At 44.7% G+C, this 72,089-nt stretch overlaps 1 protein-coding gene across 1 annotated transcript; it reads right to left on the minus strand.

Annotated features, from left to right (window-relative positions):
• Window positions 1-18,765: 18,765 nt before the first annotated feature.
• Window positions 18,766-43,139, minus strand: LOC311240464 (beta-1,4 N-acetylgalactosaminyltransferase 2-like; the record flags this gene model as incomplete). The annotated part of the gene is made up of 8 exons (XM_084329045.1): window positions 18,766-18,959; window positions 20,931-21,159; window positions 21,562-21,705; window positions 23,871-24,052; window positions 26,486-26,572; window positions 42,174-42,287; window positions 42,672-42,738; window positions 43,092-43,139. 8 exons carry the CDS (start codon window positions 43,137-43,139, stop codon window positions 18,766-18,768), a joined length of 1,065 nt encoding a protein of 354 aa, XP_084185171.1.
• Window positions 43,140-72,089: the final 28,950 nt, after the last annotated feature.

A 72,089-nucleotide genomic window follows, 5' to 3' on the forward strand; every position in this document is an offset into this window, starting at 1 on the left:
GGCCATACCAAGCTATTTCAGAATTCTTCTTTGTTAGGTGCTCGTTTATATACACTCCAGTATCTCTAAGGTTTTTGGATTGTCTCAACACTTCAACCTTATGCTTTCGATTTGCAAGCTTGACAACAATCGTGGTCTTGGTGTTTTTTTTGTCCTTGCTTGGGAGAATGTGACAAGCCGAGATGTGCTGGCTCTCTAAGGGAATGTTCTTACTTCTCATGTATTGAACCACTTGCTGCTCTACTGTATACAGTTCCTCAGGTGGTGCATCCTCACCTTGTCGGTCACCGGCTGTTGCTCTGGCATAGCTGCGATGTTTGATTTCCAGCCCAGTGATGATAAGGTCATCAGCACGAGAGTACTGCTCCAAGTCGTCAATCCTTTGTTCCATCAGTTCGATCTTCTGGTCCCTTTGGTTGATTGTGGCCTTCAACTCACGAACCTCCTTCATTAGTTTCATGATGTCACCCTGTTGTTTTACCACTTTGCTGATCTCCTCAGTCATAAAATTTAGTGATTTTTTAAATTCTTCAAATTCCTCTGCCAGTTTTTTGATCGTCATAGTCATCTTTGCTCCAGCCGGTCACAAGTAGACAAAGAAAAAGGCTTAATGAGATACTACTATGTTTCAAACCACCATGTGCTGCTCCCAGGCCTTTAACAATGTCCTTGTTCAAAATACACCAACTTGCAAAGATTTACCCAAAAACTGGAAATAAACATTACTTTGCCATCAGTGGTGATTTCATTCTGTATGGATGGCACTGTATTTTGGTGATTTCTAAAGGATTGTAAAGTATTTCAGGAAACCCTGAGCAGAGGAAAGGTAGTGACGGCCATCTTGCTTTCCAAAATGGCTGACGGAATGAAATGACCTGTGGTCACCAGGGAACACAGAGTAATGACGCGAGTTTCAAGGCGGAAATAAGCTTCCGTGCATTAGTGTTCAACTTCTGTATGACCCGTAATTCATTATAGTTCATTATAAAATAGCGACAGTAGTGTAATTATAACGGGCTCACACGCGAACAAGAGGTTGGCCTGCTTGTTTGGCACGGGGGGGCAGGCGCAAAACACCAACCTCCAAACACGATTAAATATTGTTTCAAATAAAAAGCGAATTATTTTGTGTTTCATGTTTCCAAATAAGATTGGTCACGAAATGCTTTCTACTTCAATTTGTTGGTTAGAATAGATGACCTCCGTTGAAACTTCACTGAGACTAACAGTCTATTTGTGAGCTCCCGCTCAGATGTGATAATAATAACAATAATAATAATAGCTTCATTTTATATAGCGCCTTTCAAGAGACCCAAGGTCGCTTTACATAGATAGGGGGGGGGAATAACAAAGTAACAGACATAGTGGACAGACACACAACATATAAATATGATGATGGAATTCATTCAAGATCCTCTCCACCCTCGGGTCTTTGCCACCGGCACGGTCCATCGTGATATTGGAGATGGATCGAGCAATAGACTGTTACTGTAGCTGTCAAAGCTCCATCACAAATGCAGTTATGTGAATAGAAAGGGATTCCACTAAGTCAATGTTGCGATGCGCATTTGCCTGATACATGTTGTTGCTGCATGCCGGGAGGAAGGCGATGCTGAATGTTTTCAATTCATTAAATAAAACGGATACTTTTTGCAAGGGTTTACTGACTGTCATACAAATAATCAACCAACTACATACTGTAACTTCTCAGTGCACGTTCTTATTTACATTGTGACAACAGCCTTGTGAGTTCCCGCAGTGACCCGCACACAGACATGATGGAATTCAAGTTTAAGTTTGTATTGATCACATATAGGCAGGCTACACATGGCGTATAGGCTACATCATTGGCAGTGAGATTCATTGTTCTTGTATATGCTCTCGTATTATTGTTTATATAGGCTACCCAATACTGACATCAAAATAGATTGTATGACTCTAGAAATCATATGCAGCAGGTAGAAAATTTACGGAAAATCCGTCGCGATTTGGAATAAAATTGAGAACTTTAATCCCTGGGTATTAATCAAACAAAACGGAAAAAGGCAGTCATATTCCAGCACGGTCTTTATTAGTGTTTGCGCTGCCCAGGCAGCAATGGTTAATAGATATCATATCCGACATCACCGTACGTGTACACGTCTGTCAGCCTGTCTCATAACACGCTTCCCTCGGTTTAGTCCATTCTTCCACATTTCATGGGGGTGCCCATTACCGTATATGGTTAATCGGGGCGGTTTTGGTATGCAAATACGTGAAAGTGTGCACGAGCCTCGGCGCAGGGCCAAGGTGATATTTATCATGACAGGTGTGCGTAGAACCTGCGTACGCACATGTGGTAAATCCTGTTTTTTTGTGCGTGCAAGATGAATGAGGGCCCTGGTGACCTGGCTTCAACATTCTGTGTTATGTTATCTTGACCTGCTTTGTACACATTCCACTTTGGAATGTGTACAAACACAACCCTTCCCACAGAGGTCTGTCAACGTCAGTGTTTACAGAGCTCGAAGGGAGGATAGTGTCTTTACATGACTTTAATATCACTGAATTGTAGATTAATAGTAATTATGATTTTATGGTATAGTAACTATGCATTTTCCACTACACCATCTTCATTCACCAAAATCAGCTGAGAGTAATCACAGAGGTTGTGGTGAACATTTTATGGTGAATGGGCTAAATGTTCATCGACAAACGGTTTGGTTTTTTACATATGAAAGTCCATTATAATGTAGTATGATAACTACATATCTGACGTTTATAACCAAACAAACCGTTTGGAAATCGGTTGAAAATTGAGCAAGCTATGGTTATTTCAAGTACATGCACCATAGACATTGTTATGAGTGGGCGTGCTACCTGTTCCAAGATGTCCCCCATGTGGCAACATCAGTCTCCATTATATATGTCTATGGTCGGGGGACTGTAAGCTGTAAGTATGGTCACCCCCGGTGATGATGTCACTCAGTCCTCCTAATCTACCCCACAATGCAAAGCGTCAGGGAAGAAATAAGGGTAATGCTTGAATGTTCTATTTTCTCGATTTGAGGTACAGTGGAGAACTTTGGTCATGGCAGGTGTAATCATTTAGATAGAAAGGTCATCTTGGCCTTAAATTGAAGCGTATAAATGTGGGACGTTTTTCATATCCATGTGAGGCAGTGACATGTTTAATAAAATACTTGAAAATTATCACTTTTGATGACAATTTGTAAGGCGGACAGACATTCTTTTGTCTTTTGAGGTATGCTGAGAGTGATATTTGACAATAGAAAGGCAGTACGCCCCAGATTATTATTCTGATACTTTCCCCTATGTGTCAGGATACTTCATGCAAAGTTTCAGACTTATCTGACCATTTATGCAGTTGCAGTACCCTAATATTTGCAATTACATCATTTCGCCAGAAGCTTTCCCCAAAAAGAGTTTCTTTTGCCCCTGAGGCCAAACGGGGATGAGTCGGGGGTGGTCATTATCAACAGATTATGGCCCAAGGTATGGGATAACAGGAAATAATAAGAAAAAAGGTAGCAAAGAACATCCTGAGGGGTGGACCTGGCTCCCGGCCTAATAAAGGGTCAGCTAAATGACTAAATGTAAATGTGAGCAGTTACCTGGGAGTCCACATCACAGAGGACCTGACATGGACAACACACACAGACACTGGCAGCGCCTCTATCACCTGAGACAATTAAGGAAGTACAGAGTATCAGGGAAGATACTCCAGTCCTTCTATTCCGGGGCTGTGGAGAGCATCCTGACTGGGAATATCACTGCCTGGTTTGGCAACTGCACTGCCAAGGACAGGAAGGCTCTACACAGAGTAGTGCGCTCAGCAGAGTGTACTACGGGGATTGCACTACCACCCCTGCAGGACTTATATGACAGGAGGTGCAAATCCAGAGCCTGCAGAATAATGAAGGACCCTCACTACCCCAACAATAGCCTGTTCAAGCTGCTGCGGTCAGGCAAGCACATCCGCATACATGCAGCAAGAACAGGGAGAATCAGACTCAGCTTCTTCCCCAAGGCCATCAGAACATTGAACACTGATCTCTCCACACACAAGCACACATGAACACACACACACCACACATCCTCACTTGCACTCTCTCACCACACACTACAAAAAAAGGTCACTTTAAGAAACATAACTGTACATTAGTATATTATTGTATATAGTACTTTACCTTAATTCCTAACTCATTGACTGCCAGCTATTAGCCTCATCCTGTAGTAGCTACTGCCACCGCTGTAAACGATGGGAGTCGCTCACCTTGTTTGCAGGGCTATAACTATATAAATATTATAGCTATGGATGCAATACTATGGCCCATTTGACATCGAGTATCTATCGTTCAAGATGTGAAAAAGGAATCTTTTTTCCATCCATACATTCATTCCATGGTGAATATAAGTATGGTTTTAGAGCTGTTTAGGGTAATTCCTGGGAGGCTAGTAATAGGCTGCGACGCATATTATACTTAATCCATTGGCATTTCGTCCCTATACACGCTACAATTAAAAATTCAAACGCATATGATCTGTATATTATGTTCCATCATAAATGCATGAAAGGGGGGGGGGGGGGGGCGTTTCTGATTAGTTGATTGTCAATAACGGCATTCGTTAGTACAACAGCATACGCTGTTCAGGGTGATGGCTATGAAAACAATGCACAACCAAGCTGAAATTTACGTTAAATTGCTCTTACCTGTGGCCAGTGAGATTCCAAAAAGAATATTCCAATTATTTGATTGCCATCTTCTAGATCGTATGTCCATTTGGGCCACGACATAACCCATCATGAATCGGGCGTCCAGAAAACTATTCAATGCGATCGGGTGAGGCTCTTGATCCAGGCTACTAGAAATGTCTGCCCAGAAGAATTTCATCGACACACAGAGAGATACACAGAGTCTCAAAGGGAGTGCAACATCGGCAGCATACCACCAGGCGGCGGTATTGAACCTTTGCGATCTCAGACTCATTCCCTATGGTTACACAGCCTTCCTGGATGGATTATGAATGGAAATAGCGAATAAAAGAAATAACGATCAAATAACGAGTATACTCGTTGTTGGCGTCCAACGATTGGCGGCCAATAACGAGTATACTCATCGATGGCGGGGAATGAGTTAAGCTTAGCATTGTATTGCATTTTATTCTTATAATTTTTTAGCATGTCATTTATTATCCATTTTATTTTATTATTTAAATTTTTGCACAATCGAGGCGGGCATGGCCACCTTCATTCCACTACATGTCTTGTGTATGTACTTGACAAATACATCTCTTGAATCTTGAATGATAGCATGTACAATAATGCTGTATACTGTGTATATATATATATATATATATATATATATATATATATATATATATATATATATATATATATATATATATATATATATATATTAGGGCTGACCCCTATTAGTCGATTAGTCTTCAGTCGACTCCTTCAGACATTAAGAACCCCCCACAACCCAAATGGAATGATAACAAATAAAAATAAATAAATAAATTTAAAATATTATACTTTTTTTTTTGTCGGCCAATAGTCGACTAACGCCAAATTTTGGCCAATCATAGTCGACCATCCAAATCCTTAGTCGGGGACAGCCCTAATATATAGTAGTAGTTTATTGTCATCATCACACAATACAATATACACAATCATTTAACAATCTTTGATTCAGGCAGTGACTGAAAAGGTACAGACTGAAGCATAATGCTTATATATGCCCGTCCTATATTATTACCAAAATTAAGACTCCAAAACAGTATTCTAAAAGAAAATAACAAACAAATTATTCACATTTGTAATCTTCAAAAATAGCTATACAAAGCATTTTCTTAAAAACCAAAAGCGAATGACTCATTCTTAAAGGAACACTCCAACATTTTGGGAAATTAGCTTATTTAACATCTTCCCTGGAGACAAGAAGATACATACCTTTTTTGTCTCTCTGCATGCATTAGGCTTAGGGAACGCCTGGACCGTTAGCCTAGCTTAGCTTCATCACTGGAAGTGGGTCATACATTTACCCGAGTTCCCAACAATAATGTATTTTTTTTCATGCTCTGTCATTTATCAATTATGGTGAAGTGAGTGACGTCAGCAGGATCCACCAGAAGTCTCCCAGAGTCTCCTAGTCGCACAAGTCTCCCAGAGTCTCCTAGTCGCACAAGTCTCCCAGTCACAAGTCTCCCAGTCACACAAGTCTCCCAGACACACAAATCTCCCTGTCACACAAGTCTCCCAGTCACACAAGTCTCCCAGTCACACAAGTCTCCCAGTCACACAAGTCTCCCAGTCACACAAGTCTCCCAGTTACACAAGTCTCCCAGTCACACAAGTCTCCCAGACATACAAATCTCCCAGTTACACAAGTCTCCCTGTCACACAAGTCTCCAGTCACATGAGTCTCCCAGTCACACAAGTCACACGAGTCTCCCAGTCACACAAGTCACACAAGTCTCCAGTCACACAAGTCTCCTAGTCACACAAATCTCCCAGTCACACAAGTCTCCCAGTCACACAAGTCACACGCAGTGTGACGCCGCGTTACGTAGGGCGGGCCATACTTTTTATTTTTGGAAAATCAATCGAGTGGGGTGTCTAAAATATGTGTTTTTTTGTGGGGAATTCAAATATGGGATTATTTTTCTAATCGGATAACTCCTACCTACATTGTTTTGGATTTCAAAATGGCCGATTTGACCATTTTTCACCCCTTGGCCATACATGGATGCCAACATCAATCTGAAGGAAATCCTAACATGCAAGGTGTCTAAATGATGTGTTTCTTAATGGGGAATTCAAATATGAGTTCATTTTTGGGATAGGATAACTCTAACCTACATCATTTTGGATTTCAAAATGGCCGATTTTACCATGTTTCACCCCTTGGCCATACATGGATGCCAACATGAATCTGAAGGAAATCCTAACATGCAAGGTGTCTAAATGATGTGTTTCTTAATGGGGAATTCAAATATGAGGTCATTTTTGGGATAGGATAAATATAACCTGCATAATTTTGGATTTCAAAATGGCTGATTTGACCATTTGAACCCATTGGTATTGTATTACAAAATTGCAAAGATAAAACATATATGGGAAATCATTTATAATGACAAAGCCATCAAATGTATTAACAAGTGAACTGTATATAACTGGATACAACTCCAAAGATCAATAATAATAATACTAACAATAATAAATTGTATTTGTAATGCACACAAACACCTAAGTGCTAAATCTCGATCTCCTGACTTCTTGAACTTTGCCAGGTTCCAATATCTTGATTGGACTCATTCTTGGATGGCAAGATCTCCTACTGTACTGCTTTAGCCACCAACCTACAAACACAAACTTAAAGTCAACTTCAGCCATAAATAGGTGAGCTCTTTCCAGAACTACTCAGCAGAAACCTCTGTAACCATTTTAACAAACGTCTCAATGTATTGAGAAAATCCATGGGGCTCCATCAATCCTCTATCTTCTTAAATTTGATCAGGTTGCACAAGTCCTGCTTGGATTCATTCTTGGACATCAGCCTCCTGCTGGTCTCCTGAGCCCTGATCCCTCCATCCCTTTTTTATTGTGAAAAGTACTTAGCAGAGGCCTCAGTCACCATTTTAACAACCCTCTCGATGCTTTGTGTGTGGCAAGGCCAGTCGAGAACCTCCATGGGGGTGTTGATTAAGTTCTTCACCTCGGAAGTGCTTAGGGAGCAGGTGAGAGGTGGCTCTGACAAATCTTCTGACCAGCTGATTAAGCCACCAATGCTGGAAGCGTCACTATTGATGTGAGGTGTTCTTCTGATCGTGACACAGGAGTCTCCCAGCTGAGTGTCTGGATCCCCCTCTCCCATGATGGCCAGGATTCTCTCCACCCCCTCAATTCTCTCTTTTTGATCCTCAGAGCACAGCAGTGTTTGGAGGATGGCTTCACTGTGGGCATACCAAGCAGATCTTCTCACAGTTGGCATCACAACATCCAGCACCTCCTTCCTCTGAGACTTGAGGCAGTCCAGCTGAAACAGGATGTGCCTAGGCCCTTCGATCCAGGAGTGCTTGACCTTCATGTTGAACCAATATGGATAATACACTCCAATGATGAATTCCACAATGCATTGTAGATTATTCAGGTTCTTTCTTTTAAGTTGATGCTTTGACACCCAGAGCCTGAGGAGTCTGTTTGCTGTGGTGAGCCAGCGGCTGTGGTTTACCGGTCCAATCTCCAGCAGAGCCAGCCTTGCAGAAAGCACTCCATCCCTAATTGCACAGACCAGCTTATAGCCATAGTGTTGATCAGTTGAGAGATCTTGAATGATCTTCTCAGGCAGCTTGATCAGCGGAGGGCCAAGAAAGATCCTGGTGAAGTTAGGATTGATCTCCAAGTATGTAACAGAATCAAGGAGCTGTAAGAAGCATTTTGTATGAAAGTATTCTGTACTTCTGTATGACAACTATTAAAGAAACTTGAAAACTTGAAACTATTGGCCCAGACAATTTGTTGTCTGACAGAGTAGCCCCATCAACTTCAACAATGAGACGGCGCAGTGGAAGTTCACCAGTGTGCAGGTTGCACACCAACCAGACCAGCTTTCTCCCCAGGTGCAGCTCCAGCATTACACCTGCCTTCACTCCAGTGTTGACATTGGTCGAGTCTCCTCCAATGGCCCACAAGGTCTTATCAGAACCTCTCTCTTTCAGCCAGGCAAACAGGACCTTAGCAATCTTCTCTGCATGGGACTCCTCTTTAGTTGCTTTCTCTGGTGTAAAGTGGAACAGATAGTTGCTGCCAGGCTCACTAGCAACACTATAGTGTTCTTTTTTGATCTTTGCAGGAAAAGATTGGTCACTGCCCTCAGCTTCCATCATCACATTGGTCATGTCAATCCGCCCATCAAAGAGGATACAGGAGATCCCCCCCTCCTCCCTGCACTTCTCCTCAAACTCTTCCCCCAGCTCTTGCATCAACTTTTCTTGTGCTCTCTTAACCTTGTTCTTATCAATCACTTTACTTGTGTCATCTTCTAAGATGAGTCCTGCATCAATCAGAGCTGCAGTTGCTATAGCTGCAGTTGGCCTTAGACCTATGCCATACCTTACACTAGCAAGGGCGATGTTTGGAATCTCATCATAATTTTTCCGTAGCTTTGCTGAAGCTGCAGGGTCAGTTTCAGGAATGAGCTCAACTTCAGGGACTGTAAGGAAGCTCTCAACATCCTTCCTGGCTACCTTGTCTGCTGCTGCAAAGCTTTCTTCTTTGCCCCTTCTCCTTTTCTCTGCCTTCTTTTCCATCCCCTGCCTTTCCAATGTTTTAAGAAGATAGAGGATTGATGGAGCCCCATGGATTTTCTCAATACATTGAGACGTTTGTTAAAATGGTTACAGAGGTTTCTGCTGAGTAGTTCTGGAAAGAGCTCACCTATTTATGGCTGACGTTGACTTTAAGTTTGTGTTTGTAGGTTGGTGGCTAAAGCAGTACAGTAGGAGATCTTGTCATCCAAGAATGAGTCCAATCAAGATATTGGAACCTGGCAAAGTTCAAGAAGTCAGGAGATCGAGATTTAGCACTTAGGTGTTTGTGTGCATTACAAATACAATTTATTATTGTTAGTATTATTATTATTATTGATCTTTGGAGTTGTATCCAGTTATATACAGTTCACTTGTTAATAAATTTGATGGCTTTGTCATTATAAATGATTTCCCATATATTTTTTATCTTTGCAATTTTGTAATACAATACCAATGGGTTCAAATGGTAAAATCAGCCATTTTGAAATCCAAAATTATGCAGGTTATATTTATCCTATCCCAAAAATGACCTCATATTTGAATTCCCCATTAAGAAACACATCATTTAGACACCTTGCATGTTAGGATTTCCTTCAGATTCATGTTGGTATCCATGTATGGCCAAGGGGTGAAAAATGGTAAAATCGGCCATTTTGAAATCCAAAATGATGTAGGTTAGAGTTATCCTATCCCAAAAATGAACTCATATTTGAATTCCCCATTAAGAAACACATCATTTAGACACCTTGCATGTTAGGATTTCCTTCAGATTGATGTTGGCATCCATGTATGGCCAAGGGGTGAAAAATGGTAAAATCTGCCATTTTGAAATCCAAAACAATGTAGGTAGGAGTTATCCGATTAGAAAAATAATCCCATATTTGAATTCCCCACAAAAAAACACATATTTTAGACACCCCACTTGATTGATTTTCCAAAAAAAAAAAAGTATGGCCCGCCCTACCGCGTTAGTAGGTCACAGCGGTGCCAGGTTGGGCTCGGGCAGCAGCGGCGCAAAGATGCTCGAATGAGGCTCAGAGCAGAGCACCACTTGGGCTCATTTACATGTTACTCGTTTAACAATGCACCCCATCACGCTAAGCACTTACCAGTATATGAGCGAGAGTCCATCGAAGCGCTCTAGCTCTCTCCCCCGGCCGGCACTTATCACCTAGACTTTGCATAATAATAGGATACGATCAACGAGAAGTGCGCGGGAGCGCGCGTGCACGTGGCGTGTGATCAGTTCCCATATTACGACTGCATCACTGGTCACACGAGTCTCCCAGTCACACAAGTCTCCCAGTCACACAAGTCTCCCAGTCACACGAGTCTCCCAGTCACACGAGTCTCCCAGTCACACAAGTCTCCCAGTCACACGAGTCTCCCAGTCACACAAGTCTCCCAGTCACACAAGTCTCCCAGTCACACAAGTCTCCCAGTCACGCGAGTCTCCCAGTCACACGAGTCTCCCAGTCACACAAGTCTCCCAGTCACACACGTCTCCCAGTCACACGAGTCTCCCAGTCACACGAGTCTCCCAGTCACACGAGTCTCCCAGTCACACAAGTCTCCCAGTCACACAAGTCTCCCAGTCACACAAGTCTCCCAGTCACACAAGTCTCCCAGTCACACAAGTCTCCCAGTCACACGAGTCTCCCAGTCACACGAGTCTCCCAGTCACACAAGTCTCCCAGTCACACAAGTCTCCCAGTCACACGAGTCTCCCAGTCACACGAGTCTCCCAGTCACACAAGTCTCCCAGTCACACGAGTCTCCCAGTCACACAAGTCTCCCAGTCACACAAGTCTCCCAGTCACACAAGTCTCCCAGTCACGCGAGTCTCCCAGTCACACAAGTCTCCCAGTCACACACGTCTCCCAGTCACACGAGTCTCCCAGTCACACGAGTCTCCCAGTCACACGAGTCTCCCAGTCACACAAGTCTCCCAGTCACACAAGTCTCCCAGTCACACAAGTCTCCCAGTCACACAAGTCTCCCAGTCACACAAGTCTCCCAGTCACACGAGTCTCCCAGTCACACGAGTCTCCCAGTCACATGAGTCTCCCAGTCACACGAGTCTCCCAGTCACACGAGTCTCCCAGTCACACAAGTCTCCCAGTCACACAAGTCTCCCAGTCACACAAGTCTCCCAGTCACACAAGTCTCCCAGGGAGTTGTATTTTGATTGTATTTGGAGTGTATTTTCGTGACTGTTTGGAAACTCGGGTAAATGTATGACCCACTTCCAGTGATGAAGCTAAGCTAGGCTAACGGTCCAGGCGTTCCCTAAGCCTGCAGAGAGACAAAAAAGGTATGTATCTTCTTGTCTAACTCCAGGGAAGATGTTAAAGATCAGACTCTTGTCTTATTGCCTTTTGAGGTTAGTCTGTTGAAAAAAGGGTCTGCGTATCCTGCCCTATTGAGTTGATGAGCACGACTGATAACGACACAAGCACAGCGCAAAATATTGTGGATGACTGTAAGCCAGGATTAACAATATACAAGAAATACAAAAAAAGAACAAAGAAAACGACAATATACAACATAACTAAATTAATGACAGGATAGTCAAAATGGACAATCGATCAACTTCAAAATAAAGTGTTTTATGACCATCTAAAGGGGAAGACTCAGGTTTTAAACTGTGTGAGTCAATATTTGTAATGTTATTACCTGCATTGCTTTTACCCTTTTTCTTATTCTCTGCATTGCTTTTATTCTGTCTATTTTAACTGCTGTGAAGCACTTTGGGCTGCAATTCTTATATGAAAGGTGCCATACAAATAAAGTATTATTATTCTCATTATTATTATTATTATTATTATTATTATTATTATTATTATTATTATTATTATTATTATTATTATTATTATTATTATTATTATTATTATTATTATTATTATTATTATTATTATTATTATTATTATTATTATTACTTGCAATAAGGTCAATAATCAGGTGCTCAACCCAAAAGAAACACCTCAAATTCTTAATTTTTTTTTGTGTTTTACTGTACTGGCCGGTACTGTTGAAACTTGTTTGTTTTAAGTAATTAAATCAACAAATGTATGTTTACTTTAAACTGTATATCAAGAAATGTAAAATACGTACTACTTACAGTAATGTTACTAGGGAGAATATACTGAAAATACCTTGTTTCAAGTCAGACATATATGCCATCTATGTGGCTAGTTTCCATACAGGAAGTAGTATTGTGCTAGTTATTGGGGACTTGGTTATTACGGTTGTTTTATCTGCTAAAACCTGCAGCGTGAAGTATTTTTTTTATTATACCCGTCCTTGTCATTAAGAAGAAGCTTACGGTTACATCCAGACATTTATGATATACAAGATATACAAATATACAGTACTGCTTAAGAGGCAGAGATCAATAAAAGAAAATATATACATTCGAGGGGGAAGAAACTACATGCTATTTCTGTCTGTCATTTCAGCACCAGGCGCTGTCCATCTTATTACCTGCATGCGCTTCAAGGCTATGGGCGCCTATTGCCATAGATAGAACAACAGTCTGAGCATGCGTAGTAGTGAGCTGTGGCGTCATCGTTTATCTAGACTATGCGTTTACAGTGGCTACACGGATCCACTGAACCGATATTTTGGAAAATCTTCACTTTAAAATGCGTTTACGAAAATCTCCGTTTATGTTTCTGAAGACACTGTTTATGTGTGGATGAAAGGCCCAATCGTGGAATAAAATGTGCGTTTGGCAAAAGATCCAGATACGTGGGCACATGGCCTAAGTCTAGGGTGTTACCATGTTGGTGAGTGGGTTCATTTGCATGTTGTATTAGCTCAAAGTTGTCCAGTAGGTTGGTAAGCTCAATAGCCTTGGGGTCGTTCTTCTTATTTATATGAATATTCATATCTCCATCTATGATTAATCTTTCACATCTAATGATACCGACTGAGATTAGCTCTGAGAATTCCTGCAGAAATATTGATGAGTATTTTGGTGGCCGGTACAATGTGATGATGAGCAAAGACAGTTCAGCTTTGAGCTCAATAGCAAGATATTCAAATGATGTAAATTCACCCATGTCAATGTCATTACATACAAACGATGTAGATAAAATAGCGGCAAGCCCTCCAATTTCCTCTCTGTGCATTCAGTATAAAGTTATCCAGCTGCAAGCTAGCCTAGCTTAGCACATATGAATGGAAGTGGATACGGACCACTAACGGAAATTAAAACATTGGGAGAGGTGTTTATGGTCAACGGCTAAGCTAGCTGGTCTGTATTGCTTCTATTAATTCATGCTAAGTTAGGCTAGCATGCAGCTTGATAGCTTTCTACTGAACGTGCAGAGAGGAAATTGGAATACATTTTTTTGTCTGAGCACATTTCCCATAATGTTTGCGAGACATTTGAGATGTTTCTTTATAAGGTGTACTGGAGACAATTGAGATATTTCCTTAACACTTTGAGTGCCAACGACGAGAAATTTCGTTAGTTCATGCCATGCGTTGAGTGCCAACGACGAGAAATCTTGTTATTAACACATTGGGCGCCATGGGTTATATCCATCAATATACCCAGTCTGCCACTGTTGAAAGCCTATGGAGATGTTTACCTTCTTTGCAGGGCTATAACTTTTTAAATTGTATTGCTATATTGACATTACTATGGCCCATTCAACATCGATTATCTATCGTTCAGGATGTGGGAACATTATATTTTTTCATTCATACATTGTTGTGTTAATACCGTCTAGAATATAAGTGTTTTTAATATTTTCTGCTGTAATTCCAAAAACGAGAGTTATAGGCCCTGACGCATATGATAGATTATCGATTGGCGTTTCTTTCCTATAGACGCTATATTAAAAAATTCAAATGTATATGATCGGTATACATTATGCTTCATCATGCGTGAAGGAAAGGGGTGGGGGGTCGTTTATAATTCCTTGATCGTCTGTAACGGCTTTATTTAGTATGGGTTGATACATTGATCAGATGGTTTGCAATCAGTCTGAAAATAACGTACATCCATTTCCGGTTTGTAAGGCACAATAAACGCAGAAATCATATAGATTATTAAGTTTAGAAAGCGATCCAAATGCACTATAGTGTTTGTCTGGAGCCACGTAACACCGGAGGGATTTCCTCGACGCACCGATCGGGATTTCCGGTTTTGGCGAGAGTGTAACTCGCCCGACCATCCACCAGGCGGCGGTATTGAGGCGTTGCAATCTCATACAGGGTCCCGCTGGAGTCCGGAGGTTGGCTGGATGAATTATGAATGCCATGGCGAAAAAATTAAATATTGATCCCAAAAACGGCGTAAGTTGTTCTTGGTGTTGAACGCATGGCGGGCAAAACCGACGTAACTCGTTCTTGGCGTCCAAAGTGTTAATCGTTATTTTATTTTATTTGCGATTTCCATTCATTTTTCATCAATCTAGCCTCCCACTGGGACTCTGTCTGAGTTTGAACAGGGAAAATACCGCCCCCTATCGTCTCCCGGATGGTAATGCACCCTTTGGATTGGATTGAATAAAAACGCATGGGGAAAAGAAAGTCCGGAATCCAAATTTTTTACATTTACATTTACATTTAGTCATTTAGCTGACGCTTTTATCCAAAGCGACTTACAAGTTCTGTGCGACAAGACAGCAAGAAGGGTATAACTCTATCAGCTGAGTAACAATGTTCATCAAAGTGTTGCGTGTTACAGTGTAGGTTAGTTTATTAGGACAAGTGCATGACATTAAGGTTAGTCTGGGTTAGATTTTTTTTTTTTTTTTTTTTTTTCATTTCAGATAATGGTTGAAGAAGTGAGTCTTTAGTCGACGGCGAAAGATTGGACGGGATTCGGCTGTCCTAACTGGGATGGGTAGTTCATTCCACCATTGTGGGGCAAGGACTGAGAATAGGCGGCTTCTCTTTGATGACCCTCCGGGAGCTTGGATAGGAGTAGATCTGAGGCGGCCAGAAGATGCAGAGCGTAGGGGTCTTGAGGGTGTGTAGTTAGAGACCATTGACCGGAGGTAGGCGGGAGCGGTTCCCTTTGCCGCACGGTATGCTAGGCCTTGAAGCGGATACGTGCAGCAATGGGGAGCCAGTGCAGGTCCCTAAGAAGTGGGGTGACATGGGCCGACTTCGGTAGGTTTGAGATCAGGCGGGCCGCTGCATTTTGAATGAGTTGAAGAGGCTTGGTGGCAGTGGCCGGGAGGCCAGCTAGCAGTGCGTTGCAGTAGTCGAGGCGGGAGATGACTGTTGATTGGACAAGGAGTTGGGTGGCTTCTTTTGTCAGGAAGGGGCGTATCCTTCTGACGTTGCTCAGGAGGAATCTGCAGGTTCTGGTTGTCGCTGCGATGTGAGCAGAGAAGTTCAACTGGTCGTCGAGGACAACACCAAGGTTCTTGGCGGTCGGCGACGCGGTCACATTTCTTGTCAGGCATGTAACCTGAGCCTACTGCAGTCATCGCCGACCCTCAGAACAGCGTGGAATAGGTGTTTCCAGTACCCAGCGTTGGATCAATAAACGTGATTGATATTTGGAATGGCGATCAGGAATTGGAATAATCTTTTTGGAGAACATCTGATCTGAGGTAAGGAATCTATTTTACCAGTCTTGGGATAATCAGAGCTTTTTTCACAGATATATCAACGTGTCCCGTATGTGTGTATGTGTGTGTGTGTGTGTGTGCTGATCAGGAAATAAGATTATCGATTTTTCAGCCCGTTTCTCTAGAGTGCATAAGTACACATATACTATCGATAATCTAGCATTTATTTGAAAACTATTCATAAATAGGCCGAAAAATGACAACGTTTTTGTGTATTCCAGTAAAAAGCGATTCCTGCAGAATCACTTTTTTTCTGGAAATTTCAAAAAACGAGCGTTCTTCAAAATGGTATCAAACGGAAATGTACCGATTAAAAAACAATCCGTTTCGACAATGTTGACTGGAAGCAAGTCATTGATAAGCGACGGGCGTATTAGACACATAGCCATAATTTAAGATATAGTTTATGCGTTCGCAAATGTGCTCTCTCTCTCATTGAATAGAGCGTTGGCACTCAAGCGCTATATCGTGCGCCCCCTGCTGGCACTCAAAGTGTTAAAAGGCGTAGTGGAGACAATTGAGATGTTTCTTTTAAAGGGGAACTATCTTATAAATTGCCTTTTCCAGTGTTTAGCACTGTTTTCTAGCAATGTGGGGTTGTACCAACACTGTCTAAGTCGCAAATTCTATTTTTGGTGCATTCCTCCAGTACAGATGAGACAAGGTCCTCCCCCACTGAACCAAGCCATTCTGATTTGACTCGCTATCCTACGTAGCAAGACACTGATCTGCCACCGCCCACCCACAATCAACTGTGATACGTTTACATGAGCAGCGGTTTTAGACAGACAGACACTTGCACTTTCCCAAAAGAGAGAAAAAGAGAGAGAGAGGCTCTCATATGGTGCGACTCATCTCAGATCTCTCCTCCGTCTCCGTCTCTGCATTTACACAAGTCGAGCCGCGCACACACACGCACATGCGTTCTCTCAGAGCGATCTCTCCTCTCTCTCTCCCTCTCTCCCTCTCCCTCACGTCAGCACTCACGTCAACCTGTTGCAAAATATCATATCGCACACTCCCACACGTATTCCGATCCATGCAATAATATTCATGGGGGTATATATTGTCATTTGAAACAAGTTACCAATGCATTGTCCCGTGGGAAGTTGCAGTCACAAGCTGATGACATGTGGGATTAAAAAATGAATTAGCCCTCTCTATCTCTCTATCTCCCCCAATCTGCCAGTATGCAGTGCAGTGCGTACAGCATGGAATCTTGAAGGGGAGAAAGTGCTGCTCTACAGTACTTGATTAGAAATACAAAACAATGATTTTTTTTTGGAAAAAAACCTTACAGATGTGTTCCATAGACGCACAGGAATTGTGTAAAATGTCCCAAATAGTGAAAGAAATAGTAAGATAGTTCCCCTTTAATGTGTACTGGAGACAATTGAGATGTTTCCTTAAAAGGCGTAGTGGACACATTTGAGGTGTTTCTTTACTAGGCGTAGTGGATTGATTGATTGATTGAAAAGTTTATTAACAGATTGCAGAATGGGTACAGTACAGTACAGCTCAATACATACAATTGTTAAGGGGATGCAGACCAGAGAAAGACTTTCGTCTTGTTTACATCAGGGTCCCCCATTTTCAATTCATCATAACATATATGACATACATGACATACAGATAGACAGTACTGCTACATCTATACATTTATGACATATCAGATTTGCAAATACAGTACTGTTTGTGATACAAAAGTGTCCAGAAAAAGAGTGTATATACATTTGACGTAGAAACTGTACATTGGAGGAGGTTGGGTGGGTGGGGTGGGGTTGGGTGGGTGGGTGGGTGGGGGCTGTACATTGGAGGGGGGGGGGGGGGGGGGGGGGGGTTGGGTAGGGGACACACACATTGTACACTGTACATTGGAATACTGACAAAGCCATACTTGGTCATTTACTGTACAACTAGGTTAGGACATTTGTAGGGGCCAGTTTCGAATTGCAGTCTCCCGTAGGTGTTTTTTGAGAGTGTTTTTGAAAGTGGGTAGTGATTCACATTTCTTTACAGCTTTGGGTAGGGCGTTCCACATTGATGTGGCATAATTGCGAAACGTGTTTAGTCCCTTGTTTGAGCCGAATCTGGGTTTAACATGATTTGTGGAGCTCCCTCTGGTGTTGTGATCGTGGTATTCACTGACCTTTGGGAAGTATTTTGACATGTACATGGGTACCTTGGTCGCGTAGTGTATCTTGTAGACCAGGCCCATTGCAAGTTGCTGTACTCTGTCGTCTACTCTAAGCCATCCTAGGTTGTCAAAGTGGGCAGGGGTGAGGTGGGTTCTAGGAGTCAGGTCAAGCAGTAGTCTGACTAGTTTGTTTTGAGATGTTTGTAATTTGTTTTTTAGTGCCTTTGAGGTGCTTTGGTACCATGAGGTGCAAGCATAGTCGTAGTACCCTTGAATGAGTGCTCCTGCTAGAGTCTTCAGGGTATTCTTGTTTACCAGAGAGGAGATCCGGTACAAGAATCGAGTTCGTTGGTTGACTTTTTTTTATTACATTGGATGCCATTTTGTCACAGGAAAGATTAGCCTCTAGGATGGAACCCAGGTAGGTAATTTCATCTTTCCTTGTGACAATATTGTCACCCACTGTAACCGAGAAGCCGTCGGTCTTGCTGAGTTTGTTATTTGAACCGAAGAGAATAGACTCTGTTTTGCCCATGTGTAATGATAGTTTGTTGTCGGCGAGCCATATGCAGATTCTGCCTAGTTCCGAGCTGAGGGCTTTTTCAACCTGTAACTTGTTCTTGTCAGAGACCAGCAGGGCTGAGTCGTCCACAAACAGGAACAAGTTGCAGTCACAAGCTGACGACATGTGGACACATTTGAGATGTTTCTTTACTAGGCGTAGTGGACACATTTGAGATGGTTCTTATAGAAATGCAGCCGCAGTTTATTCTCTTGATCGGCTGCTCCTGGTGGATGTCTGAAGGCGTCATAGACATTTTTCCTCCCATTAGATTTTTTTTGATGGCCAATGGAGATGCCATCACAACTGGCAACGAGGAAGGTTCCTAGACCATCCATGAATAACTCTGTCAACACACAGATAGATAGATTTAGGAACTCATTCGAACATAAATAAAGTATAAGGCAGAATTAAGGCCACACATTTCTTCTTATTGTCAACATGGCCTACAAAAAGACAAACCAACAATGCATTTCTTCTACTTACAAATATGGCCCATCCAGTCAACAGCAGATTATAGCTCATATTCAGAAGTAATAGAACTCCCTTGTTTAAAAAAAAAAAGAAAAATCATTTTGTATAATTCATGCACAGCTTTTACCGGAATTACTTTATAAAGTAACTGCTATGGTGTGGAGTGATGTTGCTTGTGTTCATTGCAGTGAATTATACCGACCAAAACAAAAGGTATGGCTCTGGGACTTGTTTTAATGGTTTCTGGAAAACTATGACTTCTGGATATGAGCTATAATCTGGTGTTGGCTGGACGGATCATTGATTGATTGATTGAAGAATGGGTACAATACAGTACGGTTCAATACATACAATTGTTAAGGGGATGCAGACCAGAGAAAGACTTTCGTCTCGTTTACATCAGGGTCCCCCATTTTCAATTCATAATGACATTTATGACATACACAACATAGATATATATCATGACATTTATGACATACAGATATACAGTAGTTACATTTGTGACATACAAGATATGCAAATATACAGTACTATTAGCAGAGATAAGGAACAAGTTGCAGTCACAAGCTGATGACATGTAATTTGCATAAATTAGGAACAGTAACGGTCCACAGCTCACTGAACCGTTTACCTCCACCATCTGTTCTCTCCCCTCCAGGTAGGATTGCATCCAGCTCACTGCCCAATTGCTTTTAACTTGTCAATCAGAATGGAGTGATTGACGCATGTCAAAAGCCTTTTGGAGGTCCAGCATGACCATGCCGCAGTACTTGCCCACGTCCACCTCTTGTTTAATGTGGTCGTTCAAATAGAGAAGGCATATGTCAGTGGAGTGGGATGTTCTGAAGCCAGATTGAAATTTGTCGATTCGATTTTCTTCCGCAAGGTACTTTTCTACCTGTTCGTAGAAAAATGTTTCCATGACTTTCGAGATGGAGGTAAGAATGGAAACAGGGCGGTAGTTGCCTGGGTCTAATTTGCTTCCTTTTATGTGCAGGGGGGTCACTCTTGCAATTTTGAAGTCTTTGGGGACGTGTCCCTGTTTTATGCAGAGGTTTATTATGTGTGTGATGACTGGGGTGATGGCGGCTGCTGAGTCTCTGAGGAATTTGGAGGGGATATTGTCATGGCCAGTGGCCTTGTTAGGTTGGAGGGCACTCAGTTTTTTGAGTACCTCATCTGTTGTTACCATTTCCAGTTTGAAGTCGTCTTTGTGGACCCCTAGGTTCTTGTAGTATGCTACTATGTGTTCTACCCCATACTGCCCTGAGTGGGAGGGTAGTTTGTTTACCAGTGTTGTGGCTATGTTTGTGAAGAAACTGTTTAAGTAATTGGCTACATCCAGCTTGTCTGTGATGAGCGTGTTGTCCGTCTTTATGTTTATGTTTGAGAATCTGGTTTTAAGTTTTTTACTGCAGCCTAGTTGGTTATTGAGTAATTTCCAAAGTTCACGTGGTTTGTTTTTGTTTTCCTCGGTTTTGTCATTGATGAAATATTTTTTTGCAGCACTATAACTCCCTCACCTGCAATGGCCAGTCAGACCTGGATGGAAAAGAACTTGCATTCTTTCAAAGCCCTGAACTGAGATTTGGTTAGAATGTTACCAGAATGTTTCATAGGACATTGATTGAAAACTACCGGCTCGAATTTTACAATTGGTGGCTTATTTTGAAGGTATGAACCTGTAGTTTCATATTATGTAAAAAAAGAGAAATGTGAAAATCCACAGAAAGGGAGGGGTGAAAATCGCCCAGACTCCCACGGGTTAATTAATACCATTTACTAGTTGGTTCCACCCACATGAAAGATACTTTGGTACCATTTACTAGTTGGCTCCACCCACCTGAATGAGCAACTCTCTGTAGCTGGGGGTCAAACCCCACCCTGCGCACAGTGTCGGTACGACCCAGGAAGAAGTTGACTACTCCACCAGTCAAAAAGCATTTGGAGAAACCAGGCAGCGCGTGGAACCTTCCGCCTGACTTCCTCTTCAAACAGCCTCCCACCTCTGGATCTCCTTCCTCATATTCCATTGAAAAGTAGAACCCGTTTCCACCTACAGTACCCCCTACCTGAGGAAGAGAGAAAGAGAGAGGGGGACGGAGAGACAGAGACTTGGGTCTATATACAGTAGACTTGGATCTATATAAAGTAGACTAGGGTCTATATACAGTAGACTAGGGTCTATATAAAGTAGACTAGGGTCTAGTATATACAGTAGACTTGTATATAAAGTAGACTAGGGACTATATAACATAGACTACAGTAGGGTATATACAGTAGACTAGGGTATATATAAAGTAGACTAGGGTCTATATACAGTAGACTAGGGTCTATATACAGTAGACTAGGGTGTATACAGTAGACTAGGGTCTATATACAGTAGACTAGGGTGTATACAGTAGACTAGGGTCTATATACAGTAGACTAGGGTCTATATACAGTAGACTAGGGTCTATGGGTGTCTCTCTCACCACATCTAGTTCTGGTGTGGCTTCCATAACCTCCACCATCTTCTCTATCTTGGTGTCTGCAGTAAACAGGAAGTCATCATCCACCCACAGGAAGTACTTGGTGGTAACCTGGGATATGGCCAGGTTCCTGCCAGCGAACCAGCCCTGAGGGAGGAATGACGTTTCCAGGTTAAAAGGGTGTCTTGGTTTTTAACATGTTAGTCAGGCAAGTGCTACCGGAGTCTGTACAGAGAGACTCAAAAGGAGCTTCTATCCCCAGGCCATCAGGATGCTCAATGACTCTATACAACACTAACCCATCCATCTACATTCATTGTACACACATCCACATGCACACACTCACTTTAAACATTCACCTCTAACATTCACTTTAGACACTTAAACACTTTAACACTACACCGTATTTTATCTATTTATTACTAAAAGATTTGCACTACCTCTCTACCTCATTTTAGCATTTTGTACTTTAGTTTTGTATATTGTATGTTTTGTATAGTGTTTGGTCTATTCTTCTACTTTTTTCTGTATGAAGCACAATCTTAGGGGGCTCATGCAGAACCAAGCATTTCATGTACCTATGAATAATTTTCAAATAAACGCTAGATTATCGATAGTATATGTGTACTTATGCACGCTAGAGAAGCGGGCTGAAAAATCGATTATCTATGACCTGGTCAGCGCTAACGTCATATACACACATACACACATAGGGGACACGTTGTGAAAAATGTGAAAAAAACATCCGATTACCCCAAGACTGGTAAAATAGATTCCTTACCTCACATCAGATGTTCTGCAAAAAGATTATTCCAATTCCTGATCGCCATTCCAAATATCGATTGCGTTTATTGATCCAACGATCCAACCTCGAAACACATATTCCACGCTGACCTACAATGATTTCATATCAATCCAGCCGATCAACGTATGTAGTATTCAAAACGAATGCCGTTGCTGAAGAGTGAATACCGGAGGGGCAGACTGGTGAACATGGGGGATACGTTTTCACCAGGGATGGCCCTGACCAGCCAAAGACCGCAGGTCCGGGGTGGAGCTTGTGGGGGGCCGCTTGGACTTGGCCCCCTCTCGGGTCCAGCGCTCTTCAAGCTGTGTGCACAGTACTGTCTTATCCAACTCCTCCATAACTGAGGTACCAGCTACATGACCCAGAAAAACATCTGGGTCAGATTAATCTGCACATGCAGGGGCTGGGGCTGAGGGGGTCTGATCTGCGTCTCCTGGGACTGGTTCCTCAGGGGCTGGTTTCTCAGGGATCATTGAGTCACTCAGGTCATGTCGAAGGATTTTTGATGCCTCAAACAAAGAGTCCAAGAGGTGCTCATCTTCCTTGATACTGTGTAGAGCATGGATATTCTCCCTTCCAGCACGGACACTTTCTGGGTCAGGGGGAGGCATCCATCGCATCTGGGAGGTGAGGTATAGGCATAGTGCCCTACCTTGCGGTCCACAGGACCGAGGCAGTGAAGCAGTCCCAGGAAGGCTTGTGGTTTGGCAGGATGATGTACAAAAGGTGCACGTAATCCAATCAGTTGATCAACCTTTATCGTGAGTAATCCAGTTAAAAATGTGTATATTCCAATAAAATCATGTATTTCCAAAAAATCTCAGCAGGGAAGCTCTGCATGGAGCAGCTCGCGCCAAGCGTTCAAACAGGCCACAAGTGGAGCAGAGCAGATGTACCTGACCCAGACCGGTAGTAAGGAGGCAGGCAGGCAGGAGACCAACAGGCCAGACACAGGTTCCCTCGGTAGCTGCTGGTTGCTAGCTGCTGCAGGGTAGCTGTTGGTAGCTAGCTGCTGCAGGGCTGGTGGGTAGCTGCTGGTTGCTAGCTGCTTCAGGGCTGGTGGGTAGCTGCTGGTAGCTATAGCTGCTGCAGGGCTGGTAGGTAGCTGCTGGTAGCTAGCTGCTGCAGGGCTCTTGGTAAAAAATATAAAAAGTCCAAATCGGTCCACCAATCCACAATGAAAAATCAAATGTTGTGGTGTCCACAGTCTGATATCTGTTTCCACAAGAAGAACGTTTTGCTCCAAAAAAAAGAGTAGAATACGTAACTACTCTGTCTCACTCTTATAGAGTAGAGTGGAATACAATACTTAACTACTCTATCTCACTTGCATGAAGTAGAGTCGAATACAATAGAATAATTAACTACTCTGCCTCACTCTTGTAGAATAGAATACTTAACTACTCTGCCTCGCTCTTATAGAGTAGAATACAATAGAATACTGAACGACTGTGTCTCAGTCGTATAGAGTGCAACAGAATAGAATAGAGGAACTCATCTTTACCTTTAATGGTGGCATGATGTACCGCTCTATATTCTTGCCGGATACGCTTTCTGGCTTCATGCTGTCATCTGCTATGATGATCTTAATGTCTTTATAGAAACGTCGTATGCTTTGAATCAGCACATTCAGCTTGTTGTAACGAACAAACGTCTTGGTGGTGATGGTCACCTGGGAGTTGATGTCTGAGAGAAAGAGAGAGATACAGAGATAGAGACAGAGAGATAGAGATAGAGATAAAGAGAGATAGAGATAAAGAGGGAGAGGCCGCATATTTGAGATGCTTCCAGCTGCAGCACGTCAGACCGCAGCGCTTACAAGCCCCGCGCTTACAAGCCCCGCACATAGCGACCCCTCGCTTCCATTGGCTGATTTTGGTCACGTGATTTGGGTCCCACCCAATGGCTGAGGTCCCCCGCGCTTAGATACCCCTCGCTTCCATTGGCTGATTTGGGTCACGTGATTTGGGGACCCAATGGCTGAGGTCCTCCGGCCGCTCACTTCCATTGGCTGATTTGGGTCACGTGATTTGTGCAACCAAAACATTACGTGAAACTAAGTGAAGAAGAACACTAACAGATATAAAGTTTATAAACAAAATGGGCGCATCTTTCAACACAGTCTTTGGGTAAAGGAGTAACCTTAGCCTCCTTCCATCTCTTTGGACATAGTCCCACTTGTATACATCTATTAATAATATGACACTGGACTTGCTATGATCGTAGCAGTAATTCTCAATAATTTACTATCCAAGTTGTCTGTGCCAGCTAACTTGCTGTCAGGTAGAGCCTGGAGTAACCTTTCAATATCACTAACCTCAACCTGTTGAAAATCAAATGTACACCCTTTATCTTTCATTATGATATTCTTAATTATGTCATTTGATTTTGTATTGTTTGAGATGTGCATTCCCTGCCTGAGCTGAGATATCTTACTTGCATAAAAATCATTAAAATGGTTGGCAATATCACATGGTTTGGTTAGGACAATTCCATATGACTCAACAAAAGGTGTACAGACATTGGATTTTCTACCCATAATTTGATTTAAAACATTCCATAGATTTTTACCATCATTTCTCACATCATATAACCATGGTTTAAAATATTCCCTTTTTCTCACCTTATTTAACTTTGTGACTTGATTACGTAAGGAACGGTACTTTTGTCTGTCATCTGCAGAACTGGAACACACTGATGCTTTTTTGGCTACAGTATGTCTCTCTCATTCATTAAAATTCATTAAAAGCTACTATCTATCCATGGGGCTGATTTGTTTCTGACATAAATAAGTCCAGTGCAACCTCTGGGTCATCCTCACAACATACCTCCTCCCAGTTTATACCCAACATTTCATTAATAAAACCTTCTACATTAAAACTCTTATATGACCGTGAGTGAAATTTCAGGGGAGCTCCCACAGACCGTAGTACAATATATACATACATGAAACACATAACACTGTACATAACAGAATATTTTAAATAAAGTGCATGATGAGTGGTAACAGTGATTATCAAGTTCAGGTAAGTGCATGGTGCACGTGAGGGGACAGTCAATGAGCGTTTAACAGTCTGACTGCTTGGGGGAAAAAAGCTGTTCTTAAATCTTGAACTCTTGGCATGTATGGACCGGTATCTCCTCCCTGGGGGAAGGAGCTGAAAGAGCCTATAATACTTATGTAAATAAGTAAGGCAATTGAAATATATCTGCAGTACAGCTCAATACACACAATTGTTAAGGGGATGCAGACCAGAGAAAGACTTCCGTCTTGTTTACATCAGGGTCCCCCCATTTTCAATTCATCATAAATGTACAGTTCCCTCCCCCTTGTATATATTTACTGTATGTCACAAATGTAACAGTACTGCATGGTCTGCATCCCCTTTAACAATTGTGTGTATTGAGCTGTACTGCATTCTGCAATCTGTTAATAAAGTTTTCAATCAATCAATCAATCAGTCACTGTACCATTATACAATCTGTTAATAAAGTTTTCAATCAATCAATCAATCAATCAATCGGTCACTGTACCCATTCTGCAATCTGTTAATAAAGTTTTCAATCAATCAATCAATCAATCAATCAATCAATCGGTCAGGTCACGTGTACCCATTCTACAATCTGTTAATAAAGTTTTCAATCAATCAATCAGGGCCTGTGGTGGTCACGTGTACCCATTCGGCAATCTGTTAATAAAGTTTTCAATCAATCAATCAATGAATCAATCAATCAATCAATCCCGCAGTGCAACGTGACCCAAATCATACGGCAATCTGTTAATAAAGTTTTCAATCAATCAATCAATCAATCCCGCAGTGCAACGTGACCCAAATCAGCCAATGGAAGCGAGGGGTATCTAAGCGCGGGGGACCTCAGCCATTGGGTGGGACCCAAATCACGTGACCAAAATCAGCCAATGGAAGCGAGGGGTTGCTATGTGCGGGGCTTGTAAGCGCGGGGCTTGTAAGCGCTGCGGTCTGACGTTCTGCAGCTGCATACTATTGGCATATTTAGGCCAACAATGGCCCTTGTAGAGGACAGAGAGACTTTTTTCCTATATCGTAGAGAACAGACAGACATGTATTTTCCTTTATCATAGAGGACAGATAGACAGACCTTTTCCTATATCGTAGAGGACAGGTAGGGACGGCTGCTGGATGACAATGGGGAAGACAGCCTTGTAGTTCTCAAACAGGAAGTGAGCTGAGGACAGAGTAAACAGGAAGTGAGCTGAGGATAGAGTAAACAGGAAGTGAGCTGAGGATGGAGTAAACAAGAAGTGAGCTGAGGAGGGAGTAAAGAGGAAGTGAGCTGAGGATAGAGTAAAGAGGAAGTGAGCTGAGGAGAGAGTAAAGAGGAAGTGAGCTGAGGAGGGAGTAAACAGGAAGTGAGCTGAGGAGGGAGTAAACAGGAAGTGAGCTGAGGATAGAGTAAAGAGGAAGTGAGCTGAGGATAGAGTAAAGAGGAAGTGAGCTGAGGATAGAGTAAAGAGGAAGTGAGCTGAGGAGGGAGTAAAGAGGAAGTGAGCTGAGGAGGGAGTAAACAGGAAGTGAGCTGAGGATAGAGTAAAGAGGAAGTGAGCTGAGGAGGGAGTATACAGGAAGTGAGCTGAGGACAGAGTAAAAAGGAAGTGAGCCGAGGAGAGAGTAAACGGGAAGTGAGCTGAGGACAGAGTAAACAGGAAGTGAGCTGAGGAGGGAGTAAACAGGAAGTGAGGAGAGAGTAAACAGGAAGTGAGCTGAGGAGGGAGTAAACAGGAAGTGATCTTAGGAGGCAGTAAACAGGAAGTGAGCTTAGGAGCAGTGATGCCACAGATTACTTGTAAAAGTAATCCGATTACTGATTATTGATTACTCCTTTAAAAAGTAATCCAAGTTACTTTACTGATTACTTGATTATCAGAGTAACTTAGTTACTTTGAAAGTAACTAGGTTACGAAGTCGTCGTCGTTCCCCCAACCGTTTTTTTTAAAACGCTTTATTGAAAGTGCATAAATTGTTTTTAACTTGTTTCTCTGCACATAACGTAAATTGTTAAACTAGTGCTTCAGCTTCTGTACCATCAAGTATGGTAAAGCAACAGTCTATGATGCTCACAGCATTAGAGCAGCCAGCCAGTGGTTTTACAAAACCAGTGTATATCCATTCACATCTAACAAATGCAGGCTGAACTATTCAATTATATCAACTGTAACTATTAAATTGTTTTTATAAATGTCTCTCTATAAACATACAATCAGTCTCTCTTTAACATGTAAATTAACTGTAAATCTGGCAAATAAGAGCTTTTGCTCTGCCACCATCAAATATACATTAATCAAAAGGGAAAGAAACAATCTCTCTCTTTTGCTGTTTGGCTGGCCTCCGAGTCCTCCTGTACCTAGTCGAAGCGTCGGCTAGTGAATGAATGAATGAATGAATGAATGAATGAAAACTTTATTAACAGATTGCAGAATGGGTACAGTACAGTACAGCTCAATACATACAATTGTTAAGGGGATGCAGACCAGAGAAAGACTTTTGTCTTGTTTACATCAGGGTCCCCCAGTGTTGTGATTCCAGATGCTTTCAATGCAATTGGATGTGCTGTTTTTAGCGGTAGACAGTATTTTGTTTCCTCCGCATATGAACGTGAAGTAGTGACTGAGGCTATACGAGCGTTTTGGGATGGAAGTCTGAACAGAAACTCACTTTTAATTTTGCCAAGCGTTTTGGGGTGGAATTCTCCGACGACGGAGCCCTGCTGTCACACGATTGGCGCATATGTCACATGACGTGCTGTGAAGACCCGCCCTACTCTGCCTCTGATTCGCAGACTGTGGATGGGGAATGTGATTGTACCAAAGCAGATGTCACTCACAGACAGAGTGTCCAGTCACGCCGCGGGGACACATTCTTGTGTAACCCTTTCACTGCCACACTACGTCACTCCCAAAAGAAAAACAGCTCAAAATGTATTTTTGACTGTCGAAAACGAAATAAAATACTGCATTCCGCCTGCATTATGAATTTATGATGAGATAGTAACGAAATAGTAATGCACAGCCACTTGGACAAGTAACTGCAATCAGATTACTGGCTTTTAAAGATTAACGCGTTAGATTACTATTTTCGGGGGAAAGTAATCAGATTACAATAACGCGTTACTTAGTAACGCGTTACCGGCATCACTGCTTAGGAGGGAGTAAACAGGAAGTGAGGAGAGAGTAAACAGGAAGTGAGCTGAGGAGGGAGTAAACAGGAAGTGAGCTGAGGAGAGAGTAAACAGGAAGTGAGTTTAGGAGGGAGTAAACAAGAAGTGAGCTGAGGAAGGAGTAAACAGGAAGTGAGCTGAGGAGAGAGTAAACAGGAAGTGAGCTGACGGATGCATTTTAGGGTGCTTTATAGTAAGTTCCATGGAGGCCAGAGTATAAAAGCTTTTCAATCTCTGGATCATGCCCCTTGAGTTTATACAATCATCAGAGTGAGTTTGGTATGGTCCATAAATCTAAACTAACATACTGTAGATGCAATACAGGATGGTAACTTTAAATTTTTTTAAGAGCTTTATAGATAAACTGTTAACACATTGAGTGCCACGCCCCTTCCGGGAAGTGACCACTTCCGTGCCGTCCATTAACCACATGTAAACGTAGTTGTACTTTGTAGACCTAAACCTATATTTTATAGTATAGCTATGGGTCTAATAATGCCGTCGAGTCTCATTGAACTGCTTCTGGTCAACGTGCAAAAAACAGATAATTTTTTCATCCGTACATTTCCGTTTTATACCATTTTTAATATGAACATAGTCCGGCCGCTTCTGAGCAATTCCAGAGAAAAGACACGAAAACAGCGTTTTTGTGTAATTCAATAAACATGGTCATTTTTCGCCTGATTATCGGATCTTCCTGAAATCAACGCTAGATCATCACTAGTATCCTTTGTCGTGCACGCATGCAATGTGATTTAGACCGGCGCCCCCCCCCCCCCCCCCCCCTCCTGCAACCCAACGGAAAACAGCCAAATGTGACCGGTGTGATCTTGTTGCGTTGTGTTTAGTCGATTCGACCCCTGTTAAGGGATCGCCCTGAGTGGGAGTTGAACCCCGATCTCCCGCGTCGCGGGCGGCATCACAGACCACTATACCAAGAAGTGAATTCACTTATTGCTTCCGGGTCTGGATGCCTCTGGGGAGTGAGTTTACTTGCAGTACCGCTTACCATCCACAGCCACTGAACTACTTGTACCATCGTGACTGTGGATATACTGCGGTACCTCCGTTACACTCACCCCCCTAAACTCACTCCACCCAGGGCATCCGGGTCTAGCGGCACCACATGTGACCGTGTGATCTTGTTGCGTTGTGTTTAGTCGATTCGACCCCTGTTAAGGGATCGCCCCCCGAGTGGGAGTTGAACCCCGATCTCCCGCGTCGCGGGCGGCATCACAGACCACTATACCAAGAAGTGAATTCACTTCTTGCTTCCGGGTCTGGATGCCTCTGGGGAGTGAGTTTACTTGCAGTACCGCTTACCATCCACAGCCACTGAACTACTTGTACCATCGTGACTGTGGATATACTGCGGTACCTCCGTTACACAAACAGCTATAACACAGATAGCTTCAATCACAGTAGAAATAAATATCAGATCAACGCAAGCTTTCATATGGTGTCATTACCTGGTCTCTGAAGTAATGAAAAAAAAAGAATCCAATAATCTCATCGCCATTCCAGTTATCCACAGCGATCGTGCCTCTGACTGACTGTCGAAAACGAAATAAAATACTGCATTCCGCCTGCATTATGAATTTATGATGAGATAGTAACGAAATAGTAATGCACAGCCACTTGGACAAGTAACTGCAATCAGATTACTGGCTTTTAAAGATTAACGCGTTAGATTACTATTTTCGGGGGAAAGTAATCAGATTACAATAACGCGTTACTTAGTAACGCGTTACCGGCATCACTGCTTAGGAGGGAGTAAACAGGAAGTGAGGAGAGAGTAAACAGGAAGTGAGCTGAGGAGGGAGTAAACAGGAAGTGAGCTGAGGAGAGAGTAAACAGGAAGTGAGTTTAGGAGGGAGTAAACAAGAAGTGAGCTGAGGAAGGAGTAAACAGGAAGTGAGCTGAGGAGAGAGTAAACAGGAAGTGAGCTGACGGATGCATTTTAGGGTGCTTTATAGTAAGTTCCATGGAGGCCAGAGTATAAAAGCTTTTCAATCTCTGGATCATGCCCCTTGAGTTTATACAATCATCAGAGTGAGTTTGGTATGGTCCATAAATCTAAACTAACATACTGTAGATGCAATACAGGATGGTAACTTTAAAAATTTTTAAGAGCTTTATAGATAAACTGTTAACACATTGAGTGCCACGCCCCTTCCGGGAAGTGACCACTTCCGTGCCGTCCATTAACCACATGTAAACGTAGTTGTACTTTGTAGACCTAAACCTATATTTTATAGTATAGCTATGGGTCTAATAATGCCGTCGAGTCTCATTGAACTGCTTCTGGTCAACGTGCAAAAAACAGATAATTTTTTCATCCGTACATTTCCGTTTTATACCATTTTTAATATGAACATAGTCCGGCCGCTTCTGAGCAATTCCAGAGAAAAGACACGAAAACAGCGTTTTTGTGTAATTCAATAAACATGGTCATTTTTCGCCTGATTATCGGATCTTCCTGAAATCAACGCTAGATCATCACTAGTATCCTTTGTCGTGCACGCATGCAATGTGATTTAGACCGGCGCCCCCCCCCCCCTCCCCCCCCTCCTGCAACCCAACGGAAAACAGCCAAATGTGACCGGTGTGATCTTGTTGCGTTGTGTTTAGTCGATTCGACCCCTGTTAAGGGATCGCCCTGAGTGGGAGTTGAACCCCGATCTCCCGCGTCGCGGGCGGCATCACAGACCACTATACCAAGAAGTGAATTCACTTATTGCTTCCGGGTCTGGATGCCTCTGGGGAGTGAGTTTACTTGCAGTACCGCTTACCATCCACAGCCACTGAACTACTTGTACCATCGTGACTGTGGATATACTGCGGTACCTCCGTTACACTCACCCCCCTAAACTCACTCCACCCAGGGCATCCGGGTCTAGCGGCACCACATGTGACCGTGTGATCTTGTTGCGTTGTGTTTAGTCGATTCGACCCCTGTTAAGGGATCGCCCCCCGAGTGGGAGTTGAACCCCGATCTCCCGCGTCGCGGGCGGCATCACAGACCACTATACCAAGAAGTGAATTCACTTCTTGCTTCCGGGTCTGGATGCCTCTGGGGAGTGAGTTTACTTGCAGTACCGCTTACCATCCACAGCCACTGAACTACTTGTACCATCGTGACTGTGGATATACTGCGGTACCTCCGTTACACAAACAGCTATAACACAGATAGCTTCAATCACAGTAGAAATAAATATCAGATCAACGCAAGCTTTCATATGGTGTCATTACCTGGTCTCTGAAGTAATGAAAAAAAAAGAATCCAATAATCTCATCGCCATTCCAGTTATCCACAGCGATCGTGCCTCTGACTGACTGTCGAAAACGAAATAAAATACTGCATTCCGCCTGCATTATGAATTTATGATGAGATAGTAACGAAATAGTAATGCACAGCCACTTGGACAAGTAACTGCAATCAGATTACTGGCTTTTAAAGATTAACGCGTTAGATTACTATTTTCGGGGGAAAGTAATCAGATTACAATAACGCGTTACTTAGTAACGCGTTACCGGCATCACTGCTTAGGAGGGAGTAAACAGGAAGTGAGGAGAGAGTAAACAGGAAGTGAGCTGAGGAGGGAGTAAACAGGAAGTGAGCTGAGGAGAGAGTAAACAGGAAGTGAGTTTAGGAGGGAGTAAACAAGAAGTGAGCTGAGGAAGGAGTAAACAGGAAGTGAGCTGAGGAGAGAGTAAACAGGAAGTGAGCTGACGGATGCATTTTAGGGTGCTTTATAGTAAGTTCCATGGAGGCCAGAGTATAAAAGCTTTTCAATCTCTGGATCATGCCCCTTGAGTTTATACAATCATCAGAGTGAGTTTGGTATGGTCCATAAATCTAAACTAACATACTGTAGATGCAATACAGGATGGTAACTTTAAAAATTTTTAAGAGCTTTATAGATAAACTGTTAACACATTGAGTGCCACGCCCCTTCCGGGAAGTGACCACTTCCGTGCCGTCCATTAACCACATGTAAACGTAGTTGTACTTTGTAGACCTAAACCTATATTTTATAGTATAGCTATGGGTCTAATAATGCCGTCGAGTCTCATTGAACTGCTTCTGGTCAACGTGCAAAAAACAGATAATTTTTTCATCCGTACATTTCCGTTTTATACCATTTTTAATATGAACATAGTCCGGCCGCTTCTGAGCAATTCCAGGGAAAAGACACGAAAACAGCGTTTTTGTGTAATTCAATAAACATGGTCATTTTTCGCCTGATTATCGGATCTTCCTGAAATCAACGCTAGATCATCACTAGTATCCTTTGTCGTGCACGCATGCAATGTGATTTAGACCGGCGCCCCCCCCCCCCCCCCCCCTCCTGCAACCCAACGGAAAACAGCCAAATGTGACCGGTGTGATCTTGTTGCGTTGTGTTTAGTCGATTCGACCCCTGTTAAGGGATCGCCCTGAGTGGGAGTTGAACCCCGATCTCCCGCGTCGCGGGCGGCATCACAGACCACTATACCAAGAAGTGAATTCACTTATTGCTTCCGGGTCTGGATGCCTCTGGGGAGTGAGTTTACTTGCAGTACCGCTTACCATCCACAGCCACTGAACTACTTGTACCATCGTGACTGTGGATATACTGCGGTACCTCCGTTACACTCACCCCCCTAAACTCACTCCACCCAGGGCATCCGGGTCTAGCGGCACCACATGTGATGCCTCCGGTAAGAGCATCGGCGGGGGTGTCTGTCTCCTTACCAACAACGGCTGGGTAAGCCCAAAGGAGATAAAGATACTCTCCAGTTCATGCTCCCCGGACCTGGAACATCTGGCCATTCAATGTCGACCGTTTCATCTTCCCCGAGAGTTCACCGCGATCATCATGACTGCGGTGTACATCCCTCCCCAAGCGAACACCGCCAGGGCCCTGGCGGAGCTACAGGGACATCTCAATATCCACCAGATCAAACATCCAGACGCAGCAATGATCGTAGCCGGCGATTTCAACCAGGCGAATCTGAAGAAAGTGATGCCATCCTTTTTTCAGCACATTGCCTGCTCCACCAGGGGAGGAAACACGCTGGATCATTGTTACACCCCGTTCAGAGCCGGCTACAAGGCTGTACCGGCTCCGCCATTAGCGGCGGCTACTAGCACATCAGATCATGACTCCATCTTGCTCATTCCTGCTTACAGGCAGAGATCAGATTCAGATTCCTTTATTAAGCCATTTGTGTAAAAACACATTGGTAATTGTTGCAGCAATACAGTGTATGTATTTTTTCCTTTCTTTTTTCACAGTAAACGACAAACACCAACACAGACACAGGACAAGAAACAGTGCAGTGGAGGATTAATCAATAAAATAAAATACATATATAAAGTGAAGAGTGCAGAGTTCCAGTAAGGACTAGTGCAGTGCAGTCAGTGTCATTGTGCCAGTGTCACTTGGGGGCAGAGGGACCTGAGGCATTGATCAGCCTGGCGGCCGTCATGTCACATGAGGTAAAGAGATGGTCCGACCAATCAGAGGCCACGCTTTAGGACGCCCTCGAAGACGTCGACTGGGATATATTCCAAGGAAGCGCCAGTGACGTCAGCGAGTTGGCAGACACTGTTGTTAGCTTCATAGCAACCTTAGCTGATAGTATCGTCCCCACAAAAAAGGCAAGGGTCTTCCCAAACCAGAAACCGTGGGTGGACAGTACTATCAGAGCAACTCTGAAAACTCGCACCACTGCTTACAACCTGGGCAGAGAGACAGGAAATATGGACGAGTATAAAACAACAGTCTACACTCTGCGCAAGGCTGTTAAACTTGCTAAGAGGTCGTATGCTGACAAGATGGAGGCACAAATGGCACAGAATGACACAAGAGGCTTATGGCAGGGACTGAGGACGATAACTGACTACAAAGTCAGCGCCCCCTCAATGGGGAGCGACGACGCCTATCTCGCGGACAAACTCAACTCCTACGCTCGGTTTGGTGTAAACAGTGGCGACGCTAGCTCACCGGCTAGTGTCACTGGTGTGCCGGCTGTTGTGGAGGGGGGGGGGGGGGGGGGCGGGGACGCTCTCTCATTGACGGAACAGTGTGAGAAGAGCATTTATGCAGGTGAACACCAGGAAGGCTGCTGGCCCAGATGGAATAACAGGACGCAACACAGCTGGACTGGAGGAAGCACCGACTGTTGTGAGAAGCGGTGGTTTCCAGGTTGGGTACGTACTGTTTTGCTTGCGAGCTCTGGTTGTTGTTGATGCTGTGGGGGTTAGCTAACAATTTACGAAACGCCGACTCCAGGCTAGGGTCCTCTGCTCGGCTTAAAACGGCGGTCGGAGGATCTTGGTCTGACGCCCATGATGGTTAATCTAGTGGGCCGCGACTAGGTCTTGGTGATCCCAGGATTCTCGAGCGGATGCTTCCCTGTCCCGTGCAGGCCCCATCTTTCATATACAAATGAATGTATACCCTAACAAGGAAATGTGGGCATAGGATCTTCTTTATCGGGAGTTCCATGCTCAAAGCCGGCTGCAGCCCGAATGGGAACTGTGCTGGCCCCGTTCAAAACTGTGTTCTGACGTTCTTTTTCTTTTTCCTCTTAGGGGAGGGACTTGGACAAGCGGCCTGTCTGAAGTGTGGCTTGTTATGTCATTGTATACAGTTCAGGTGATAGCTGCTTAGCTGGCGTGCTAGTTATGGACTACTGTGTTAGCCAGTCAGCTGTTAGCTGCGGCGCTAGCCCGCTGTGTTACCAGGCTAGTAACGTTGGCTCATTGCTATCAGTCAGATAGCTGCTTAGCTTGCATGCTAGTTGTGGACTACTGTGTTAGCCAGTCAGCTGTTAGCTGCGGCGCTAGCCCGCTGTGTACCAGGCTAGTAACGTTAGCTCGTTGCTTTCAGCCGATCGGCTGTTAGCTTAATGCTACACTGTTGAACGTTTTCTATGACTATAACATGCCTTAAACACTCTGACTACGACGTCATCTTTGACAGAGGATGTTAGTCGAACCTACACCGGAGCCCTGCCAGCGAACATGGAAACGTAGCGGCTGGGTGGCGCAACAACGTTACTCTCGTCGTCAACACAGGGATGCTGTGTTCAACTGCGGTGCCCCGTTAGCCGGATTGCAGTTCGCTTGGCCTGCGTTCAGGGTAGGAAGGTCCCGACTGGACCTTAAACACTTCTTCTTTCCTTCCCTTCTAAATGTTTTGTAATAACGATGTTTTCCAAAACGGGTGTTGCTGCAATACATTGAGGATACGATGAGTGTTGTGTGTGAATTGTCTTGTCACTGGTATAGCTTCTTCTCCATAGAAATCGGGTTGTTGTTTTACATGTGTAAAAATGATCTGGTTAGTTGTGTTGAGAACACATATGTTCATGTTCCGTGAACTCACAACTAAGGGGGTTAATTAACCTATAAAGCTATGCTTAGTGACATATGAGTGAAGAATGAATTATTTTCTCAGCCTGTAATGACAATGAACAGTGTGTTCACATATTAACAGGGTTACCTGTTCAACTTGGCCGTATCAAGGGTAAGGTAGGAGGGGTGATCCCCCCCGGTTTCCCTGGGGCTTCCCCACCCTCCTCTCAGACATGTTGTTTACAATATATTGTGTCACTGTGTTTGTGGGGATACGATGTGACCCTTAGCTTAATTGCTGGGGTTGTGCTAACCGCTTGAGAAACTATATTTTTGTCGTTTATCGTGTGTGCTTAGCAAGGCCTGTGGCCGATACATAATCGAGGATTCTGTATTCTCTCGTTATGAAAAATGGCGTTCCTCTGTAGCAAGAGTGTACTTTGCCATTTTTTGTTGTGATAAAGGGTTGTGTGTGTCTTGTGATCTACAACTGGGTTAGGTTGGCCACAGAAGCACATGTGTAAGTCTGGTACCGGGGCTCTTGGAGGGCCCTCTCTATTCTGTGTTTTTTCCTTAGTAAAAATCAGATAGCAGGTTAGCACATGAGCTATGTGAAGCTGTTAGACACTTCATGTAGCTGACTATGACTGAGTCAATGTCATGCTCTTTTTTGTCATTACATCGTATCATGGGTGTGGGGTCGTAAAGGGGTGAACTGGTAATCCTTTCCTTCCCCTTTCTGATTGGTCAGGGGTTAAAATCTTCTGTCCTTCAAGGTTCCTGTCACGTTGCTGTTCGGCACGTGACAGGGTAAGAGGGGGGGGGGGGGGGTTTCCTGGTCCCACGCCCTGGATGATTGGGCGTGTGCACCGCAGAAATTCCCCCGCCATAGAGTACGTCACTGTGCGCGTCTCTGTTGGTAAGACTTCCGTGAGTTGTTCAGGTCAATGTTATGGATCCGTTTCAGGGAGTTGTCAGGGCTCCTCCTCACGAAGCTCCTCCTCGGGCCTTCTGTGAGTTCGGACTCTCCTTCCCTGTGAGGGAGCCTCCTCGGAGTTCTGCTCTATTGTGTGTGTATTCGATTCAATTCGATTATTGAGTGTGTATTGGTTCAGTGCCTCCTCCTCGGAGAGCCCTAACCCAAATATTACATAGCTCAATGTTGCAATATATTCTTTTTAGGGATGTCCGATATTATCGGCCGACCGATATTATCGGCCGATATCGGCAGTAAAATGTGATATCGGAAAATATCGGTATCGGTTTAAAAACTAAAAAAAAACAATAACAATATTTGTTATATATATATCCAGTGAAATTATTAGTTACCTGAAATTATTCAGTTTTTTGGACGGGGAAACCCTGCATATATCGGTATCGGTTGATATCGGTATCGGAAATTAAGAGTTGGACAATATCGGAATATCGGTATCGGTAAAAAAGCCAATATCGAGCATCCCTAATTCTTTTCAATCTATACAGCTCGCGTGGGAAGTCTCTCTGGGGATTTCCGTCTCCTCCCTATGGCGAGGGTGGTGGGATGTAAAAATGTAAATAATTTTTACCCTCAGCTGCGTCACGTGGGATTCATGTCAGTCTGTGTTTCTTTCTTTTTTGAATAAAAAGAGGAAGGTACATGAAGCACGACGGCTCCGTGTCGTTCTCCCAGGCGACTTGGAGGAACAATGTTTGGTGTCTTGCTAGACTATCCATTGATGTGTTTGGGTCTCAACGCATACATAGTGCTGGCTTGGTGTGCTTCTGTTAAAGAATCACGCAGGGGCTAAGTGCGCCTTGGTTGCTTGTTAAAACAGCTTTTTTATAGGGCAACTGGGATGGAGTTGTCTCTTCCGAGTGTCAGTTTACTAGGTTGTCTCGATGAATTCTCGTTCATATCTGGGGGATGTTAACGGAATAGATCTGAACATAGGTAGAGGGGTCTCACGCCCTTGGGGTGGGCCACTGAGCATGGTCCAAATGGGACCGTCTGGGTGGCGCCCTCTTTTCATGTTTTAGATCGACACGCATACCTACCCCCTCTCCTGGAGTGGGCATGCCGGCGTGGTTAGGACACGGGACTGGTCTGGTCACGCTGGTCCAGGTCAGTTAACCCGTTGTCCGCCGGGGATGCAGAGCTGCTGTTCTGGTACCCTGAGGGACTTGTGCTTTTTTCGGGGGGAAAAATGCCGGGTCGGTCCGGGTGTCACAGGGTTAGGCGTTATGGAGACCCTTTGTTGGGTACATGTTATACTCTGCACTATCGTAATGGCTTACGGCCATACCAACCTGTACACGCCCGATCTCGGAAGCTAAGCAGGTTTGGTCCTGGTTAGTACTTGGTTGGGAGACCGCCTGGGAATACCAAGTGCGGTGTGCTTAGGGCTGGTTCTCCATTCTTTTCGCTCCTCTCTCACGCGTGGCGAAGAGGGGGCTGTTGGGGTGGTCTTGGACCTCCTCTGGTAACCCTGTGCTTCCCGTGCCGCCGGGCCCGGTCCGAAGTAAAGTTTCGTTGATACCGTAGGCCTGGGATAACCCTTTTTTGAAAACTGAAACACTTGTACTGCGGTATAGCCAGTGTATACCCGCAGGTGAGTTTGAGTTTTTTCTTGAGGGGTTATAGGAACAACCAGTCTGTACCACGAGGGTGGTTGATTCCCTGGTGTGTTGGAGCAGAGTCAACTCTCGGGTTACCCGGTTGAGTGTGCCCCTGCACGTTCATGACGTCTGCCAATCATGTCAGCCTTCTCTGCCTCGACCCCTCTGGGTGGGTTTTTTTAATGGAGGCTTCGTCATGGTGATCAACAACGCCAGCATATGCCCCTTCCGCCGGGGGGGCTGTTTTCAGCTGACTCCTTTGGCGCCTGTCTCGTCCGCAGTGCTCCAGGCTCAGGTTACAGCCTGTTGCCTGGTTTCCCCGGTGCGCTGCCTGCTTCCGTTGGTTAACCTTGAGTGCTTACGGCCATGCTGACTGCCTGTTCTGCAGGGTCAGTGTGCCAGGCGGTGTGCTATTGGGGGGAAAGGGCCCGCTCTTGGAGGGGCCTTATCCGAATACGCTGGCGATGTGGGGGGCGGTGTCACTAAGTGACCACCTGGTGGGGTCTTGATGCCTGGCGTCATTGACCTCTCCGGGCCCCCGTTTTCCAGGGGATCCAGTCCCTTCAGTGGGTCTGGGTCTTCCTTCGCGCTCCGCTGCTACGGCCTTGCCACAGGGTTGGGTTTGCTCTTGACCCCGTGATTTTGGGGGCAGTAACGAGGTTGTTCCTTCCGTTCGTTCGCGGGTGGCATGCGGGTTGTGCGTGTGTGTAGTCGTGGGGTCAAGCCACGGTCTGCTCACCCTGTGCGTTGAGTTGCTTGAGTGCCTCTTCGCACGGTCGGATCCGTCACCCTCCCGTGAACCTCCAATAGGGGGGGTATCCTCCATTAGGGAGGGTCGGGGGGGCTCGGTCCTACCCGGTCTGATGGTTGTGGGGGGCCTCAGCGGGGTACATTTGTCGGGCTATGGCTCCGCTCAGCCCCTGTTATGCAGACAGGTGCTGAGCAAGCCATAACGAAACAGAATGAAGGGTTATGTATATAACCCAGTTCTGTGAGTTATGGTGCGCTCAGCACCTGGATGCCGCTGCGGCCCTTGATTTGTCATTGTGGTGAAATTTGTTGGGAAGGAGATGAGTGTGTGGCCCCACCCCTGCTTTTGTAGGTAAGCGGATGGGGGTGTGGTCAGATGAATGCTGGCATGTAAAGGTACATGGTGGAATTTTTTTATTCAGTGTATATACGCTGAAGCGAGATATATGCAGACAGGTGTTGAGCGCACCATAACTCACAGAACTGGGTTATATACATAACCCTTCGTTAATCCTGGTCCCCAGCTCTCCCTCCAAAGAAGCAGCCGAGCAGTTACCACAACTGCCTAGCTGCCCCACCAAGTAGCCTGTAAGAGCCTGAGGCCCAGCTATACCTTCGCCAGCTATAGTGTAGCAGCCCAAGGCCTACTTGCTCCGACAGGGAGGATGGAGAAGGGTGTTTTCAGCAGCCCACAAGTCTGGCCACTCCAAGCAGCAGCCCATGCCTAGCTACAGTTCACATCCCAACAGCCAGCAGATCAGCCCAGGGTCCACTGCGCTCAAAGTGAGAAGGGGGAGGGCTGCCCATCACCCTGGGAGTGTCACCGCACTTACCACAAGAGGACTGTTTTGTTTATTTCAGATATGGGAACCCTGTATCAGAGTCTGGTGTTTAGGTATTGTGGCAGATATCATTCCTCGTCCCATGGCTACATGGAGGAAGGGAGATACTAGGAGTTGATTAGGACTGATGGAACACACATGTGCACCACGTGATCACTCACATCCCACACACACACAGAGACACCCATAGCTTAAAGCCCGAGGAGAGACAGAGAAAGGCTGAGTGGAGGTGAGGAAGGAGCAGAGAGCAGGGAGAGAGATTGTGATACGGAGTTTGTGAGGTGAGAGGTAGTTAAGAGGAGAGGTGAAAGCGAGAAGGTGTTCCTGGTACTGGACTGGCTGAGATACCCCCTTGTGAAACGACCCTGGACCGGAAGACTGAGTATTGAACATTCCCTTTTTGTACGAGAGCCTGATACGTGTTTTGACCCTGGACTGTTATTCGACTACTCTATTGCCCATCGGACTTTGTGCAGTTAAACTCTTCCACCCGACGGGACCGGTACCGGTCCCAAAATAGTTTTTTTTGTCAAACGTATTCAAGTATAAACATCATAACCATGTCACAACAGCATTTATAATGTATATTATCATCAATACGTTAGTTTAGGAATAGGTTAAAGTGTTATTATATAGATTTTCCAGTTATTTAATATTCCATTTACTTAGGTATTTTAGGCGGATTTTCTGAAAATAGGCTCCGACTTAAGAGGTTAATACATTCCCTGCCAAAAACGAGTTTACCCGTTATTGGCCGCCAATCGAATAACGCCAATAACGAGTTTACTTGTTTTTGGGATCGTTATATAGTTTATTCGCTATATATATTCATAATTATAGCTGCAGCCTCTGGTATAGTCTTTAGACCCTGTCTGAGCTGGCAGACGGTCAACACCGCCCTCTACTGCCAGGCGGAGCTATTGCATCTCATTGAAAATGGGCTTGTGTCTTTTAGGAGGCGATCTGAGCCAGGCGGGCAGGGTTTAAATATTCAGGCGAGCCACTTCTATACAACGATGGCATCAGTAACTCCGCCCACCCGCCCGTCATTGTGATACTGTCGGTAGTGTGGTGCGGACCTCCATGAGCATTATTTGGAATTGCGATAAGATATTTGGATTATCTCTTTTGCATTACATCAGATATAAGGTAAGAACATCATATATGAATTTGATCGTTGATCTGACATTTATTTCTACTCCGATCATAGCAATCTGTGTGGACCGTGTATGACTGTTTACCGTTGGCTGCGGTGGGGGGGGGAGCACCCCGCTACGACGGTCATTTCATGTATGGACGAGGATACATAGTGATAATCTAGCATTGATTTCAGGATGATTAGATAATCAGCCGAAAAATTACAACGTGATGACTGGATTACAGTAAATGCATTTTTCTCGCCTTTTCCTGGAATTACTGAAAAACACCCAAACCAACGGTATAAAACGGAAATGTACGAATGAAAAAACAATCTGTCTCAGCAATGTTGACTAGAAGCAGCTCACCGAGACCCGACGCCGTTATTAGACCCATAGATATAATATAAGATATTTTAAGCACTCGCAAATGTCACAGTCTAAAACTATATCCATTGAATAAAGACCTGGCAATGAATGGGGTATCAGCGCCCCCTGCTGTGGCGGTCAATGTGTTAATCAATAAATATATTTTATTTATTGAAATTGTGCTTGTGTGGAACTTGGATTTGTTTGTTTTGCACCTTGTCGAGCCTGAACACCACCAGGCTCGTCACAGTCTAATAACCTGTAGTCTGGTGTTTAGGTATAATAACCTGTAGTCTGGTGTTTAGGTATAGTAACCTGTAGTCTGGTGTTTAGGTATAATAACTTGTATCAGAGTCTGGTGTTTACGTATAATAACTTGTATCAGAGTCTGGTGTTTAGGTATAGTAACCTGTAGTCTGGTGTTTAGGTATAGTAACCTGTAGTCTGGTGTTTAGGTATAGTAACCTGTAGTCTGGTGTTTAGGTATAATAACTTTTATCAGAGTCTTTGGTATAAAGCAGTCTCCAGTATGTACTCAGTAGATCGTACAGATTTAAACTACTAAGTCGTACCCAGGTCTCCAGTATGTACTCTGTAGATGGTGCTGGTGTAGGTGACTGTAGCCAGCAGGGCGTTGAGTTCCGCAAGGCTGCTGTGATTCAGGATCAGCTCCTTCTCACCATTACCTTTTGTTAGAAGGAGAAATAAGCAATCACTATCTTCACACATCACAACAACCCCGGTTTAACCTGTTTCAGTTATTAAACATACCCGGTTTAACCCCTTTCAGTCATTAAACATCCCCGGTTTAACCTGTTTCAGTCATTAAACATCCAGCAGCTACTGTGTCAGAATGAGGAGGAGGAGGAGGAGAGAACATCTGCTGTGTCAGAATGAGGAAGGAGGAGAGAAGAGCTGCTGTGTCCGAATGAGGAAGAGGAGGAGGAGATAACATCTGCTGTGTCAGAACGAGGAAGAGGAGGAGGAGGAGATAACATCTGCTGTGTCAGAATGAGGAAGAGGAGGGGGAGGAGATAACAGCTGCTGTGTCAGAATGAGGAAGACCTCACCTGTGAACCCTACTCCTTTATCTGGACTGTCCACACCAAGCACACCACTGGACACACGGAGAGATACCTGGACACACACACGCGCGCACACACACGGAGTACGGTAAAATTGGCTGTACTGTGTAGGAAATGCTCCCCTAGCTTCAATCTCATTGGCTGTACTATGTACAGTAGATAGGAAGTGCTCCCCTAGCTTCAATCTCATTGGCTGTACTATGTAGATAGGAAGTGTTCCCCTAGCTTTAATCTCATTGGCTGTACTATGTAGATAAGAAGTGCTCCTTGTTGCCGAATTTAACACTCCTCTAGCTTTAATCTCAGGTTGGATTGTTTTTCATGGCAAGTTAATGGAACCATGTATAGCGACCATCTTCAGTGTGCCAATGGAGTAGGCTACTGTGATGACGTATACAAACCTACCTTGTAGCCGTTAGAGTTCCCAGCATGCAGCATCAAACCTGAAATCATGTAGCTGGTTACTATAGGGCTAGGCAATATGGCCAAAATATCATATTACATTTACATATAGGCTTACAATTAGTCATTTAGCTGACGCTTTTATCCAAAGCGACTTTCAAATTGTGTATAACAAGTCAGCAGGAGGGGAATACCTCTGGCAGCAATGGGTAAGTGGTATTGTTCCTCATACAGTGTCAAACCTGAGTGCTACATTCTGAGTGCATAGTTGCATAGTAGCATAGTAGGCAGTAGTATAGGTATAGTAGCAATAGGGTTGCTTGTTGTAGCTAATGTTTAACTAGTGTTTTCCACCGCTCCACGGTACCAGCTCAGTTCAACTCGACTCGCCTTTGGTACCAGCCAGTATTTTGTTTTCAACTGCAGATAGTACCCCCCTGTACTGCATCAAAGGTACAGTGCTCCTACCCTATGGTACCACTGGGGCGACAAAGCCTATGTTGATTTCTGTGTGGTATGGTAGTTTTGGTGAGAGGGTTAGTGTTCTGAAGGATCAGATTAAACCGAATATATATATTTATTTATATATATATATTTAATTGTATTTGTATATCCCCTGATATCCCTTGTATATTCCTTGTACAATATGCATTGAATATCCCTTCTAGTCTACTGAACATCCCATAATAGTCTCCATTCTACCATTGGACGAGACCTTGGTGCCAGGTCGCCATACCCCTCAGACCAGGTTCAATCGTACCGCTCAACATGTATGGACAAGTCCTAGTTCCGCGTAGGAATATGTCTACCGCACCACTAATGGTACTATTTGTTCATAGTGCGTATATATACTGCGCTATTAAAGTAGAGCTTTCTTTTAGTCCAGTTCCTTACCCTCCAACAGAGTGACAGACGCAAAAGCCTCCCCGCGAACCACGTGTGGGCAGTAAGGCCAATTCGGCCCAGTATCGGCATTGAGACATCGTGTATATTAATATTTGAATAGTCATATTTGGCACTATATCGTCGAGTTGGACGTATTCTATTAAGCTAATAATAGTCTATTCATATGTAGTGCCTCGTGCGGTAAGAGTTCTATAGTAATCAGCACCCCCATCGTTTCGGGCATCAGCTGGACGCTTATCCAGGGTGGTTGACCCCACGTGAAGCTGCACCCGAGGAGCTCCAGGCCAAAGAGCGAGTGGACCTGTATATTGGATTATTCTACCGACGACGGCTAGCCTTCCCCGGCTTGGATTATGCTTTGAGTACTTTGATTATTCTATGGATAAAGGCCAACACTGCAGTGTGTTGGAAATACCCCCCCCGGAGAGGACGACAGGTGAGGAGATGCTCTACACGACGAGGTCGCCTCACGTCTCTCCATCGTGGACCGGAGGACGCCGGCCACAGAGAGTCCAACTGCTTTCATCTGTGGATCGAGGATCGCTGGGCACCGGGTCGCACGACTGTGGGCTCTCCCAGGATACCCTCGGCCAGACGGGATACAGCCAGACTCTACCCCCCCCCCCCTCCAGCTGTCCTACAAGCAGTCGGAACCTTCCCCTAGTGTATCCAGCTATATAATCATTCAAGTATCATTGCTATTGTTCCCTAAATATTCCAGGTTGTATATTTGCTTCCTGCGCAATCAGAGATTGGACATTCGATATTGATCTACCTACGAATACTCATTTGCCATAAAAGTGCATACTATTTCAAATCATAAATGTAATTGAGTGATCGTTGTACATACCTTTTGCTATGTATTATTATTAAACGCAGACTTTCGACTTGGTACATTTGTGTTGGATCCGTTTAATCAGGTGGGAGTGTTTATCATAATTATTTATACCTAGTACTGGGTGGCCAGAGTCTAAAGTACAAGAGGTAGTGGTAGTAAGTATCATATCTAACAATACAGTCAGGGAATTGTACCCCTCAGTTACAATTGGTCCTTCGAGCCGGATGGTAATCAGTGTAATATTAATATAGTGTTATTAATATTAAAATGGCCTATGATGAACACTCCACGAAACGATCCTCCTAACCAACAACGCCCGCGGCGCAAACGACAGCTCCCTCAGTACCTAGAGGCTTACGCTGTCAGTCAACAACCTAGTCTTCTACCAACAGTAAACGCGGTAAAACTAGAAAGTAAAATTATGTCTAACCCTAATGACCAGGCTACCCCGACCATAGAGGCCCCTATGGGTTCTAACGTAACTGACCCAGCTCACGGTGGGGACCAGGGGGAACCAGACATGACTTTACACCCCGCCAATACCGAAGAAGTAGTCCCCGACGAGTCCCGGGAGGAAGACAACACTACAGAGAGAGAACTCGGCACGGAAGACGATGAGGAGAGCACCGTGGAGATAGAGCTCCAAGACTCCGCACGGAGTACCCCAAGGGACGGCTCCCCTATACAACCGTCTTCTCCCAGCGAGGCAGAGAGGACACTACAGCAGGCATTCCTTGTCAGCCTGAAAGCCTCTACTGAACGCGATAGACTCCAGGGTGAACGCGATCGATTGCAGATACAGCAACGGAGCGAAGAAGAGCACATACGCCTGGAAATAAGACGCATTCAGATGGAAGAGAATATGGCAAGAGACCGGGCCGACGCCCAGCACGCCGCCACCGGTGCCCAGAGAGAATCGGATCTCACCAAGCGCGAAGCCGAGCGCGACAGAGCACAAGCGCAACTAATAGAACAGCTGATCAGAAGGACAACACCCCCTCCCTCCACCAGAGGCTCCAGGAACTCGTCTAGACATCACTCCAGGGCGGCATCCCCTAGCCGAGTAAGCAACCCTGAACTTGACCAACAGACGAGGTTTATACCCCCCGCAGACCCCCTTCCCCAACCGGTCCAAGCGAGACCCAGCCACCGGGAAGGAGCAGCATACACTGCGGAGAGGCTAAATCAGAGACTACAAGCCCTGGATGACCTAACGGAAGACGAAGAGGAAGAGGAGGAGAACCACGCCCGACGACAGCACAGTACTCTACCGGACCAGGAGGTCCAGTACAGCCCAGGCTATACCCCCGCGGAGCTGCGCTACAGACCCCCGACGCTATTCACGGGTGAGCACGACGCACGACCCGCACCGAGGAACAGCACCTGGACCAGCGGGCCATGGTACACAGCCGGTACCAGCCCACGCCAAGGAGCAGGGCCCAGTATACGGAGCTCCGCATGTGTCTGGAGACAATGTTGGTGGATGTCATTGATGAACGCCATAAATACGCGATACTACTGAAGCATTTAAAGGTACCCCGCGCGCACAACATAGCGCTCGCCTACGCCACTTCCACGACCCCATACACCGCAGCGCTGGTAGCGTTGGACCAGAGATATGGACGTATATGGGATTACGTGATCCAGGAGATCAGGCACATCGACCGCCTACCCCCAGCAACAGACAATCGAGCACTGGACGACCTGTCCATCAGAGTGCAGTCCCTGGTAGGGATGCTGGGAGCGCAGAGGGAAAAGGGTAGGCATGAACTATACGCCAACTCAAATGTAGAGAGGATCTTGGAGAAGCTACCGCCCGCCCGACAGAAGCGCTTTAGGCGGCAGAGAGACCACCGAGACCCTAATGGCCCCGAACCGAACCTCCTCGATCTAGCCGACTTCCTGGCGAGAGAAGTCAGCAGCTTACGGCTAGATACATTCGGACGGAGCACCCCTGGCTCCAGAGAAGGAACCAGGAGACTAAATGATGGAAGAAGATCGGTGACTGTCATGCACCAATCGGAGTCAGTGCCAAGCAGTAGGAGCCACAGTACCCCCTCAAGAATGGAGAAGTGGAAGATAGTGTGCCCCTACTGTGAGAAAGAACACTGGCTGTCACAATGTGACTCATTCCCCAAGATGAATGCGGAGGAAGCGAGTCAATGGATAAAGTCCAACAGACGCTGTTTTCGCTGTGCGCGATCACACATGGCAGCCGAATGCCGCTTAAAGAAAAAGTGCAGTCGGTGCGATGGAGCCCATCTGGACATACTCCACGACAGTAACAGACGGCGGCCTCCACCCGCACCATCAAGCAGCAAAGCAAGCGTCATGTACATCGACCCCGCCAGCAGCAGCGGAGCCAGAGTGCTCTTAAAGGTAGTCCGTGTGACATTGAGCTACCAGAATAAAGTCATGGACACTTACGCCGTCCTTGATGACGGGTCAGAGAAGACCCTTCTGCTCGCATCCGCTGCGGCCCAGCTAGGGCTGCGGGGGAGCGAAAACCAAATGACAATTCGGACAATAAGAAGAGATTTGAAAACGATAAAGGGCGAGAATGTCTCATTCTCTATCGCAGCAAGCGGCCAGCCCGAGCGACGGTACAGGATTACAGACGCTTTCACCAGCCAAGAAATAGGACTCTCGCGGTACACATACCCCGTAGCCAAGCTGATGGAGAAATATGTACATCTACGCAAGCTACCGATCCCACTCATAGACGGTGCTACCCCGACACTGTTGATAGGCTCCGACCATGCAGACCTCATTGTCCCGATAGACCGGGTTCATACCGGACCCAGAGGCTGTCCTGCAGCAGTCGAGACCCGCCTAGGATGGACTCTCCAAGGCCCACTCGCCAAATCTCTCAACCGAACCACAGCCACTAGCTGTCTCCACTCCCGAGTCACAGAGGGAGACACCGCACTCCTGCAGCATGTAGAGAGGCTATGGACCTTAGAACAAATGCCCTTTAAGAACGAAAAGAAAGACATTCGCTCTAAAGACGACATCTACGCCATTAACCTCCTCGAGACGGGAACAAAGAGAGTCCCAGTCAGCGGCGTGTTGAGATACGCCACGCCACTCCTGCGGCGGGAAGGGATGCCTACCTTTCACGCAAAGAAAGACGCCACAGAGCGGTACCTACTAAACACAGAGCGGCGCTTAGCCAAGGACCCCACCCAAGAAAGTGTATACCGCACTGAGATTGAGAAGCTCATCACAGCGGGACACGTCACAAAGATTGACATTAAAGAGGCCGACCAGACGACTGAATCGTGGTACGTGCCCCACCACAAGGTTCATCACAACGGCAAAGACCGCATCGCGTTTAACTGCAGCTACCAGATCGGATCCCAAAATCTGAATAAAGAGCTATTGCCCGGTCCTACACTCGGCCCCTCCCTACTAGGCGTACTACTCCGCTTCCGCCAGGACAAGGTGGCTATCAGCGGGGATATCAAAGGGATGTTCCTGCAGGTGAGATTAGTAGAGGAGGACAAGCCCCTGTTGCGGTTCCTATGGAGAGAGAGGCCAGGAGATGAGCACCCAGCCATCTACCAATGGGAAGTCCCCCCTTTCGGAACTACATGCAGCCCATGTTGTGCTACATTTGCACTACAGAGACATGTCGCAGAGGACCCAGCAGCGGACGAAGAGGTCCGACACAGTGTGAAGAACAGCTTCTACGTAGATAACCGTCTACAAAGCGTTTCGACCCAGGAAGAAGCCGAGGCTCTCCTACTTAAACTCCGCGCCTCTCTGATCAAAGGCGGCTTTGATCTCAGGCAGTGGGCCAGCAGCGATCCGCACGTACTGCGCAGCCTCTCCTCCGAGGACAAGGCAGCGAGCAGCGAGACCTGGATGGCCACAATCCCAGGAGAAGCCCAAGAGATGACACTAGGACTAGTGTGGCGCTTCAAAACAGATTCGCTCCACTATAGACACAAACCCCTGACCACGGAGCAGGGAAGGTCGACGGCAATACCGACCACCAGACGGAGTGTGTACAGAACACTCGCCCGACAATATGACCCGTTAGGATGTATACTACCGTACACCACCAGGGCAAAGATGATTGTACGAGCATTGTGGGACAAGGACCAGGGCTGGGACGACCCCATTCCCGCACACCTTGCATCCACCTGGAGAGAGTGGGAGATGGAACTCCACTCACTCCCAGGCGTTAATATACGCCGAAGCTACTTCCCACCCACGGTGAGGCCAGAGACATGTAAAATGGATTTACACGTCTTCAGTGACGCCTCCGAGGTCGCCTACGGATCAGTAGCCTACTTGCGGGCCCAAGAAGAGGGGGGAGAGATCTACACAGCATTCATCCTCGCCCGCTCGAGAATAGCCCCACGCAAGCAACAGTCTATCCCACGTCTAGAGCTCTGCGCAGCCCTCGCAGGAGCGCATCTAGCCACGCTCATCCAACGTGAGCTCACCATTCCGGTGCATAGAACAATCCTGTGGTCAGATTCCACGACAGTACTCGCCTGGATCAAATCGGATTCATGCAAATACAAAGTCTTCGTGGGAGTCAGAGTCACTGAGATTCAAGAGTTAACCGGAGAGTTAACCGGAGAAGCAAACTGGCGCTATGTTGATACAAAACACAACCCAGCTGACGTCATCACCCGGGGAATGTCCCTAGATGACTTAACCCGTCATAACATCTACAGTGACGGACCAGCATTCCTCAAGCTCCCGGAAGGAGATTGGCCCACGCCCACCCCGAGGGAAGCAAGTGACGAGGAGGCCGAGAATAAGAAACCCATGTTCTGTGGATTGAGCACTGTTGTCTCCGCAGACCCCAACATAGACGATTGCATTACCATAGAGAGTGCGCAGCAACGGACATTCCTGCGGCACCACCCAGAGATTAAGTCCCCCGCTGATATGTCAGCAGCTGACTACGAGGAAGCAGAACTGCTTCTACTGCAACGAGCCCAGAGAGACTCGTTCCCCGATGAACTAGACTGTCTACAGGGAGGAAAGCCCGTCCCATCAGACAGCAGATTGATTCATCTGGCCCCCGAGAGTGACACACATACCCTCATCAGAGTGGGTGGTCGCCTGCGGAGAGCCCCCAATTTACCGGATGACATTAAGTACCCGATCGTATTGAACAGCCGACACAAGGTCACAGAGCTGATTATAAAGAAATACGACGAGGATGTACACCACGCAGGAGCAGAGAGAGTCTTCGCGGAAATCAGACGTCGTTACTGGATACTTCAAGGAAGAGAGGCGGTGCGACGCTTCCAGCGAACCTGTCTAGACTGCCGAAAGTGGCGCGCGCAGCCCAGCATACCACGGATGGCTGACCTACCTCCATGTCGCCTCCGACTCGGCGACAAGCCATTCCACTCAACAGGCATGGACTGTTTTGGCCCGCTGCACATAAAGAAAGGAAGAGGCACCGAGAAGCGGTGGGGTATTGTATTCAAATGCATGACCACCAGAGCGATACATATCGAGCTCCTTCCGACCATGAGCGCAGACTCATTCCTTATGGCCTTCCGAAGATTCACATCACGGAAAGGAAAACCGTCTACATTATTGTCCGATCACGGGACAAACTTCAAAGGCGGAGAAAGAGAGCTGAGGGAGAGCTTCCAAGCTATGGGCCCAGAACTTAAGACCCACCTCGCTCCAGCCCAGATTGACTTCCAATTCAACCCCCCAAACGCACCCCACTTCGGTGGAACTTGGGAACGAGAAGTACGTTCTATAAAGACAGCCCTGTACGCAGTACTTGGGGCCCAGACTGTGGCGGAAGAAGTCCTAATGACAGTCCTCACGGAGATTGAGGGAGTATTGAACTCAAAGCCCCTCGGTTACGTCTCCAGTGATGTAGCAGATGTCGACCCAGTCACCCCCAACACCCTCCTGATGGGGCGGCTAGATCCCGCGTTACCCCAGACAATGTACCGGCCTGAAGAAGCGAACGGCCGACGAATGTGGAGGTACAGCCAAGTATTAGCCGACAAGTTTTGGAGCAGTTTCCTACTGCACTACCTACCGTCTCTACAGACCCGCCAGAAGTGGGTAAAAGAGAGAGACAATTTGACGGAAGGAACAGTCGTCATGATTATTGACCAGTCACTACCCAGAGCTATGTGGCCGGCTGGCCGCGTAAGCAAAGTGATCACCGGTGCCGATGGCAAGGTCCGAGCAGCTGAAGTACTCGTCCAGGGGCGCATTTACACCCGTCCTGTGGCGAGGCTCATAGAACTGCCCCGACTCCCAGACACAATCGATGATGACCATGACCCTATGACTTTGTGAGTTGACTGACCCTTACAGCGAACCCTTGAGTGGTAGACAGTGCGGTTAATCTGTCTCTGCTTAACTAATTGGGTTGGGACCAATTAGGGGGCGGCTGTTCTGAAGGATCAGATTAAACCGAATATATATATTTACTTATATATATATATTTAATTGTATTTGTATATCCCCTGATATCCCTTGTATATTCCTTGTACAATATGCATTGAATATCTCTTCTAGTCTACTGAACATCCCATAATAGTCTCCATTCTACCATTGGACGAGACCTTGGTGCCAGGTCGCCATACCCCTCAGACCAGGTTCAATCGTACCGCTCAACATGTATGGACAAGTCCTAGTTCCGCGTAGGAATATGTCTACCGCACCACTAATGGTACTATTTGTTCATAGTGCGTATATATACTGCGCTATTAAAGTAGAGCTTTCTTTTAGTCCAGTTCCTTACCCTCCAACAGAGTGACAGACGCAAAAGCCTCCCCGCGAACCACGTGTGGGCAGTAAGGCCAATTCGGCCCAGTATCGGCATTGAGACATCGTGTATATTAATATTTGAATAGTCATATTTGGCACTATATCGTCGAGTTGGACGTATTCTATTAAGCTAATAATAGTCTATTCATATGTAGTGCCTCGTGCGGTAAGAGTTCTATAGTAATCAGCACCCCCATCGTTTCGGGCATCAGCTGGACGCTTATCCAGGGTGGTTGACCCCACGTGAAGCTGCACCCGAGGAGCTCCAGGCCAAAGAGCGAGTGGACCTGTATATTGGATTATTCTACCGACGACGGCTAGCCTTCCCCGGCTTGGATTATGCTTTGAGTACTTTGATTATTCTATGGATAAAGGCCAACACTGCGGTGTGTTGGAAATACCCCCCCCGGAGAGGACGACAGGTGAGGAGACGCTCTACACGACGAGGTCGCCTCACGTCTCTCCATCGTGGACCGGAGGACGCCGGCCACAGAGAGTCCAACTGCTTTCATCTGTGGATCGAGGATCGCTGGGCACCGGGTCGCACGACTGTGGGCTCTCCCAGGATACCCTCGGCCAGACGGGATACAGCCAGACTCTACCCCCCCCCCCCCTCCAGCTGTCCTACAAGCAGTCGGAACCTTCCCCTAGTGTATCCAGCTATATAATCATTCAAGTATCATTGCTATTGTTCCCTAAATATTCCAGGTTGTATATTTGCTTCCTGCGCAATCAGAGATTGGACATTCGATATTGATCTACCTACGAATACTCATTTGCCATAAAAGTGCATACTATTTCAAATCATAAATGTAATTAAGTGATCGTTGTACATACCTTTTGCTATGTATTATTATTAAACGCAGACTTTCGACTTGGTACATTTGTGTTGGATCCGTTTCATCAGGTGGGAGTGTTTATCATAATTATTTATACCTAGTACTGGGTGGCCAGAGTCTAAAGTACAAGAGGTAGTGGTAGTAAGTATCATATCTAACAATACAGTCAGGGAATTGTACCCCTCAGTTACAGTTAGGGTTAAGATACCTGGTATGGTGGTCTTGGTGAGAGGACGTACGAAGAAACCCTGGATGGGGTACTGCAGAGGAGAGTTGGCTGGAGAAAACAGAAGGGTGTTCAAATCAGACCTGGTCCTGGAGAGAGAGAAGGAAGGAAGAGAGAGTGAAGTAGGAGAGAGAGAGTGAAGGAGGAGAGAGGGTGAAGGATGAGAGAGAGTGAAGGAAGAGAGATAGAAGGAGGAAAGAGTGAAGGAAGAGAGAGAGAAGGAGGAGAGAGAGTGAAGGAGGAGAGAGAGTGAAGGAGGAGAGATAGTGAAGGAGGAGTGAGAGTGAAGGATGAGAGAGAGAGAAGGAAGAGAGAGAGTGAAGTAGGAGAGAGAGTGAAGGAGAAGAGAGAGAGTGAAGGAGGAGAGAGAGTGAAGGATGAGAGAGTGAAGGAGGAGAGAGAGAGTGAAGGAGGAGAACGGGGAGAGAAAGAGGGTAAAGGAGAAAGGAAAATATGATAGATCAAGCTCTGCCACATCATTACAAATGTACAGCAATTATATTATTTTATAATGTAATATAAAATAAATATGAATGTAGTATTAAAGGCACTACTAGGTGGATTCAATTTATTGTAGCTACGGTGCAATGCTGGAGATGGTTGGCCAGCCACTCCCTCCATTCCACCATGCTTTGCGGTTGCAGCTAAATGTGCGATTCTGGTCGTTTTCTAAGATGGCAGGTGGTCGCCGGGTGTTGCAAATGTTATAGTTGTGTGGTTTATTGTTTCTTTCCATGTAAACAAACTATATGGTTATTTGGCTCATGAGTTCAGATAATACTTGAAATACTTAATACATAAAAAAAATACCTAATCATGTACTTCTTGTATTCCTTAGCTCTGCGGCGTAGAGTGTCGTTGTATTGATCTCTGGGTATGTGGTCGTGCAGGTTGACGGAACCGTTGGCTTTAGCACACGTACAACCTGGAGCGGGACTGGACTTGTTTGGAAACAGCATCGCTCTGCTCACACACATGCATGCGCACACACAACACACACACACACACACACACACAAATACATAATAATAAACAACATTATTTTGAGGCCTCGTTCACCCTTAGAATGTTAATGGAGAAGTATAGAGAAGGCCAGAAGGAGCTGCATTGCGTCTTTGTAGACCTAGAGAAGGCGTATGACAGGGTACCAAGAGAGGAGGTATGGTACTGTATGAGAAAGTCAGGAGTAGCTGAAACGTTTGTGAGAGAGTACAGGACATGTATGAGGGCAGTGCGACTGTGGTGAGGTGTGCAGTGGGAGTGACGGAAGGGTTCAAGGTCGGGGTAGGATTGCACCAAGGGTCGGCCCTCAGTCCTTTCTTATTTGCAGTAGTGATGGACAGGCTGACAGACGAGGTCAGGCAGGAGTCCCCGTGGACCATGATGTTCGCAGATGACATCGCGATCTGTAGTGAGAGCAGGGAGCAGGTGGAAGAGAACCTGGAGAAGTGGAGGCATGCACTGGAGAGAAGGGGGATGAGGGTGAGCAGAAGCAAGACAGAGTATATGTGTGTGAACGGGAAGGAAGACGGAGGGGTGGTGATGATGCAAGGAGTAGAGGTACCAAAAGTGGACGAGTTTAAGTACTTGGGGTCAACAGTCCAAAGTAATGGAGACTGTGGTAGGGAGGTGAAGAGAGTGCAGGCCGGGTGTTGCGGGTGGAAAAGAGTACCAGCGAGAGTAAAGGGAAAGGTCTACAGCACGGTAGTGAGACCAGCTATGCTGTATGGTCTAGAAACAGTGGCGCTGACCAACAAGCAGGTGGCGGAGCTGGAGGTGGCAGAGATGAAGATGTTAAGGTTCTCTCTGGGAGTAACAAGGTTGGACAAAATCGAAAATGTCTACATCAGAGGAACGGCCCATGTTGAGCAGTTCGGGCAGAAAGTGAGAGAAGCAAGACTGAGATGGTTTGGACATGTGCGGAGGAGGGAGGTGGGGTAGATCGGGAGGAGGATGCTGGAGATGGAGCTGCCAGGAAAGAGGAGGGGAAGGCCCAAGAGGAGGTTTATGGACACAGTGAATGAGGACATGCGGGCAGTGGGAGTGATGGAGGATGACGCGGATGACAGAAACGGATGATCCGCTGTGGCGACCCCCGACGGGAAAAGCCGAAAGAAAAAGAAGAAGATTTTGAGGCCTCTTTGGAAAACAGCCAGCTGCTAGGCAGTGGTGGTTATTTAGTTTTTTCCCCCCATTTATTGTATCCTGGTGTTTTATATAGCTTTTATTTGTATTTATTTCAGTGTTCTTCTGTTTTCCCCAGCCCTATCTCATCTCTCTGCGATTCCAGTGGTTAACTTTAAGATTCCCTTCTTTTGTGTGTGTGTCTGCGTGCCTGGCCTATACCCCCCCCCCCAATCATGACTAAGACAATGGAGATGCTCACCGTTTGCCAGACAGAACCCTGCCCTAGTGGAGACAAGGCATTACATACCACACCACAGCATCATCCATTCTACCACCTGAGGATCCAATTCAGGTGGTGAAACAGCTGGCGTTAACTTAGGTGTGAGTTTATGAATGAATGAATGACTTTTATTTATATAGCACCCTTCACAGCACGAATGCACAGGGTGCTTTACACTACAGCTTATATATATAAAAAAAAAATTAAAGAAAAATCAGAAATAAATGACAACAACAACAACAACAGACAACAGTTAAAAAACAGTGAAACCAGATAAAGTAGAATAAAATTTGGATAAAATTATTATTCACTAATTAAAAAACAAAACTATAGGAACAGTGAGGACAAGAAAAAGTGCCTATGTATGACCAAAGGCCTGTCTGAACAAATGTGTTTTTAGTTGTTTTTTTAAAAGAGTTTTCAGAGGGGGCAGTTCGCAGGTCCAGGGGGAGAGCATTCCAGAGCCTTGGTGCTGTCACCTCGAAGGCTTGATCACCCCTTGTTTTCAGCCTGGACCTGGGGACCACCAGTTTACACCAAGGAGCTGCTAGTGTGAGGTTTCACGCTCATTACATGTGCACAAAACACACGCGCACATGCATACAATACTGTATGTTGGACACTAGAGGGTGACATTTTTTCGGGATTCCTGCGGCCAAGATTTGAGACCGTTTGCTGTGGTAGAGGGACAAGGCTTTACGGAGGTTGCCCAGGTGCGGCTTGACATTGGATCCAGGTTCGGAGGCAATGTGCAGGTGGAAGACATACTGCCGTCTGCACGCACAGTCTATCGCCATGTGGATGGAGAGTATGAGAAAGTAAAACAACGTGTTATGGAGGAGCTCCGTCAGGTATGACAGCCAGACTATTGCCTATTTTGTAATGTTAATGTAACGATCTCATGCACTAAAATTGTTTTCTTTAAACTATCGCATTACGTTTTTAACCGCTTGATCTAATCTATTTCACATGTAAGATTGAGATCTGATAACAATTAATAGGATGTTGTATCCCTTAAGGCGCTCCCATAGTCGAGCAGACTGTACACAGAGCAGACTCCGCGGAGGTCCGCGCGGCTCTTTGAGCTTTGATCTCAGCGGACAGCAGACCCACAGGTGCGAAGCGCCTATTTTCTGACGCGCGGACATCCGCGCCGCTGACTTGGTGTCACACAAAACGTTTTGGTTGACATCGATCTGCATTTTACTCTGACCACTCGCTCCGTGCCAAGAGAGATGTTTGAATGGCTTTTCTAAATGAAGTGTGTAAAATTGCCAGTTTTATTTCGAAATATTGGAAACGGAGATAACATAGAATGTTATCTCCGTTTCCAATATTTTTAAATAAAACTGGTGCTTTTATTTCATGCAATGCGTGTTTCATTTCAGCACCACGCGCTGTCCACCTCAAGCCTATACGGTACATTGCATCCCGCTACCTGTTATTCAAGTGCGTAAAACTTTTTTTGTGGGAAATGTAGTAAAACTGGTGCGAGAAATGTAGGAAATAGACCGCGGACGTCCGCTGAGATCTGCTCGACTATGAAAGCTCAAAGAGCCGCGCGGACCTCCGCGGAGTCTGCTCTGTGTACAGTCTGCTCGACTATGGGAGCACCTTAACAGTCCATTACATCCATGACTGGAACATGGTGAATCGGGTCCTCGCCAGTGTCGCCACAAGAGAGATGGTGGGTGTCAAGTCCAACGACTACATCAAGAGGACTGTTGAGGAAATCCTTCAGGTATATCTCTCTCTCTCTTGGTATCCTCCTGTGCTGGTGCATTATGCATAAGCATGCACATGTTCTTGTCCATATAGTGCCTAATTTATTGTAAAATGCTGTGACATCTGGGTGAAAAATGATAGATTTTAAATATCAATTAAATATCTATAGCAGTCAGATTTGTAATTTCTTTTATCCAATGTAAGAATTTGGCATTCAGTTTGACTCCCACTGCTGAGCTAGCCTTCCTCGCCATCTTGTTCAGTTTGACTCCACTACAGAGCTATAGCCTTCCTCACCAGCTTGTTCAGTTTGACTCCACTATGGAGCTAGCCTTCCTCACCAGCTTGTTCAGTTTGACTCCACTATGGAGCTAGCCTTCCTCACCAGCTTGTTCAGTTTGACTCCACTACAGAGCTCTAGCCTTCCTCGCCAGCTTGTTCAGTTTGACTCCACTATGGAGCTAGCCTTCTTCACCAGCTTGTTCAGTTTGACTCCACTATGGAGCTAGCCTTCCTCACCAGCTTGTTCAGTTTGACTCCACTACAGAGCTCTAGCCTTCCTCACCAGCTTGTTCAGTTTGACTCCACTATGGAGCTAACCTTCCTCACCAGCTTTTTTTTTGTTTGACTCCACTATGGAGCTAGCCTTCCTCACCAGCTTGTTCAGTTTGACTCCACTATGGAGCTAGCCTTCCTCACCAGCTTGACTCCACTATGGAGCTAGCCTTCCTCACCAGCTTGTTCAGTTTGACTCCACCTATTGTGGTTCACTGTGTCGAATTCTCGCCGTAGATCGAGTAGCACCATACAACAGAGTTTCCCATTGTCAACCTCTTTCCATATTTGTTCTGTTAAATATAATAAACATGCGTCGGTTGAGTAAAATTTTCTAAAAGCTGATTGGAGTTTGTACATTAGATTGTTCCTATTTAAGTACTTGTTTAGTTGCTCAAATAATTACCTTCTTAAATCTTTGACAAAGAACCCACAATTGACACCGGTCGACAATTACCAGGGTAATTTTTGGCTCCATTTTTTATACAGGGGGAGTATTTTGGCATTTTAGTATTTTTTAGGTCTTGGGGGAAAACAGCCTGTTCAATGGATAGGTTGAAGATGTGAGTGATGCTGGGAGATATCTGCATACATTAAATGCACTAGCAGTTGGTGCATAAAAACAGAGTAAACCTAAAAAAAAATCCAAATCAAGCACAATCTCGACGGAGCCCACAGAGAGGCGGCAGATCATTGCGGCACTATCTTGCATGCTTTAGGGGTCTGAAGCCTGATTGAAATTCCTCCATGATATTGTTTTCCTTAAAGGTCCACTTAATTAACAAAAAAAATTAACAAACAATTAATTCAATGAAATATATGGGAAGAAAAATAGATAATTACAATGAGATTTAGGCTACGTTTAGACGGAGAGAGTCTGAACAGAAACCGCAAAAGTTGTCTTGCGGTCTCACTTTTAATTTTGCGTTTAGACTAGTGTTTTGGGATGGAATTCTCCGTGCAGACGAGGCTGTAACGACTCGAGACGACTGAGCCCCGCTGTCACACGATTGGCGCATATGTCACATGACGTGCTGTGAAGACCCGCCCTACTCTGCCTCTGATTCGCAGACTGTGGGTGGGGAATGTGATTGGACCAAAGCAGAGTCACTCACAGACAGTGGGTCCAGTCACGCCGCGGGACAGATTCTTGTGTATTTAAAAGTACTGCCAATGTAGCCTTCAGGTGATCGCCATGGATAGAATCAGACATGCTTTGTTTACGCTTCTAGGCTACTGGCGCATGCCTGTGATGTAAGCAGTATGCGTGACGAGAGCCTTGACAACCCTTTCGTCATCGTTTTATGCGGTTTGACAGTTTAGATGATAGCGCAAAGGTTTATCGTTTCTAGGAATTCCACCCTGGAAGGTAGTCTCACTTTTTTGCGGTTTCACCCCGTAAAAACGCTGTTTCCGTATAAACGAAAGGCACATCCGAAAAAATATTTTTGCGGATTCACCTGCTAGCGTTTCCGTCTAAACAGGGCCTTAGACTAGTTTTCTTTTTTCCATTTGAGCAGGATGTGTGTGAATAAAAATCCATAATGTACTGCGTATTAAAGTAAAGCACCTTTCATAAAAGAATTTCAGCTCAAAAGGGTCTCTAGAACATTAAAATCTTTTATTTTTGTATTTACTTATAGACAATGTCCATTTATATTAACACATTCTGGGCCATTTGGGGCCGTCTAATATCACTCTAGACGGCCAGCATATCAAAACAGACTTGCATAGTTTGTGAGGCTGTTTGTAGAGCTAAATCTATACTTTATAGTATTAGTATTGCTATCTGTCCATTCTCATTGTCAATTGAGACCATAAACAGTCCCTTCAAAATGGCTTAAAGAAATTTTATTTTCATCAATACGTTCTCATTTTATAGCCTCGTGAATATAAGCGTTATATGGGATTTGGACTAGAATATTTCCTGGAAGGCGAGATACAGGGCGCCAAGCTAATAACATTAAATCGAACAGCGCTTCGTCTATACAGAAGCTAGAGCTAAAACGCAAAATGCACATTGTCGGTATTCATGGTCCACCATGAATGCATGAAGGGGGGGGGGGGGGGGGGGGGCGAGGGACGTTGTTTCTGATTATTGATTACCAATAACCGCGTTAGCCTCAGTAGCCACATTCGCTTATCGGGTGGATGGCTATCATAACAAGGCCTGATCAGCATGTAATTTACGTGAAAAAGATCTTACCGTGGGCCGGTTGGATCCCCAAAAGGATTTCCCAGTTATTGATCGCCATCTGGTAGATCGATATGTCCATTGGCTGATGATATATTCCTTTACTGCATAGTGAATTCGGCGTCGCAAAAGGTATTCCAAGCTACAGGCTGCACATATAGAATCCAGCCGACAGTAAACTCCATTGAAAGTCAAAAAAATAGTGCACCGTTCTGCCACAGGGCACACTGCATTATCGAGACAGCGCCCCTAAGAGGATCTGGCCGGTAATGCACTTTTCAGAATTCAAAGAGTAGGGTACTTCTGCAGTGCCGCTCGGTGACCTTTAGTAGGTTATTAAAATGGAATAAAAGCCAAAACAACCTTGCCACGGACCAGTGCATGTGAGCGGATCGGAGCGTGAGCGGCGCGGGGCGCGGAGCGGCCGGTTTTGACGTGAGCGAGGAGTGGGTTTTAAAATGAGTCGGCGCGACGTCCGGAGCGAGAGTTCTCCTCCGCTCCAATCCACTCCAGGCCGCTCACAGTGGTTTAACACTGATGTAATATATACATGCAGTACAATGCCAAAGCAACAGATGGCGATGTACAAACATGAAGGCCATTTTCAACCAATGAGAAGGGTGAACCTGTGATAGGCTGTTCGTTCAGGCTTTGTCACTGTAGAGACGCCCACACTCACTCCAGTTGAAAAAGTATCGACGCCATTGTTGTTGACGTTAGCTTACATGCTAACGTTAATGGCAGCGACCATAGCATTGTGGCTCGGCTAGCCTATCATCGCTTAATAGAGATAGTGAATGGATAAACAACGTTATTTAACATTGCAGAATGGCTACAATTACAATGCGGCTCAATACAAACAATTGTTAAGGGGCCCAGGGGGTGTAGACTGTTGTAGTTTGAGCTCATTTACACCATGCTCCAAAAAAAGAAGAAAAAAAACTGCGAGCGATCTGGCGCGGGGAGCGGGGAGCGCTCGATTCAAGGTGAGCGGGGAGCGAGCGGAGAGCGACTTGGGGGCGGGGTCAACATGAGTGATTAGCGGAGCGGACCAAGCTTTAAAGAGCGAAGAGCGGATTTCTCGGCCGCGCCGATCCGCTCACGTGGTCTGCCACGGACATGTCCGGCCCTCTAGCGTTGGATTCGAAACACGGACATCTCCGTGGCTGGGCGCCAATGTGTTAATCGTTGTCACATGAAAACATGTTTGCACCAGATTTAGCAGAAGCTCATTTCCATCTGTATAGTCTATACAGAAAACATGATAATCACATAAGATAAGATTCCTTTATTGATCCCTCTTTCATATTAGGATCTAACATCTTAAAAAGGCCTTTTGTTTACGGTTTGAGTGTCAATGATACACATAAAATAGACATAAAATCATGAAATTGGCCGATACACTTAAAATAGACATATCAACCTAGTTTAGATGTTTACAATACGTTTTGATAAGAAAATGGTAAAAAATAAATAAAAGGTACTCCAACACAGTATTTTAGAAGTTTAGTACGATCAGAGACATAGGACTTTCTCATACGCCTTTTTTTCCCCCCACCTGTTCTAAGGTACATTATACAACAAGTACAGTTCTGAATTACTTTACAGAACAGTTCTGAGCTACATTACAGAACAACCTCTAGTTAAAGTTGTTTTTGTTTTTAGGCACAATAAATAATAAGAAAGCCCAGAGCAGTACTTTGCTCTTAATATTTTGAGTTTCATTACAAAGTTTAGTTACGGCAGGAAATATTCAAACAACTCAAAGGTATTTGACAGTTCTATGGCTAATTTAAATCTAACTCACTCAACCTACTGTATGGAAGTGTGGGGTAACACATGAAAGTAACATAAAGCCATTATTTATATTACATCAGAGAGCAGTAAGAATAGTTCACAATATAGATTCAAGAGAACATAAGAACAAATTATTTATTAAATCCAGACTACTGAAACTTAGAGTTAGCTGAAATACAGACTTTATTGTTTTGTTTTGGAGCAAATATACAGAGGTTGTTTGTTCCCAGGGCCCCGTTCCTTGTACCTGGATAACTGAGTTAGCCGGACTTTCCGGTTCCCCGTACGTGGATTTTCCAAATCACCATGACAACAGATCCAAAAGTTTGAGCCTGGTCGAAAGCAGAGTTTAAGTTCAAGTTAGCCTGAACCATCGCCACGCCCCCGCAAAGAAGTGACAGCCCGTTTCCTGAAACTATTCCCACAGTCTACGATCTGCATTATACCATTCTGAATTACGTTTTTGTGCTCCATTCTTCCAGAGGGGGCTTTTGAAATGTAAAATAGACCCAAAATGCTGATACTAAATTCACTTTGTCCTAAATAATGCACGTTATATATACCGTGGCGCTCGCTCGTGCGATGTACACATTATGTGGTTATTTTAATTGTAACTGGGATTAAGATGTCTGATGAGATGCGCTGTTTGACGGATTTGAGAAATTGAATGAGCCGTTGACGTCACATTAATGAATGATGATAAAGAGATAAACTTCATTCAAAACAAAGGATATTCTAAACACGGGTCTCTCGTTCATTAATGTATAAACAATGAATTTATCCCATCTGGCACAGTGGTGCAGCGGTAGTGCTCAAGCCTGCCAACCCAGCGACCGGGGTTCAAAACCCGGTGTTTCCAATATGATTTTTTTGAATATAATATTAATGATTATACGCCAAAGTAGCCTGGTTTTAAGTTAAAATATTATAAATCTACATGCATTGAGGATGTCATTCTTTATATAGCTCTCAACGTGCACCAAATTGAATTATTCCTATATTGCAAAAAGAAGGAAAAGACTAGGGTCTCGAACCCCGGTCGTCTGCGTGATAGTCAAAACAACAACCCGTTAGACCACATTGGAGATAAGTTAAAGATCGACTATACATCAATCAATGGGTAAGAGAGCCGTATCGTAATTCTGTATAAGTTTAACTAATTATTTTCGCTAGCAAGATCTCATTTGATTATTCAATCCAGCAGGCAAGTTTAAAGAAATATAATCTGATTGATTGAGGTAATGAGGGACTTAAAATTAGCCTATAGATAACGCATTTAACTTGTCGGCGAGGCGATTGAGCCGTATTGCAATCTGTCAATAAAGTTTTAAATCAATTAATCAATCAATGCCGTTAGAGAATCAGGATCTCTGCCATCGATACGTGCTGGCTTTTCGCCTGAAGCGGCCGCGCGCATTTAGCCTGAGTCGCAAGTCTGGCTTGAGTTAACGAGACTGAATCCACCTTCGAGGAACAGGAAAATCCCGGCTTCGAACATCGGGTTAACTGAAGCTGGATAATGACATCTTGATCGACTTAGTTGAACCAGGTACAAGAAACAGGGCCCTGTCCAGATGACAGTAGGAAATTCAAGATATTGTATGAGGTGTATTTAAAGGGAGATTGAACAAATTCACTAGATTGAGCCATAACTGATTAATTCTCTCCATCTGGTCAAAGTAATCTCTACTCAGAAATATTGTTTTATTTAATTGTTTTCATTTTTAGCAGGATGTATGTTAATACAAATCTATAATGTAATGTATATATGGTAAACATTTTTTTAATCATCCAGACCTTTACCAAAGTATCTCAAAAGGAATATACCACAACTCTCAGGATTGAAATATAGGTAATAGATGAAGCGTTTGGGGGTATACTCACCAACCTACTACCAGACAGCAAGTAGAACTTTTAACTTTCTGACAAATCAATTACTGATAAGCATTTGTTTCCAAACATTGGAAATATCTTTCCCTGTAGTATATTATAATAAAAATGTTTTATTAACAAAGAATATAACATGATATGTGTGTCGGCTTATAGTTATCAAAGATGCCAATAATTCTAAAGCTATTGTACGATAACAGCAAAAGAGAAAACAGAGATATTTACGATACTTCTCTTTTTTAAATCATCACTTTCTGCCACTGAAGTATAATACTTAAGCAAATGTATAAATTCAGGTGACAAAGCACAACATTCAGCATATGAAGAGCACATTTGTACTTTCACCTTTCATACAAGAATTACAACTCAAGGTGCTTCACAGCAGTAAAACAGACATAGCCATAACATTTGCCAGGCCACTGTAAACAACAAGAGTGAAATAGTAACTTTTCAGATAGCTTTTTAGCTACAAACAGACACCCAGGACATCATTTGTCTACTTGTTTCTATTTATCTCCCAAACAACATAGTGCACCTTTGATGAACACTACTTCATTGAGTAAATACAGTACAACGTGGTTTTGAATTACTCAGTGGACCAATACAATACAAATCAATACTACACACGTCTTTCTCTGGTCTGCATCCCCTTAACAATTGTGTGTATTGAGCCGTACTGTATTGTACCCATTCTGCAATCTGTTAAATAAAGTTTTTCATTCATTCATTCATTCACAAGCAGGCAGTGATTCATCCCAGTATAGTTAATTTTGTGTTGATATTGTATGATGTGTATTTAAAGGGAGATTGAACTAATTTACTAGATTGAGGTGTAACTGATTAATTATCTCTATCTGGTCAAAGTGATCTATCTGAAATATTGTGAGTGGAAGATTTATCATGGCGTGTAGCTTTATCCTACCTAGATTTTGAAGAACGGTAACAATAGAGTATCCTCATGCATTGCTCGTCTAGATCAGCTTCCCATTCCCTCTAGCCAGGTAACGGATTAACCAAAAAGTACAATCTCAGCCACAGGCACGTGCACACATAAGAGCCCAAGGGGTGCTTGAGCACCTGCCTTTTTGAGCCTCATAAAAAAAATGCCCTTTTTGAAAATAATTTTTTATTTTATTTTTTTACCGTTACGCATATAGACTGCCCTTCCAACTGAAAAGTGTCAGAATAGAATAAAAATATTAGGTAAAGAGAGAGAGATGCCCCATATTCCATTGCAGTTTGCACGGCCTCCTCAGCGTGCCTCTCCGCGGACCTATATATTTTATGCATAGCGTGGGTGGTGATGATGATGGTGATAGAAACTGCTGTGGCGCATACAGCTGAATGCTGGTATTACACTCACTGAGGGACACAAAGAAGTCAAGTCCGATGGGATTTGGGAATCTCAAATACAAATCGGGATTGGAATAAAAAATGCATTTATATTAAACAATACAGAATATACAGCACTTCTTGGGGTCTGTAGGGTACGCACTTATTCCCTCCCCCCTGAACATTTATGGAGATGTATGGGCCTTTTAAGTCAGTGATAAAAGCTCAATCGGGATTTATCAACCGTGCGTGCACAGGTCGTACACACACTCCGTGTTGATAAATACCAATGGGTTAGAGACTATTACAACAAAGAAATAAAACAAGAGAGTGACAAGGAACAGAATGGGATAATTAGGATAATGGTAAAGGCATATGAAGGGAGGAAGGGGAGTTTCATATCAGCAATATTTTAGGCAATAATGGACAGCAAAGACATTACAACCATATACATAAAAGAAAAATGGGAGAAGGAATTAGAAACTGAGATAACAGATGAGGAATGGTACAACATATGTAAGGTACAACACTCAACCACGGGTTCAAGGATATGGAGGAAGTTTGGGTGGAAAAACATAATTAGATTCTTTATACCACCAGAGATAAAGGGCAAATATGCACCAGCTCAGAAACCCTGCTGGAGAATGTGTGGGCAAGAAGGAGCAAACCACACACACATATTCTGGGAATGTCAGAAAATAAGAAACTATTGGGAAAGAATAGGAGAGACAATAGGAGGAACAATGGAAAGGGTACAGTCGTGGTCTCCGGCCCCAGTACAATCACATGCCTGAAGAGACACAAGTGAACTACCGACTGGTGTTTCCTGTGACTTGGTCAATTTGTTGTGGATATGCAGAATAGTCTGGTGTTTAAGATTGCATTCATCACAGGTCAGACGACTTCTGCATTCCTTACTCATGTGGCCAGCCTTTAACACATTGGTTGCCAGCAGGGGGTGCGCGATTTATCGCTTGAGTGCCAGCGCTTTAGTCAATGAGAGGACAGGGATATTTGCGAACGCATAAACTATATCTTAAATTATGGCTATGTGTCTAATACAACCGTCGCTTATCAATGACTTGCTTGCAGTCAACATGTACTGTACGAAACGGATTGTTTTTTCATCAGTACATTTCCGTTTTATACCGTTTTGAATAAGAGTATAGTTTTGAAGATTTCGAGTGATTCCAGAAAAATCCGCGAAAATAGCCCTTTACTGGAATACACAAAACGCGTTGTAATTTTTCGGCCTATTTTCGTTTTCAAATAAACGCTAGATTATTGATAGTATATGTGTACTTATGCACGCTAGAGAAGCGGGCTGAAAATCGATTATCTATGCCCTGCCAGGCGCTAACGTTACGCACACACACACACCTCAGGGCTCTATACTTGGCCCCCTTTTATTTTTGATTTATATAAATGATTTTGCTTGGGTATCTCCTAGAGTATTCTCGATCTTGTTTGCTGATGACACCAACATTATAATGTCACATGAGAATTTTGCAGTATTAATTAGGGAAGCAAATGATGGTTTATCTTGTGTCTCAGATTGGTTCCAGACTAATAAGCTATCGTTAAATGTAGAAAAATCTAATTTTATTGTATTTTGTAATAAAGGTAAAAGTTATTCGAAAAAGGAGGCAAAGCTATTGATCAGTAACACCGAAATCAAACAAGTAACTTCAACAAAGTTTTTAGGGATCCTAGTTGATGATAAACTAAATTGGAAAAAACACATTGATCATGTTTGTAAAAAAGCAATGAAGTCAGTAGGTATAATTAGGAAGGTGTGTTCATTGATAAATAGAAGTTGTTTTTTAATCCTGTATTATAGTCTTATCTTTCCTTACATATCTTATTGTAACATCATTTGGGCTAGCACTCATTCATCTCATCTTCAAAAAATTATTTTACTTCAAAAAAGATTTGTTAGACTGGCAACCCTTTCAGATCGATTTGAACCATCTGCTCCTCTTTTCAAGAAACTAAACATTCTGACTGTGTCTGAGGTTAATTCTTTACAGATATGTATATTTGTGTACAAATGCATTCATGATCACAATCTACCAAATGGTTTTAATAGTTTTTTTTCTTTTAATTCAGATGTTCATTCATATGCTACACGTCAGTCCAGGGACCTGCATATACCTTATTGTGGTACTTCACTTAGGCAGTTCTCAGTGAGGTATAGAGGGTCCAATCTTTGGAATGCAGCTGATCCTATGCTGAGGAAATCTCCATCTCTGCTTATTTTTAAAGCAAACTACAAAGAAATTCTCATCCAAAAGTAGTAGATAGATAACAGGTCATACATGTAGGTATGCATTTGGTTATGTGGGTGGGTAGGTTTATAGGCAGGTGGGTGGGTTGTTATATATTATTATGTACACAGTATATCCATGTATGTACTGTGTGTATGTATGTTTGTATTAACACAAATATTTTAATGTATTCTGGTATTTTATAATATGCATATTTTTGTATTTTTGTATGTTTGATTTTATAAAACGGGGGACGTTCTTGATAAGCCTCTAGGCTTCTAACTTCTCCTTCACAATCGTTATAACTTATTATGTATTGTTTTTACTTCTGTTTAACTGTGTTAATAAACAAACAAAAACACATGAGACACGTTGTGAACGCTGTGAAAAAAACCTCCGATTACCCCAAGACTGGTAAAATAAAGTCCTTACCTCACATCAGATGTTCTGCAAAAAGATTAATCCAATTCCTGATTGCCATTCCAAATATCTATTGTGTTTATTGTTAAAGTTATGTGATGTGTACGATTGCATGTAACTGTCTAACTGTTTCCACAAGAGGGCGCTATAGGCGGAACTATTGACGCTGGCGCCAGGTAAGAGGGTATTTAAGGGAATGTTCCCTCCCTCCGTCTCTTCCTCAGTCGTTTTCATGAGAGAAGGTCTCATGTGTACTGATGTGTGCAATGTGATAATAAACCACGCCAAAGGCTAAAGAGAGAAACCTTGTCGTCATGACCAAGTTATTGTTGCCCCATAAGTGACTGTCAACAGGTTATGGGCCCAGATCACGCAGGGGCGAAATAATAAGGGTAGCAAGTTTAGCTGAAGTATAGGCTAGGTTAGCACCGCGTGGCTAAAGGCTAGGCCAACAGGAGCTAAAGCTACGCCTACCATCAAAAAGAGGATGGCGACCAAAGGAAAGAGCAAATGGCCCTCGTTCAACGGAAGAGCAGAGGACTATGAGCTTTGGGAAGAGCGAATGTTGTGCTGCATGCACGGTGTGGGACTGAAGACAACGATCTTGACGGCCCCCACGGGAGAAGTAACGGCGGCCGCGCGAGCCCTGGACAACAAGCATAATGCCGACGCATACTGTGAGTTAGCACCACTGCTAGACAACACAAGCTTGGGGCTGATATTCCGCGACACTAAGGACAAAGGCAGAGAGAGCCTGAAAGTGTTGAGAGAACATTATATCGGACAGGGAAGACCGCGAATCGTATCCCTCTACATAACACTAACCGCGCTGAAGAAGGGGCACACCGAGACTGTGACCGAATACGTCATCAGAGCTGAGCAGATCATTACGGCGCTTAAGAGTGCAGGAGAAGCACCAAGCGATGGACTAATGATGGCGATGGTTATGAGAGGACTACCGGAACTGTACAAACCGTTCACACTACTGGTGACACATGGTTCAGCGGACATGTCGCTGGGATAGTTCAAGGCCAAGTTGCGGAACTTTGAGGCCTCAGAAGACACACACCCAGTCGCCGCGGAGGCGGGAGAGAGGGTGCTGAAGGCCCGGGCGGCACCGAGAGAGAAGACCAGGCCCACGACGTAGCTGGCATGTTGGCAATGCGGAGAAAAAGGGCATCGGAAAGATAACTGCACAAAGACTGTTTGGTGTAGCTTCTGCAAATCCACGGGGCACACAGACAAAGTGTGTAGAAAGAAACACGACCAGAGCGCACGGTACGCGCATGGACAAGATGGCGGCTGTGGACAAGATGGCGATGACGGTGGACGTGAGACGAGTCGAGACGATGCCCGGAGAGTAGCGGGACGAGAGGACTTCATCTTTGGGGCGCAGACAGCATACATCACCCAGCCAACGCAGCAGCAGCAGGCCCAAAGGAAGGGACTGATCGTGGACACAGGTGCGTCGTCCCACGTCATCAATGACAGGAATCGATTCAAGAACTTTGACAACACCTTCGAGCCGGAGAGACACAGCATAGAGCTGGCAGACGGGAAGCGCACTTACGGGTTGGCGCAAGGGAGAGGAGATGCACAGGTATGCCACATAGACAGTGAGGGCCGCCGGTGTACAGTGACGTTAAAGAACGCTCTCTACATACCCTCGTTCCCACAAGAACTATTCTCTGTAAAATCTGCTACTGCAAACGGTGCCAAAGTGTTTTCAATGAAGGTAAAGATGTTCTTGTAGAGCCTGACGGTATGCGATTTAACAGAGGTGTACAAGAGAATGTATTATCTACAAACAGAGTGTAATGACAACGACAAGTGTAATAATAATGATATGTGTAATGTGACTGTCAGTCACGATATTCAGACATGGCATGAGATCATGGGTCATTGTAATTACGAGGATTTACTGAAACTGCAAGCAGTGACAGAAGGCATGCACATTAAAGGTGAAAAGCGTAGACCTGACAAAGAATGTGAGGTGTGCATAAAGGGGAAGTTCACTCAATCGAGAAACAGAAGTCCCACAGAAACAGTAAAGGTACCACTTGCGCTAGTTAACACAGATCTAGCCGGTCCAGTAAGCAACGAGTCCATAGGTGGCTTTAGATATGTACAGTCTTTTACAGATGTGTGTACAGGGGCAGTGTTTGTTTACTTTCTCAAAGCAAAGAGTGACACACTCCAGGCCACGGAGAAATTCCTGGCCACGGAGAAATTCCTGGCAGACGTAGCCCCTTAAGATGCTTGAGGTCCGACAACGGAACAGAGTTCACAAATAGAGAGTTCCAATCACTGTTGAGAATGAACAAGATAAGACACGAGACGTCATGTTCATACTCCCCACACCAGAACGGGGTGGCAGAGAGGGAAGGACATACTCTTTTTTCGAAATGGCTAGGTGTAAGCTAATAGCTGGTAACTTACCTAAGAGTCTATGGCATTATGCGGTACAAGAAGCCACTTACACCAGAAACAGGTGTTTTAATAAGCACACAGGCACCACCCCGTATACAGCACTGACAGAAAATAAATGTAATCTAGCTAGAATGCACAAATTTGGATCAGTGTGTTATGCTTACCAGCAGGACAGAGGAAAGCTCGAGTCCAGATGTGAAAAAGGACTCTTTGTAGGGCACGACAAAGGAAGCCCCGCTTTTCTAGTATACTATCCCGGTAAAGGGAAAGTGCAAAAACACAGGCTAGTCAAATTTGTCAGTTGTCTTTGTCTTGTGAGAACGCATCATTCTCACCCACCTTAAGACCAGCACCACCCCCCTCATGGACCCACATCAATTTGCCTACAGAACCAACAGGTCTGTGGAAGACAGTCAACACAGCCACCCATCACCTGCTGCAACACCTGGAAACCCGCAACTCATACGCCCGCATTCTAGTCATGGACTTCAGTTCTGCATTTAACACAATCATCCCAGCCAAACTCATCAATAAACTACTGGACATGAACATTGACCCCTGCATCTGTCACTGGATCCATAGCTTCCTCTCCAACAGACAACAGAAGGTCAAAATAAACAACATCACATCCCACCCTCTATATCTCAGCACAGGAGCCCCCAAAGGCTGCGTCCTTTCACCCTGGCTTTTCTCCCTATACACCAACCTGCTCATATCCCTCCACAACTCCGTCAAAATATACAAATACGCAGACGACACAACCCTTATAGGCCTCATCACAGACAATAATGAAACAGAATACCGTACACAAATCAACCACACAATCACCTGGTGCATAGACAATAACCTCCTCCTCAACTCATCAAAAACCCAAGAACTCATCATCGACTTCAGACGCCAGCCAAACCCCAAAACCCCCATATCCATCTCCGGCAAACCCATAATCACCATAGACTCCTTCAAATTTCTCGGCACCCACATAAGCAATAACCTCAAATGGAAAACCAACACAGACCACATACACAAAAAAGCCAATCAAAGACTCTTCTTCCTCCGCCAGCTCAAAAAATACAGAGTCAGAAAACATCTCCTGCTCCGCTTCTACCAGGCCATCATTCAAAGCATCCTCACATTCTCCATAACAGTTTGGTACAGCAGTCTGGACACTCACTCCAAAAACAAACTTCAAAGAATAATCAATAAATCCTCCAAAATAATCCGCACCCCCCTCCCATCTCTCGAATCACTCCACCGCCAAAGCACAATTAGAAGAGCTAGGAAAATTATCTCTGACGCCACTCACCCAGCACACCACATCTTCCAGCTGCTGTCCTCGGGGAGGCGCTACAGATCCCTGACCACCAAAACATCCCGCTTCAAAAACAGCTTCTTCCCCACTGCCATACGGACACTGAACTCCCTGTAGCACCCCCCCCTACCTCTGTTGCTATGGACATTTGATATTGAGTTCAAGTTTCAAGTTTCTTTAATAGTTGTCATACAGAAGTACAGAATACTTTTATACAAAATGCTTCTTACTGTTACGCTCCAGAGACTGTGCAAGACAAGATAAGTATGAAATAAAATAACATAGTATAGCATGTAAATTAGAAGTAAAAAAATGAGGTCACAGTGTTCAGTATAGACATATGTACAATGTTTGATGCAGAATAGACGTAACTGAGTTACCATATAATATACAATACTATGCAGTGTACTAATATACAATACTATATAGTGCAAGGCAGAAATGGGATGAGGTGCAATTTAGGTACAATTTACAGTAGGTGTACGAGTTGTAGTGCAAATCCTTTATCAATAAATATAAAGTGCGTTTGTGTGATCTAAAGTGTGGAGAGTGGGTGCTGCAGTGTGTTGTTTGTTTAAGTGAGTGTGTGCGTGTGGGTGTGTGTGCTGTGTGCATTTGATGGTTGTTGCATAGTGTTTATTGTTCGTTTAGCAGCCTGATGGCCTGGGGATAGAAGCTTCTTGAGGTCTTGTAATTGTGTATTTATGTAGTATGTATGTAATGTAAGTGATGTTATATGTTCTATGTTGGAACTATATGCTGTAACATGCTGCACTGAAACCAAATTCCACCAGCCTGGCTGTGTGGTCATTAAAGATAATTGAATTGAATTGAATTGATTGAATTGAGAGGAGCCAGAGCTGGACTCCAGAGTAAGGTGTGAAGAAACAGAGACACCTCAGCCTAGTGTACTTAGCACAGTCGTGCAGGCAGACAGTCAGCAACCCCCAGAGGACGATGACGAGGAGCACCCGAGGGTGACGTCACGTGCCTCATGCAGTGGGAGGTATTCCTCACGGGAACACAAACCCCCAAAGTATCTGAAAGACTATGCCCGGAGAGAAAGTGACGAGGATGACAGTACACTTACCA

This window comes from Notolepis coatsorum (genome assembly GCF_963971535.1).
Source record: "Notolepis coatsorum genome assembly, chromosome: 14".
NCBI lineage: Eukaryota > Metazoa > Chordata > Actinopteri > Aulopiformes > Paralepididae > Notolepis > Notolepis coatsorum.